The sequence below is a fragment of the Hordeum vulgare genome, chromosome 7H (assembly GCF_904849725.1).
Source record: "Hordeum vulgare subsp. vulgare chromosome 7H, MorexV3_pseudomolecules_assembly, whole genome shotgun sequence".
In the NCBI taxonomy this organism is placed as follows: domain Eukaryota; kingdom Viridiplantae; phylum Streptophyta; class Magnoliopsida; order Poales; family Poaceae; genus Hordeum; species Hordeum vulgare.
Window position 1 is genome coordinate 518,256,131 of NC_058524.1, and position 71,929 is coordinate 518,328,059.

A 71,929-nucleotide genomic window follows, 5' to 3' on the forward strand; every position below is an offset into this window, starting at 1 on the left:
TGCACACTTAAGGTTCGACGTTGTTTTATGCGTATTTGAGTTATATGGTTGGTTACCGAATGTTGTTCGGAGTCCCGGATGAGATCACGGACGTCACGAGGGTTTCCGGAATGGTCCGGAAACGAAGATTGATATATAGGATGACCTCATTTGGTTACCGGAAGGTTTTCGTGCATTACCGGAAAAGTTTCGGGCTCATCGGTAGTGTACCGGGAGTGCCGGGAGAGGTGCCGGGGACCATCGGGAGGGGTGTCACGCCCCAAGGGGTCTCATGGGCTATGGGAAGAGATAAACCAGCCCCTAGTGGGCTGGAATAAGTTCCCACTAAGGCCCATAAGGTTTGAGAAGGAAAAAACACAAGGTGGAAAGAGTTTCCAAGTGGGAAGGTGGAATCCTACTCCAAGTAGGATTGGAGTAGGACTCCTCCACCTCCAATTTCGGCCAAACCTTTAGGTTTTGAGGCTGCCTCCTCCCCTCCCTCCCACCTATATATACGGAGGTTTTAGGGCTGATTTGAGACGACTTTCTCACGGCTGCCCGACCACATACCTCCATAGTTTTTCCTCTAGATCGAGTTTCTGCGGAGCTCGGGCGGAGCCCTGCTGAGACAAGATCATCACCAACCTCCGGAGCGCCGTCACGCTGCCGGATAACTCTTCTACCTCTCCGTCTCTCTTGCTGGATCAAGAAGGCCGAGATCATCGTCGAGTTGTACGTGTGCTGAACGCGGAGGTGCCGTCCGTTCGGTACTAGATCGTGGGACTGATCGCGGGATTGTTCGCGGGGCGGATCGAGGGACGTGAGGACGTTCCACTACATCAACCGCGTTCACTAACGCTTCTGCTGTACGATCTACAAGGGTACGTAGATCACTCATCCCCTCTCGTAGATGGACATCACCATGATAGGTCTTCGTGCGCGTAGGAAAATTTTTGTTTCCCTTGCGACGTTCCCCAACAGTGGCATCATGAGCTAGGTTCATGCGTAGATGTCTTCTCGAGTAGAACACAAAAGGTTTTGTGGGCGGTGATGTGCGTTTTGCTGCCCTCCTTAGTCTTTTCTTGATTCCGCGGTATTGTTGGATTGAAGCGGCTTGGACCGACATTACTCGTACGCTTACGAGAGACTGGTTTCATCGTCACGAGTAACCCCCTTTGCTCAAAGATGACTGGCAAGTGACGGTTTCTCCAACTTTAGTTGAATCGGATTTGACCGAGGAGGTCCTTGGATGAGGTTAAATAGCAACTCATATATCTCCGTTGTGGTGTTTGCGTAAGTAAGATGCGATCCTACTAGATACCCTTGGTCACCACGTAAAACATGCAACAACAAAATTAGAGGACGTCTAACTTGTTTTTGCAGGGTATGATTGTGATGTGATATGGCCAACGATGTGATGTGATATATTGGATGTATGAGATGATCATGTTGTAATAGAAATATCGACTTGCACGTCGATGGTACGGCAACCGACAGGAGCCATAGGGTTGTCTTTATAACTAACGTTTGTGCTTGCAGATGCGTTTACTATTTTGCTAGGACGTAGCTTTGGTAGTAATAGCATAAGTAGCACGACAACCCCGATGGCGACACATTGATGGAGATCATGATGATGGAGATCATGGTGTGGCGCCGGTGACAAGAAGATCGTGCCGGTGCTTTGGTGATGGAGATCAAGAAGCACGTGATGATGGCCATATCATGTCACTTATGAATTGCATGTGATGTTAATCCTTTTATGCACCTTATTTTGCTTAGAACGACGGTAGCATTATGAGGTGATCTCTCACTAAAATTTCAAGACGAAATTGTGTTCTCCCCGACTGTGCACCGTTGCTACAGTTCGTCGTTTCGAGACACCACGTGATGATCGGGTGTGATAGACTCAACGTTCACATACAACGGGTGCAAAACAGTTGCGCACGCGGAACACTCGGGTTAAGCTTGACGAGCCTAGCATGTGCAGACATGGCCTCGGAACACATGAGACCGAAAGGTCGAGCATGAATCGTATAGTTGATATGATTAGCATAGAGATGCTTACCACTGAAACTATTCTCGACTCACGTGATGATCGGACTTGAGATAGCGGATTTGGATCATGTACCACTCAAATGACTAGAGAGATGTACTTTTTGAGTGGGAGTTCTTAAGTAATATGATTAATTGAACTAATTGTCATGAACATAGTCTGATGGTCTTTGCAAATTACGATGTAGCTTGCGCTATAGCTCTACTGTTTTTATATGTTCCTAGAGAAAATTTAGTTGAAAATTGATAGTAGCAAACTTTGCAGACTGAGTCTGTAAAACCGAGGATTGTCCTCGTTGCTGCACAGAAGGCTTATGTCCTTAATGCACCACTCGGTGTGCTGCACCTCGAGCGTCGTCTGTGGATGCTGTGAACATCCGACATACACGTTTCTGATGACTACACGATAGTTCAGTGCAAAGTACTTAATGGCTTAGAAGCAAGGCACCGAAAACGTTTTAAAATGTCACGGAACATAAATGATGTTCTAAAGAGATGAAATTGTGATTTCATGCTTGTGCCCTTGTTAAGAGGTACGAGACCTCCAACAAGATTCTTTGACCACAAAGTAAAGGAGAAAAGCTCAATCGTTGAGCATGTGCTCAGATTGTCTGAGTACGACAATCACTTAAATCAAGTGGGAGCTAATCTTCCAGATGAGATAGTAATGGTTCTCCAAAAGTCACTGCCACCAAGCTTTGAGAGCTTCGTGATGAACTATAACATATCAAGGATAGATACAATGATCCTTGAGCGATTCGCGACGTTTGACACTGCGAAAGTAGAAATCAAGAAGGAGCATCAATAGTTGATGGTTTGGAAAACCACTAAGTTTCAAGAAAGGCGAGGGCTAGAAGGGATACTTCGTGAAACGGCAAAACAGTTGCTGCGCTAATGAAGAGACCCAAACCCAAACCCGAGACTAAGTGCTTCTGTAATGAGGGGAACAGTCACTGAGGCGGAGCAACTCTAGATACTTGGTAGATAAGAAGGCTGGCAAAAATCGAGAGAAATATATTTGATATACATAATGTTGATGTGTACTTTACTAGTACTCCTAGTAGCATGAGGGTATTGGATACCGGTTCGGTTGCTAAGTGATTAGTAACACGAAATGAAAGCTACGGCATAAACGGAGACTAGCTAAAGGCGAGGTGACGATACGTGTTGGAAGTGTTTCCAAGGTTGATATGATCAAACGTCGCGCGCTCCCTCTACCATCGGGATTGGTGTTAAACCTAAATAATTGTTATTTGGTGCTTGCGTTAAGCATGAACATGATTGGATCGTGTTTATTGCAATACGATTATTCATTTAAAGAGAATAATGGTTACTCTATTTTCTTGAATAATCACCTTCAATGGTTTATTGAATCTCGATCGTAGTGTTACACATGTTCATGATATTGGTGCCAAAAGATACGAGTTGATGATGATAGTACCACTTACTTGTGGCACTGCCGCTTGAGTCATGTTAGTATAAATTGCATGAAGAGGCTCCATGCTGATGGATCTTTGTACTCACCTGATTTCGAATCACTAGTGACATGCAAATCATACCACATGAGCAAGGCCTTGTTTTCATTGAGATGAAATAAGATAGTAACTTGTTGGAAGTGATACATTTTGATGTATGCAGTCCAATGGGTGCTGAGGCATGCAGTGGATATCATTATGTTCTTACTTCACCGACGATTTGAGTAGATACAGGAGTATTTACTTAATGAATCACAAGTCTGAAATGTTGAAAAGTTCAAATCCGTTTCAGAGTGAAGTTCGTCGTAACAAGAGGATAAACTGTCTACGATATGATCATGGAAATGAATATCTGAGTTACGAGTTTTGGTACACAGTTAAGACAATGTGGAAATTGTTTCGCAGTTCATGCCACCTGGAACATCATAGTGTGATGATGTGTCTGAACGTCATAGCCACGCACTATTTGGTATGGTGCATACTATGATGTCTCTTATCGAATTACCACTATCGTTTATGGGTTATGCATTAGAGACAACCGCACTCACTTTAAATAGGGCACCGCGTATTTCCGTTGAGATGACACAGTATCGACTAGGGTTTAGAGAAATCTAAACTGTCGTTTCTTGAAAGTTTGGGGTTTCGACACTTATGTGAAAAAGTTTCAGTCTGATAAGCTCGAACCCAAAGCGGATAAATGCATCTTCATAGGATATCCAAAACAGTTGGGTACATCTCCTATCTCAGATCCGAAAGCAAAGTGTTTGTTTCTAGAAACGGATCCTTTCTCGAGGAAAGGTTTCTCTCAAAAGAATTGAGTGGGAGGGTAGTAGAACTTGATGAGGTTATTGAACCATCACTTCAACCAGTGTGTAGCAGGGCGCATGAAGTTGTTCCTGTGGCACCTACACCAATTGAAGTGGAAGCTGATGATGGTGATCATTTAGCTTCGAATCAAGTTACTAAAAACCTCGTAGGTCGACAAGGTCGCGTACTGCTGCAGAGTAGTACGGTAACCCTGTCTTGGAGGTCATGTTGTTGAGCAACAGTGAACCTACGAGTTATGGAGAAAGCTATGGTGGGCCCAGATTCCGACAAATGGCTGGAAGGCATGAAATCCGAGAGAGGATCCATGTGTGAAAACAAAGTGTAGACTTTGGTAGAACTACTTGATGGTCATAGGACTATTGAGTAAAAATGGATCTTTAAAAGAAGACAGACGATGATGGTGATAAGTCACTATTAAGAAAAGCTCGACTTGTCGCAAAGATGTTTTCGATAAGATCAAATAGTTGACTATGATGAGACTTTCTCACTCGTAGCGATGCTAAAAGTCTGTTAGAATTATGTTAGTTGTTGATGCATTATTTATGAAATATTGCACGTAGGATGTCAAAACATTGTTTTCTCGACGGTTTCCTTGAGCAAACATTGTATGTGATACAACCAGAAGGTTTTGTCGATCCTAAAGATACTAGCAAGTATGCAAGCTCCAGTGATCCTTCAATGGACTGGTGCAAGCATCTCGGAGTTGGAATATACACTTTGATGAGATGATCAAAGTTTTTGGGTGTGTACAAGGTTTATGAGAAACTTGTATTTCCAAAGAAGTGAGTGGGAGCACTATAGAATTTCTGATAGGTATATGTGGTTGACATATTGTGGATCAGAAGTAATGTAGAATTTCTGTAAAGCATACAAGGTTGTTTGAAAGAAGTTTTCAAAGGAGTACCTGGATTACGCTACTTGAACGTTGAGCATCAAAGATCTATGGAGATAGATCGAACACGCTTAATAGAAGTTTCAACAAGATGCATGCCTTGACAAGTTTTTGAAAAGTTCAAAATAGATCAGCAAAGAAGGAGTTCTTGGTTGCGTTGTGAGGTGTGAATTTGAGTAAGACTCGAAACCCGACCACGGCAGAATAAAGAGAATAGACGAAGGTCGTCTTCTATGCCTTAGCCGTAGAATCTAAAGTATGCCATGCTGTGTACCGCACCTGATGTGTGCCTTGACTCAAAGTCTGTTGAGGGTACAGAGAGTGATCCATGATTGAATCACTAGCAGCGGTCAAAATTTATCCTTAGTAACTAATGGACTAAGGAATTTTTCTCGATTATGGAGGTGGTTAAAGAGTTCGTCGTAAAGAGGTTACGTTGATGCAAGCTTTGACACTAATCCGAATAACTATGAGTAGTGAAACGGATTCATATAGTAGAGTAGATATTTGGAGCATTTCCGAATAGCACGTAGTAGCAGCATCTATAAGATGATATAAAGATTTGTAAAGAACGCACGAATCTGAAAGTTTCAGAACCGTTGACTAAAACCTCTCTCACGAGCAAGACGTGATCAGACCCCATAACTATATGGGTGTTGGATTCGTTGGAATCACATGGTGATGTGAACTAGATTATTGACTCTAGTGCAAGTGGGAGACTGTTGGAAATATGCCCTAGAGGCAATAATAAATTAGTTATTATTATATTTCTTAGTTCATGATAATCGTTTATTATCCATGCTATAATTGTATTGATTGGAAACACAATACTTGTGTGGATACATAGACAAAACACTGTCCCTAGTAAGCCTCTAGTTGACTAGCTCGTTGATCAAAGATGGTCAAGGTTTCCTGGCCATAGGCAAGTGTTGTCACTTGATAACGGGATCACATCATTAGGAGAATCATGTGATGGACTAGACCCAAACTAATAGACGTAGCATGTTGATCGTGTCATTTTGTTGCTACTGTTTTCTGCGTGTCAAGTATTTGTTCCTATGACCATGAGATCATATAACTCACGGACACCGGAGGAATGCTTTGTGTGTATCAAACGTCGCAACGTAACTGGGTGACTATAAAGATGCTCTACAGGTGTCTCCGAAGGTGTTCGTTGAGTTAGTATAGATCGAGACTGGGATTTGTCACTCCGTGTGACGGAGAGGTATCTCGGGGCCCACTCGGTAATACAACATCACACACAAGCCTTGCAAGCAATGTAACTTAATGTAAGTTGCGGGATCTTGTATTACGGAACGAGTAAATAGACTTGCCGGTAAACGAGATTGAAATAGGTATGCGGATACTAACGATCGAATCTCGGGCAAGTAACATACCGAAGGACAAAGGGAATGACATACGGGATTATATGAATCCTTGGCACTGAGGTTCAAACGATAAGATCTTCGTAGAATATGTAGGATCCAATATGGGCATCCAGGTCCCGCTATTGGATATTGACCGAAGAGTCTCTCGGGTCATGTCTACATAGTTCTCGAACCCGCAGGGTCTGCACACTTAAGGTTCGACGTTGTTTTATGCGTATTTGAGTTATATGGTTGGTTACCGAATGTTGTTCGGAGTCCCGGATGAGATCACGGACGTCACGAGGGTTTCCGGAATGGTCCGGAAACGAAGATTGATATATAGGATGACCTCATTTGGTTACCGGAAGGTTTTCGTGCATTACCGGAAAAGTTTCGGGCTCATCGGTAGTGTACCGGGAGTGCCGGGAGAGGTGCCGGGGACCATCGGGAGGGGTGTCACGCCCCAAGGGGTCTCATGGGCTATGGGAAGAGATAAACCAGCCCCTAGTGGGCTGGAATAAGTTCCCACTAAGGCCCATAAGGTTTGAGAAGGAAAAAACACAAGGTGGAAAGAGTTTCCAAGTGGGAAGGTGGAATCCTACTCCAAGTAGGATTGGAGTAGGACTCCTCCACCTCCAATTTCGGCCAAACCTTTAGGTTTTGAGGCTGCCTCCTCCCCTCCCTCCCACCTATATATACGGAGGTTTTAGGTCTGATTTGAGACGACTTTCTCACGGCTGCCCGACCACATACCTCCATAGTTTTTCCTCTAGATCGAGTTTCTGCGGAGCTCGGGCGGAGCCCTGCTGAGACAAGATCATCACCAACCTCCGGAGCGCCGTCACGCTGCCGGAGAACTCTTCTACCTCTCCATCTCTCTTGCTGGACCAAGAAGGCCGAGATCATCGTCGAGTTGTACGTGTGCTGAACGCGGAGGTGCCGTCCGTTCGGTACTAGATCGTGGGACTGATCGCGGGATTGTTCGCGGGGCGGATCGAGGGACGTGAGGACGTTCCACTACATCAACCGCGTTCACTAACGCTTCTGCTGTACGATCTACAAGGGTACGTAGATCACTCATCCCCTCTCGTAGATGGACATCACCATGATAGGTCTTCGTGCGCGTAGGAAAATTTTTGTTTCCCTTGCGACGTTCCCCAACAGTTTTTTGCGCCAATTTTTTTTTCATCGGTGCCCCAACGCGCTGGGTTTGGCCTGGGGCAGTCGGGGCCAATTTCGTCCCTAACCGGCGAAAAACGGGCTCTTGGGGCGCGACTGGGCCGTTTTTCCTCCGTCAGTGAAAAAATGGCCTCGGGGGGATGTGTTGGGGGCGTGGCTAGAGATTCTCTAAGACAGTATGTGTGAGGGGATTCAGGAAACACTTCATTCATAGCCTTAAGAAGCCCCTATTCATAAAATGTATAACCATGATCATCAACTACAATGAATAACCAAGTAAATCTAGTATAATTCAAAGATGGTGTGCATACCTTTTGCCTATCAGATATAATGGTGGAGGTTCCAAATTGTCTTCCACTACCAATGCAACATTTGAGGTGGGTAAGGAACCATGTCCAGCTGTTAGTATCTTCCATATCAACCACCCCAAAGGCTATGGGGTAGATGTTGTTGTTGCCATCTCTTCCTGTGGCTGCAAGAATTTGTTGTCATGTGGTTAGCTTGATGAAGCAACCATCAAGCCCTACATCAAAGCACAAATTAGCTAATTAATAAATTGTGAATACAATATTTTCTATAAATAACTATTGTTGCAAATTTACCTATAAAGGGTCTCTAACCATTAAGAAATCCCTCCTTTGATGCATGCAAGCAGTAGAACATGTACTTAAATCTAGGAGTGGGTGCTGGATTTTTTGGGTCCTCAAATGTTGTAACAATACACATGCTCCCAGGGTTTGTATCCAGAACTGCTTGTAGATAGTCCCTAAGTCTCACGTATGCTGCTTGTGGTCACCTTGCACTACGTCAATGGCCTTCCTCCTTGCGCTATAGGCCACACTCCTTGATACATCAACATAAAACTTGACTTTGATTTTTTATTAGTGCTTCCACAGGTGCTCTAGGATATGCTCTAAGAGAAGGCTCAACAGCTTTGGAAAGCCACTTACTAGTAACCTTTGTGTTCTCTGCTGATGCTGGACAAGTGTGCTCCATGTTACATTTCTTAATGCAGAATGTTCTTTCATGAGCTATCCTGGAGGCACACATGTAAAATTCACATGCATGCTCTCTCTGTGAACACCAAACAATAATTATTGTGCGGAGTTCTATGGTACTGAAAAGACCTCAAAGTCCTTATATGAAAATCCCTTAAAGCATCTCTGAACTGATAAACACTGTCAAAACACAAGCTCTTGCACAACGGTAAATGTGAATTAGGAATTGAGGGATCAAACCATACCCTATCTTTCATCCTTTTCTTCTTCATCTTTGCCTTCTTCTGGAGGAATGATAGTTCAACTTCATCTTCTATTTCTTCTTCATCACCGATGCCAAAATCACCAGGAAAACAAAACTCATGTGCTTCAGGAAACCAATCTGGAATTTGTTTCTTCTCTAACTCCTCGTGAGTTCTAGAGATTGGACCTGGATTCTTCACATGTTTGACAGGAAGTGTGTCTGCAAATAGTACCAATGCTCTTTCATCTTCAGAGACTGCGGTATCCACTACACTGTCTGATTGAATAACTACAGCTTCATCACCCCCATTTTAATGAACTGAATCATCTAAACAAAATTCAGAGACTTCAGTATCCCCTTCAAAGTGGTTAAAATGTTGCTCTCTTTGAATCATTCTCCTCTCAAGCTGAGCCTTTCTATCATTTATTATATTGCAGCTCTGCTGAGTGTTCAAGTAATTATCAATAAACTGTGTCCTACTGTTAGGTTCACACCTTTGACTACTTTAATGTTCAGAATCTTCTGACGACGATAAAACTCCAACATTTCCTTAAGACTATCTTCAGTACCTAAATACTCTACTCCTTCAATTCCAATCCTCCCTTCCTTTACATAATACATGAAATCACTCTCACCATACCCCTCACTGGCAATTAGTGATACTAGAGTCACAAAATAAATATCTCTCTCATATATACCTATTTTCACACGGTTTCTTCCGTTGAAATGAAACCATATGTGCCACTTCCCATCACTCAAACTGCATAAATAAGTACAATAGAGTACATATCACATGAAATTGAATTGAAATAATAACAACAATACAATACATAATGCTTACTAAGATTTATTCATGTCAAACAGAACAAAGCAAATACAAGAAGCAGAGTATTATCATACCTGCAATCCATGTCATCGCGTGAAGCAGGCTCTGCCTACGGCTGCATCACGTAACTGCTGCTCCCCAACGAGTTATCGACTTTAGAGAAAGAGCCCACCCCGTCTGCTGTGTCGTCGCGTATTGCGCGGCCGCCGCCGTCATCGCCAAGGCCGGATCCACCGCCGCCACAACCTAGCTCAAAGGAAGGGAACAACTTCATGTCTTAATACCAACCACGCTGCCACCCATATCGCCCCCCTCTGTCGGTTGGACTCACCAACGCCGTGCCGACTGCCACCTAGGTCAAAGAGAGGGGAGAGCTCGTGATAAGAGAGAGAGAGAGTGAGAGAGAGAGAGTGAACTGTGAGAGCGAGCACGACCGGGGTCCACCCCACCTTGACCACCGACGGTCGATGAGCCCATTAACACCTGGTTGTCAATGACTTGCCACGCTGTATCCTAAAATGCGGGCCCGGCCTAGCATAAATGCGTTTAACCGCGGTGAAGCGGGCAAGTTTCACACTTGGTAGTTTTTTGCAACGGATTAGACAAAAGTGATAGTTTTTGGCAAAGAAACATAAAGTGGTAGTTTCTGCACACATTTGTCCGAAATGTGGTAGTTTTTGGTTAAATACTCAAAGCTAAGAGTGACAAAAGTTAAATAAAAAATAATTGCTTTTGCAACGAAATGATATTTGTAATGTACTGTTCAAAGCTAAGAGTAGAAAAAATAGAATGGCATAAGCAAAGTGGGTAAAAACTAGAATGATAAAAGGGAAACATTTATACACGGTGCGCCGACAGAACCGTGTTCGTCTGATCTGCACGGTGCGCGTCTCCTTTGCTTAGGCCACCGTCGCCCCCTCCCCCCGCGTAGGCGCCGCCGCACGCCCTCGTACCTTCGCTAGCGTCTCCTTTGCGCAGGCCGGTGTTGCCCCCTCCCCCCGCGCAGGTGCCGTCGCACGCCCTCGTACCTTCGTTGGCGTCCACTTTGCACAGGCCATTGTCGCCCCTCCCCCACGCAGGCGTCGTCGCACGCCCTCGTACCTTCGTTGGCATTGCTGCAAAACCACCATCATCGGTGCTGGGGCCGAGCCACAGGAGATGCCATGGCTGCCTCCTGCCATGGACGGATCTATGCGTATGCATCCATTGAAAAAAAAGATACAAGTGGTGTGCGAAAAACTTCAAACGGCATGAAAAAAGCTTCAACCGGCATAAAAAAACTCCAAGCGTTGACAGAAATTTTGCTACAAGCGTTTGGCATGGCGAGCTGCAACCATGATGAAAAATGCTACAACCATTATACAAATTTGCTACATCCGTAATTCTGTTTTGTTGCAAACCGTTTTATTCTTTGCTACAAGCGTTGGCATGGCGATCTGCAACCATGATGGAAAAATGCTACAACCATTATACAAATTTGCTACATTCTTCATTTGATTTGTTGCAACCGACGATATAAAAAGCTTCAACCGACGATTGCGAAACAAAAAAGCTGCAATCGTTAACACAAAAGTTTCAACCATATGCTTGAAAAGCTTCAACCACAGACCAACGAGAAAAGCCTATCATTTTTGCTACAACCAGCAAAAAGCTTCAAGTGACGTGGAAAAAGCTTCAACCGTTGTGGAAAAAGCTTCAAGCGACATGGAAAAAGTTTCAACCAAAGTGAAAAAAGCTTCAAACCGGCGGTGTCGACGGCGACGACGGGGGGGGGGGGGGGAGGGATGGGGTGCTTGTGTGACAGGAGGTCGGAGGCGCGCGAGGCTGTGCACCGATGCAGAGTGAGCACGAGATGCCAGATGTGACGGCTATCGCAGTTAGATCGACGACTGTCGCCCGACCGGCGGGAGCGCTCGCGCCGGTGAGCCGGCGCAGAGCGGTGCCCATGATAAAAAGAAAGTTTTTCCCATTTACTTCTCAATTAAAATATTTAAATCATTCCTCGCTCCAGTGGTTATGAAGATCACGATACTCAAAATAAAACGCCGTATTCCATGCACCAAAATGAACTAGTAACAGTGCACGTGTAATCGAATGAATTTCCTCGTTAGGGGTAGGAAAATTTTGAGTTTTTAGAGTAACATCGGGGAACCTTGTGGCCTCATGGGGATTAGCGATTCCATTGTAGTGGGTGTCGACAAATATGTAAGATGTCTGAATTTAAGTACAATTACTTCTCCCTTATATCTTCTGCAACAACATGCATCATCTAGTCTGAAAATTACTGCATTTATCTTTCGATCAGCTGAACTAAAAAAACATCTCCCACATATTATAGTTGGGAATGCATGTGGCTCCTTGAAAATTCATTGAACTAAAAAAATATTGATTGAATAGAGGAAGCATCAGTCTACTATCATGGATCCGTGCTGAACAGACCGTTGCTCCCGTTCCTACGTTGGCTGGGGTTTCATCCTCCTCTTGGCCAAGTGCAATCGTTGGGCAGACACGGAGTGGGAGAGACAACAGGACGGGCGAGGCAAGCTGCAAGCCTGGCGTTAAGGGACGACAAGGAGATGATGAACAATCTTGGAAAAATAATAATGGCTGACAAATATCATCAAATGATGCATATGAACTGAGCTTAACCATTCTCAAAAAGAAAACTGAAACCAACCTCACTATGGTTCAAAATTCTGTAGCAGTTGATGTATGCATATGAAACTTCAGATCTACAATTTAAATGTAGTTCAAACAAAAACATGTATTTCAATGAATATTAAACCTGACTGCAGAAGTCATATGTACTATTAAAAGCACGAAAGGGCACATCCATCTTCAGATCTTGACCGTATAAACACTCAATCAACAGCCTAATTACGTCGTTAACGAAAAGACTTTGTTAACGAAGCGATAACCCACCCTATCGCGCACGTTCGCCCATCGCCCAGCCCCGCACCCCCTATCCTCCACGCACCACCTAGCCCCCGCCAGCCCCACATCGCCGCCCAGCCTCGTCGCCCCACAGCACAGTCGCGCCGCTGCCGTCCCGCCGCCCTGCAGCACAGCCCCCCCCCCCCCCCGCCCTGAAGCATGGCCCCAGCCCAGCCCCGCTCGCCCTGCAGCCCATCCCCGCTCGACGCAACCACCCTTTCTACCTCGCCCCACCCCTCATGCCACTCGCCGCCATTCTGCCCGTATCACCCCTCCCGCTGCTCGCCGCCACCGGAATCGCCAAGATGACTGGCCTCCATGGCAAGCACACCACTCTTCCCGCCACAGCCCTCCCACGGCCTCCGCCGCCCCGCCGGTCCACTCGGTCGCAGCGGCTCCGTCGCCTCGGGGAGTTGGAGAGGATCATGGTGGCGGCACCCATGCGGAAGAGGTAGTTTGGCAGCAGCATGGCGCGCTCCGTGCCCAAGTAGTACTGCGACGACACGATCTCCGTGGACACTATGAGCACGCGCGTGCCTTCCTGCGCCGCCTGCAGGATTTTCCTGGCGAGGCCGACAGAGACGAGCCCGGCGCTGCAGCCCATCCCGGACAGGTTGACGACCTTGACGTCGGCGCGGAGCCCGTACTTGTTGATGACCATGTCGGCGAACACCGGGACGGGCGTGAAGATGCTGCAGTTGACGATGAGCGCGTCGACGTCGACGGCGGGGTTGATCGCGGGCGTCTTGGTGAACATGTCATCGACGGCGGCGAAGATGACCAGCTCGGCCTCGTCCCGGGACGCCCTGAGGCTGCGGTCCGGGGGCATGTAGTGGTAGGCGTCCGGCACGCATGTCTCCTCACCGAGCCCGGAGCGCTCCAGCAGCCGCATCGCGAATGCGACGCTCTCCTCGTCGACGAGGTATGGCATGAGGTGGGCGTGCTCCAGGCACGTGGCGAAGGGCGTGTGGTAGCAGGGCTTGGGCCGGAAGCAGCCGTACTCCAGGAAGTACACGTCCCGCGGCCGCCGCATGCGCCGCATCTTCTCCAGGGCCGCCGCCAGGATCACCGCTATCAAGGCATGGGCAGGCGGCAGGGCAAGCATCTTTTCCAGGATCTCCTCGGGGCGAATGATAATGGGCCACGCTGCCTACGACGGCGGCAGCGACGACCGCCGCGACGACGACCCGGAGGAAGTTGTCCACGACAAGTCGGCTCACCATCACGAGGAGCTTGACGTGAGGTGACAAACCCATCGCCTCCCTCCTGTATCTCTATCTTGCTCTTTCTTACTCATTTCCTCGTAGACTTCTACTCCTACTCCTACTACGAGGAAATGAGTAAGAAAGAGCAAGATAGAGATACAGGAGGGAGGCGATGGGTTTGTCACCTCACGTCAAGCTCCTCGTGATGGTGAGCCGACTTGTCGTGGACAACTTCTTCCGGGTCGTCGTCGCGACGGCCGTCACTGCCGCCGTCGTAGGCAGTGCGTGGCCCATTATCATTCGCCCTGAGGAGATCCTGGAAAAGATGCTCGCCCTGCCGCCTGCCCACGCCTTGACGGCGGTGATCCTGACGGCGACCCTGGAGAAGATGCGCCGCATGCGGCGGCCGCGGGACGTGTACCTCGTGGAGTACGGCTGCTTCCGGCCCAAGCCCTACTACCGCACGCCCTTCGCCACGTGCCTGGAGCACGCCCACCTCATGCCGTACCTCGTCGATGAGAAGAGCGTCGCCTTCGCGATGCGGCTGCTGGAGCGCTCCAGGCTCGGCGAGGAGACATGCGTGTCGGACGCCTACCACAACATGCCCCCAGACCGCAGCCTCAGGGCGTCTCGGGACGAGGCACAACTGGTCATCTTCGCCGCTGTCGATGACCTGTTCGCCAAGACGCCCACGATCAACCCCGCCGTCGACGTCGACGCACTCGTCGTCCACTGCAGCATCTTCACGCCCGTCCTGGTGTTCGCCGACATGGTCGTCAACAAGTACGGGCTCCGCGCCGACGTCAAGGTCGTTAACCTGTCCGGGATGGGCTGCAGCCCCGGGCTCGTCTTCGTCGGCCTCGCCAGGAAAATCCTGCAGGCGGCGCCGGAAGGCACGCACATGCTCATACTGTCCATGGAGATCCTGTCGTCGCAGTACTACGTGGGCACGGAGCACGCCATGTTGCTGCCAAACTGCCTCTTCCGCATGGGTGCCACCGCCATGATCCTCTGCAACTCCCCGAGGCGACGGAGCCGCTGCGGCCGAGTGGACCGGCGGGGCGGCGGAGGCCGTGGGAGGGGTGGGACGAGAAGAATGGTGTGCTTGCCATGGAGGCCAATCATCTTGGCGATTTCGGTGGCGGCGAGCAGCGGGAGGGGTGGGACGGGCAGAATGGCGACGAGTGGCATGAGGGGCGAGGCGAGGCAGAAAGGGTGGTTGCGTCGAGCGGGGCTGGACTAAAGGGCGGCGGGGCTGGGCTGGGGCCGTGCTTCAGGGCGGCGGGGGGCTGTGCTGCGGGACGGCGGCGGCGTGGCTATGCTGCGGGGTGACGGGGCTGGGCGGCAATGTGGGGCCGGCGGGGGCTGGGTGGTGCGTGGAGGATATGGGGTGCGGGGCTGGGCGATGGGCGAACGTGCGCGATAGGGTGGGTTATCGCTTCGTTAACGAAGACGTAATTAGGTTATTGATTGAGTGTTTAGATGGTCAAGATCTGAAGGTGAATCTGCCCTTTCGTGCTTTTAATCAGACTAGCAAAAGGCCCGTGCGTTGCAACGGAATTTTTTTCCTAATTCCCAATGGAGATGACCATATTTTACTGCATCACTGAGATACACTATCACTCTTAATTTCGTGAAATCATGAACAATTTAGAAATCATAACATTTTCTAAAAATCATGAATATTTTTTATCACTTATAGGTGATATTTGACAATGGGTTAAGGTGACAATTAAGCGACAATTTTGCGAGATGGCCTTTGTGAAAAAAATAACATGTTAAATTTGAAATTGAGGTTTGAAAGATATGAATATTTTAAAAAATACTTCAATCTGTAAAATATTTGAGGTTTGATAAAAGGCTTGAAGAAATGGGGAGTACCTTGGGTGAAACCCAGGTCTTCCAGACGGGATTGATACGGCGTAGCCAATAGACTGGCTAGTGCCCTTGTTGTAGTCAAATGACAATAACGGTTGATGAACCAGAAGCTAGCGGCGGCGATTTAAGGGAAAAACGAATCGTTTTCCACTTATTAGATTGAGGCCCTCCAACGATGCAGGCATGCTTCCCAGGAATGGAACGCTCTTAGGTGTGACCTTGAGACAGCCGGACAGTGAGAGGAGACGGAGCTTGAGCCGCTCCGCGGATGCCAACACCGTAACACCATAGTCGCTGACTATGCAGTTTGAAAGATCAAGCTCGGCGAGCTCAGGGCAACTCTCGGAAATGGCAAACAGGCTTGCATCAATTATCTTACTGCAGCCCTCTAGGCTCAGATGTGCAAGAGAAGTGCTATGAACGTGATTTCACTTTACCTTCATCGTGGTGGAATATGACTCCCTTGCTTTTGTAGACCTTCCTTTCCGAAGCTTCACTCTCAGCTTTCCAATATGAAATACATGGACGGATTTTGATGCGTAGTCATTCCCATTCATTTGGGTGACGACCACCTACAAAGCAGCACATATGCAAGCCTCGATTAATTATATCCAGTAACCGAAGCGCACGGATTTCCTACCACAAAATAACAAGATTGTGCAGTTTACAGCTGGTCCAATGTTAATGCAGTAAAATCATCAACGGTAAAGTGTTTGAAGAAGTTTTATACTGAATAGTTGGATGCCCATACATTGTCACGGGACAAAAACATTTATGAAGGTAATAAGCTATCAAATTACAACAACTGTAAATGCTCAATGTATCTCCGCTACACGCATCATGTGTCATCTCGTCTTAAACTCTCCTCTCAGTTGAGTATTGAGGTAGGACACTAATAATATGATCATGTACTAAGAACCTCACATTAACACGGATAATGAATGGTTAGACATCCGGCGGCAACATCTACTACTACACGGTTGGTAGTTGTGGCCATGATAAATTAAATATGGAAATCATGCTCGGGTTCTTCCTATAATATACGGTTGGTAGTTACGGTTGCCACGGGTTAAAAAAATATAGTTCTAAAATAGTTGCCTGAATTGATAAATATCCATCGATCATGAAATCATGTAATTTTCATTCATACTTGACAACATGATTCTCTAGCAAAATAAAAATGAAAATAAGATGGCTCTGGCTTAACTGTGGCAGCTTTAAGCACTCTCATCAATGTGCCTATGTCAAACCGATGAAGATTTTCCAACAGGGATTTAGTGACATCAACGAATGATTCACAACCAGTAAAAATGAAGCCCGGAAATAGAGGATAACTGGAATCTCAAAAAAGAAGCAAGCAAAAATGTTTTGGGTGCTCACAGTCTCACCCAAAGACCCTGTTTCATTCAAGGCAAAATTTGCAGTGCTTTATACAATAGTATTAGTCATGTCCACCTTGCTAACCCTAGACAACACGAAATAGAAATACATACAAAAAATCAGACCTTATTCATTCACAAGAAATTAACATGAATTTTGTAGCGATTCTGCAAACAACGGTTAACATATTTACATTGTATGATAGCCCGGACTACTCTCTCTCTTGCAAGGCTAGCGGTTGCTTCACTTTATTGAGTGTCACCATGGTTGTTCTCTCCTTGAATGAAATCTTGAACATTTCTGAAGAACGTCAAATGGAGCGCTTGTGCCATCAAAAGTGAGGGTGATACCATGAACTGCACATCTGAAAGTTTATCTTTTGGTATGACCTATTCAAAGTACTAAAATCAAATAATGATCTACACATGGCAGTGCTACTCTTGCCTTAGGCCCTTAATTTTTGTTTGTATATGGTTCAGGCCAGCATAAGCCCGTCGTTGACTCGTGAAACAAAATGCTTTAGTGAAACTGGATTATTATCTTCTTAAACCAAAAGATATTGTATGGCTATAGCAAAAAGGATTGAATATGACAAAATAAATAACATAATGATCAAGAAATGGCGCAGGCAGTGGAGATACAAACACAAACTTGAGGTTACTAATAGTTGGTTGCACATACATGGTTGTATACCCGATTTCGCAAGCAACATATGTAGATTTCATAGGTAGGGTCGTTTAGGCTCTTTCCTATAAAAATAGTAGCATGTACTCCGGTTACCTTCGTAGCAATACTGTGTTACTCTGTTTTGCGATGCTATATTCTAGAAAAAAAAAGATAACAACTATTCTTTATTTCAAAGTCGTTCATGAAAACCCATAGAAGGCCAGAATACTTTGCCTATGATTAGCGCTACAACCTGAAGACTTGCACTAAACTCATCATCCTGTTGCATGAAGGAAATTTGGTGCGTACATCAAGCAGAATAGCAGAAAACATAACTTGGTAGTTTCATGTTTAACACTTTGATATTGTTTCGAAAACTCAATCACAAAACATGTTATCTACCAAATTGTAATGGTGTTTGGTGTATCTCCACACAATGTTGTTGCCATGCAGCATTGACTTGATACTTTGAAGAATGTATATCTGTTATATTGTAGTATACATCCAATAATTATTTTCGACTTTAAGAGTGCAGATATCCATTAAACTGATTTGTTCGAACCATACATGATAGTATCATTCTACATAGTCTCAATAACAAAGGGAACTTGGACTAATGGTTTAATATATCTATTCATTGCTGAATTCTCCTGCTTTTAGCTGGGAAAAGGTTGTGTTCACTTTTATTTGAGTAAACAAAAACTGCATGCGCTCTAATGATATTCGTTATATTATTTCACTTCTACTAATCTGAGTATATGACGCTTGTTTTCGGAAAGGTAGCTCATGATAAAAAAGGGTCTCTGTTATACTCTGATATGTGACCAAGAGGATTAAAATCAGGCCTAATGCTCGATGTCTGCCGCACCTGTTGACGTGGCTCGACCACCCATATGATTCTATCCGAATATTTGATAATTTCAGTGGAACTCCGAATAGAATTAGTGAATGTATCTACCAGTTTCGGATCTCTTGCTCCCATACGTGATGTGGATCCTCCAACTGGAGTCCTTTGTTGTACTGTATTGACACAAAATAATTGACATCATGAGCCAAATAAAATATAGAAGTCAGGTAATGAGTGTCAATGTTTTATCAGAACAAATATTGTAATTAAATTGTATGATTTCAATGAGCTAAGAGAGTTCGATTAGTTTGAATCAAAATTATGTGACCATTTCTACATAAAGGAGTGTAAAAAAAACTTATTGTAGATAACATGAGCAACCAATAACTATTTTTATCTAACAAAAAACAATGGGTAGAGAATCTTTTGTCAATAAAATCAATCCTTGATAATTCGGAAGTGGACGATGAACTACACATAGATTAAAGGTTGGTAGTTACTACTACACGGTTGGTAGTTATGCATCGGGAAGGAGAGGCCTTGAAGGCGGGTGCATTCCATATTGTATGTATTGTCCAATTAGCATAAATAAGAAAGAAAGAAAACATGACGACAACGAATACATGAAGACAGAAATGTATAAATTACTGTGAAGATAAATTAGCTGACATGCATGGATGGATAATGTACGTGGGAGCTGAGGTTGACTATTCCATGGTTCAGAAGAGATGAAGCGCGGCTGGCCAGGCACCTCCAGATTGGAGGCTCCGCTTGCATTCCTCTCCTTCAGGCTCCAGCACGGGCGCATCCACCATGCGGGAAGGCCGCCGTGTTCTAAGTGACACGTCGGCCAGCGCCCACGGCCTTGAACACCTCCATGCCCACACCTCTGCTGGCTTGTGCATCTCTCGATTCCTCCAGCTTTTGAACCAGCCACTGCTCTGGTCGACGTCGCCACCTAGATCCAAGGAGGAGTGTGTTTGTCGTCCTATTCGACTGGCACCACGCCGACGGAGATCGTGGCACATCACATGGGAGGCAACATCGGGAAGGAGAGGCCTTGGAGGCGGGTGCGCGCGGACGTCTTCATGGAGGGAGACATCAATAGAGTTAGGGCGAGCAAAAGACCATGTGAGAGGTGCCGGTGAACAGGAGGATGGAAGGGGGAAGGGAGAGGCGGAAGACGCAACTGCTCTAGATGCGCTGCTACCGGTGGTCTCGGTGATGGAAGTGGGGATTGTCGTGGGTATAAGCCTGACAGTAGATGTGTAGGGTACGAATGAGATGGGCAGAGTCCTAGCTACGGCGAGGTTGTATGAGTTCAGGCCCCTCAGCGGTGGAGGTAACAGCCCTACGTCTCAGTGCTCTCAGAGCTTGCTGTCGAGTGGAATATGGAATACAATGTTTTGCTAACCCCTCTACCAGTGAGGGAGGGCGGCTTATATAGAGTGCGTTGCCCTCCACAACGGTTCCCGTACAGGGGTGGAGTAGTGGGGATTGAATGCGTACGTTACAGGTAACTATGCTCTAAATGCTAATAAATGCACCCGGAAACGTACGGCAGTTTCCCTCCAGAGAGGTTACGATGTACCGAGTGTAGCCAGTCGGTTAGCTTGGTATCCTCCGAATGCTAGTCTCACACTGGATGGTTGAGGACCTGTTACCGACTGGATGATGGGGACCCCTTAATTCAGTCGGGACTGACTAGGGCTTTGTCCTTTGTGAGGGGTAGTCCTTGGGTAGGACCTATATGACACGCCTATGACCCTACCCTAGGACTATGACCCCATCATTTGTCCCCGAATGGATTGGGGTTGAAATGACGAAGCGGTGCTTGAAGTTTGGATCCGACTGGAACAGATTTGGCTTGGGCATTGCTTGCCTCGATCCATTTTATCTTTTCTGACCAACGATCCGAGTGGAAGTACTTGCAAAACAGACTGTCGGAAGCCGAGTGCTTCTGCGGCATCTTTTGACGCGATCGGTCAACTGACAGCGGCGGATTTTCCGGGATCTTCAAATTTCGGTTTTCGCGAGTCCAGCGGGGATGACGCCGGCGCGCTCGAGTAGCGCCCGACGCCTCGATTCTCGCGCCTTCAACCTCTCCACTAATACCGCTGCGGTGGGTCGGGGGGATAAGGTTTCGGGGCCACCTGCCAGCGACCCAGTCGGAACCCTATTTAAATCTCGACGGCGAGGCTTCTTCGTTACGCTCGCCGAATCTTTCGCTCTCGCCTGCTCCGTCTTCCTCGCCACCTCCAGCTCTCCTACACTCCTTCCTTATCCTTCCTCCCGAGGGTTCGCCGTCGCCTCCATGACCAAGGGTCAGACCAGCAAGATGGAGGCGAGGAAGAAGAAGGGCAAGGCGGCGGCGCCTGCTCAGCGGCGGCAACGGCCGCTGCCGGCGGGGTGGATTCAGGGCGACTTCCTCCCCTCCACGGTGACGAAGGGGGATCTGCTGCAGCTAGTGGAGCACGGAATGATCGTGCATAAGTCCTGGAGGCTGCCGGCGGAGGACGAGGTAGAGCCAGCGCCTCGGGAGGGGGAGCGCGTCCTGCTCCTCAGCCACGTCCACCGAGGTTTTTCTTTGCCCCCGCATCCTTTCTTCAAGGGCATCATGAATCACTTCGGGGCCCAACTTCACCATTTTCCTCCGAATGCCATCGCCCATCTTTTTGCCTTTATAGTTTTGTGCGAGTGTTTCATCGGCTGCCCTCCCCATTGGGGTTTGTTCAAACACATCTTTTCCGCCAGATCCCAAACCATCAAATGACTTAGCCAGTCGGATGATAAGACGCATCTCCTCCAGCTCTGCGGGGGTTTAGGTTTTCAGAAGAAGAGTCGGAGTAGTTATCCTGCTCTCCAATTAAGTGAGTCGGTCAGGAACTGGTAGTCGACGTGGTTCTACTGCCAGGATATCGCCTGTCCGAATGCGTCGACTGGGCTGCCTCCTTTTAGTTTAGATCGGCCCGCTCCGCCTAAGCAACTCGCGCTCTCCAAGGCGGAGAAGATCGACATTCAGCCCTTGGTTGAGGCACTCGTGGACGTCGACAGGAGGGGGGTCACCGGCATAGACTTGCTGGAGGTCTTCCTTGGTCGGCGGATCCAGCCTCTGCAGGCTCGCGACCATGCCATGTGGCATTACACGGGGCCCGAAGATTCCACTCGGACCAACGTGGTGGGCATGACTGAGGAGAGGGTGACCTCGTGGGTGCTCCAAATCACGGGCCCTTGCGAGAATCCCAAAGGATCTCGGCGAGTGAAGCCTTACAGCGCGGATCATCCTCCACCGAATCAGGTGAGTGACACTTGTCGAGTGCACTAAACTGTCTTAATTCTTGTCGTTTGTCTATATCTCTGTGTGATGTCTGATGTCGCCGACTGAATTTTATGCAGGAGTGGACCAACTGGTTTTCCCCCGTCTCGAACGGGAACCCGGCCGAGGAGGAGGAAGGCAGCCAGGAGGGCAGCGTGGAGAGCGCTGAATATGTCTCCGACAGCGGGGAGTCGGAGGAGGAGACCAGCGAGGAAGAGGAGGAAGACGAAGAGCAGGACTCTCCGCCTCCACAAACAGAGCATCGGACCAAGCGCTGACACGAGCCTGTCGTTCCCTCGGCCCCTCCAGCATCTTCGAGTGCTCCGCCTACTGCCCCGGTGGTCCCGAGTGCTCGGAGCACCAAAAGGGCCAGGGATGTTGCCGCTGAGCCTGCGGGTCAGTCTTCCAAGGCGGCCAGACCGAGTGGGTCCAAACCTCGGAAGGCTCTGCCGTGGGTCAGGGTTGTTGTCCCCGTCACCTCCACGTAAGTGTATGATCCTCTAATTTCTTCTAATATCCGGGTGAATTCTTGTTCATTGGTCGAATGGATTTTACTCGACAGAGTCGCTACTTCTGCCACCTCTCCGGCGCGTCAAGAAGATGACCCCATGGACATGGACAACGTCGTCTCGTCCCAGCCAGGTGCGTTGTAGTGACTCTGAGTGTTTTATTCTACCATAGGTTCTGCCTCTTTCTTTTTCTGAGACCTCGTGTCATTCGGCCTGTCAGGGGCGATTTGCCTGGACGAGGGGGACCAGAGGAGAGCCGACCCAGCCGTGGAGCCTGTTCTTGAGGCTGCTCCTCCCGCTGCCGCTCTCGCCGTCGACGTGTTGCCGACTGAGGCGCTGCCGCCGACTGAACCGGCGCTGGTGGTTGAGGTGCCGACTAGAGCGGACCTCGGGATGCCTCAGGAGCTTCCGACGATGCCAGGCTCGTCGAATGCCGAGTTCAACATCCGGCGTCTCCCGGAGGAGCAGGTGGGAGCAGCCAAGGGAGCCATGGTGCAGGCGGAGCTGATGGCTGGGGAGGCCAAGAGGGCCTACGACTCCGTCGCGTCCTTGTACCAGCGGAGCCTGGAGCTGCGGGATGATATCCGAGTAAGTGGGCTAGTAAGTATTTACTTTTCTCTTGTAACCCACTGGGTGTTTTTGGATAGCATCTGTTGTTCGCACTGGGTTCACTCTGAGTGAACCCAGTGGGTGTAGTCCCCGAGACTTCTGTCGAGTGCTTGCACCGGTGGTTGTCTTTATACATATTGTCTGTGCTTTGGTCAGGTCTGTAAATAACATGATCGAGTGCGCGTAGTTGTGGCACTCGGAGTGCACTTACTGTAAGAGTCCCCGAGAGTAATTTGTACTCAGGTCGGGTATTATTGGCCTCGTAGGCGTAGGTGATAACATGCATCTCAATAGGGCAGGCATGCTTGAGCTGCATGCCAGTGGGGTCACTCTCAGTGAACCCACTGGGTGTAGTCCCCGAGACCGCTGTCAACTGCTTGCGTCGGCAGTGGTCTGAAGAACTTAGACTTTTAACTGTTGAACTTTCTGATTGTTCCTTGGTGCTTGGTGGCAGAAAACTTGTGAAATAGGGACGGCCTATGAGGCTCTCAGAGCGGAGAGGAACCAGTTCGTTGGGGAGCTTGATGCGGCTATGCTCGCAATGGCCGGCATGAAGGATGCTCTGGAGGGACGAGAGAAGTCCTTGGAGGAGGCGCGTGAAGCGAACAAGGTGTTGACTGAGGAAGTGGAAAAAATGAAGAAACAGAGGACTGCTCTCACGAATCAGATGGTCGTCCTGAATAAGCGATGCACCGCTCAGGAGAAGTATGCCAGCGACTGGGCTGGGCAGATGATGACGCGTCTGGCTAGTAAGTCTTATGTTTTGCCGAGTGCTTGTACTGTGTGCGTGACACTCGGCGTTTATTATATGCTTGTCCTTTTGTTGCAGACTTTTGCGTTGATGCTGAAGCTGAAGCGGCGGACGTGGAGCGGTCCGTTCGCGACAACGTGCCACTCGGCGAGGACGCCAATCGGGATCTTCTCCGGGCGCATATCCGTGTAGGCAAAGTGGGTCCTTTCATCGGTCGACTGAGAGAGGTCGTCGGCCGAATTGAGAAGGAACTTTGGCCAGAGGATGAGTCGCGGCAGGAGATGGAGAACCTGATGGCCCGACTGGAGGAGATTCCCAACTGAGTGCAGTCGTGGAAGAAATCTGCAGCTCGTTGCGGTGCAGATGTTGCTCTGTCCCTGGTCCGAGTCCATTGCAAGGAGGTGCGCGAGGAGAAGTTGAAGACACTGAAGGTCGCCAACACGAAGAAGCTTCGATTCGAAGACTTCATGGAGACATTCCTTGAGAGTGCTACCCGCATCGCCGACGGAATCGACTTGGACACCTTCGTGGAGCCCTCCAGTCCTGGCGCCGACCCAGCTGACGCGTGAAAAACCTTTATCCTCGGTATGCCGAGTGTTAATCTGTAAGAAACTTTGGCCACTGTTGTTGGCCGTCACATTCTTAGATCGGTGCAGGTAAGCTTGATCCGCACCGAGTAAACTATCTTTGCTAGAGCTTTGAATCGAATTTTTGCTCTTCTGTTGCAATTTTGATTCGGGTTTTTGTTTGGCGTTTCTTGGTGAAGCCAAAGGCAAACATTCGGAACATGTCAGTTGTTTTGACATCTACGTGAACCTCATTGGGGGTCGGTGGAATTCCCTAAGTCTCCGAGTGTGACGTTAAGAGTACACTCGGAGAAGGTTAATACTTAGGCAATTCTTGATCGCAGCTAAGCTCCCGAGTGTGACGTTTAGTGCACACTCGGAGAAGGTTAATACTTAGGCGATTCTGGATCGTAGCTAAGCCCCCGAGTGTGAGGTGTAGTGCACACTCGGAGAAGGTTAATACTTAGGCGATTCTGGATCGCAGCTAAGCCCCTGAGTGTGACGTGTAGTGCACACTCGGAGATAGTTAGTACTTAGGCGATGCTAGATCGTAGCTAAGCCCCCGAGTGTGACATGTAGTGCACACTCGGAGATAGTTAGTACTTAGGCGATTCTGGATCGCAGCTAAGCTCCCGAGTGTGACGTGTAGTGCACACTCGGACATAGGTAGTACTTAGGCGATGCTGGATCGCAGCTAAGCCTCCGAGTGTGACGTGTAGTGCACACTCGGAGAAGGTTAATACTTAGGCGATGCTGGATCGCAGCTAAGCCCCCGAGTGTGACGTGTAGTGCACACTCGGAGAAGGTTAATACTTAGGCGATTCTGGATCGCAGCTAAGCCCCCGAGTGTGACGTGTAGTGCACACTCGGAGAAGGTTAATACTTAGGCGATTCTGGATCGCAGCTAAGCCCCCGAGTGTGACGTGTAGTGCACACTCGGAGATAGTTAGTACTTAGGCGATTCTGGATCGCAGCTAAGCCCCCGAGTGTGACGTGTAGTGCACACTCGGAGAAGGTTAGTACTTAGGCGATGCTGGATCGCAGCTAAGCTCCCGAGTGTGACGTGTAGTGCACACTCGGAGATAAGTAGTACTTAGGCGATGCTGGATCGCAGCTAAGCCCCCGAGTGTGACGTGTAGTGCACACTCGGAGAAGGTTAGTACTTAGGCGATGCTGGATCGCAACTAAGCTCCTGAGTGTGACGTGTAGTGCACACTCAGAGATAAGTAGTACTTAGGCGATGCTGGATAGGAGCTAAGCCCCCGAGTGTGACGTGTAGTGCACACTCGGAGAAGGTTAATACTTAGGCGATGCTGGATCGCAGCTAAGCCTCCGAGTGTGACGTGTAGTGCACACTCGGAGAAGGTTAATATTTAGGCGATTCTGGATCGCAGCTAAGCCCCCGAGTGTGACGTGTAGTGCACACTCGGAGAAGGTTAATACTTAGGCGATTCTGGATCGCAGCTAAGCCCCCGAGTGTGACGTGTAGTACACACTCGGAGAAGGTTAATACTTAGGCGATTCTGGATCGCAGCTAAGCCCCCGAGTGTGACGTGTAGTGCACACTCGGAGATAAGTAGTACTTAGGCGATGGTGGATCGCAGCTAAACCCCCGAGTGTGACGTGTAGTGCACACTCGGAGAAGGTTAATACTTAGGCGATGCTGGATCGCAGCTAAGCCTCTGAGTGTGACGTGTAGTGCACACTCGGAGAAGGTTAATACTTAGGCGATTCTGGATCGCAGCTAAGCCCCCGAGTGTGACGTGTAGTGCACACTCGGAGAAGGTTAATACTTAGGCGATTCTGGATCGCAGCTAAGCCCCCGAGTGTGACGTGTAGTGCACACTCGAAGAAGGTTAATACTTAGGCGATTCTGGATCGCAGCTAAGCCCCCGAGTGTGACGTGTAGTGCACACTCGGAGAAGGTTAATACTTAGGTGATTCTGGATCGCAGCTAAGCCCCCGAGTGTGACATGTAGTGCACACTCGGAGAAGGTTAATACTTAGGCGATTCTGGATCGCAGCTAAGCCCCCGAGTGTGACGTGTAGTGCACACTCGGAGATAAGTAGTACTTAGGCGATGCTGGATCGCAGCTAAGCCCCCGAGTGTGACGTGTAGTGCACACTCGGAGAAGGTTAATACTTAGGCGATGATGGATCGCAGCTAAGCCTCCGAGTGTGACGTGTAGTGCACACTCGAAGAAGGTTAATACTTAGGCGATTCTGGATCGCACCTAAGCCCCCGAGTGTGACGTGTAGTGCACACACGGAGAAGGTTAATACTTAGGCGATTCTGGATCGCAGCTAAGCCCCTGAGTGTGACGTGTAGTGCACACTCGGAGAAGGTTAATACTTAGGCGATTCTGGATCACAGCTAAGCCCCCGAGTGTGACGTGTAGTGCACACTCGGAGAAGGTTAATACTTAGGCGATTCTGGATCGCAGCTAAGCCCCCGAGTGTGAAGTGTAGTGCACACTCGGAGAAGGTTAATACTTAGGCGATGCTGGATCGCAGCTAAGCCCCCGAGTGTGACGTGTAGTGCACACTCGGAGAAGGTTAATACTTAGGCGATTCTGGCTCGCAGCTAAGTTTTTTTTTTGAGACCGAAGTCTGCGACCGCGGAAGAACTTTGAACCTGCAAAAAACTCAATCTGCTTTATATTATTTCGCCAACACTTGTTCTTTACATTGCTTCAGTCGACGGTCACGTGTAAAAGCGCTTCAGGAGATCTCCGTTCCATGCATGCGGCTCGTCTGTCTCCCTCTCGATGTTGTAGAGTCTGTATGCTCCGTTGTTCAGCACCTTGGAGATGATGAAGGGTCCTTCCCAGGCCGGAGCCAACTTGTGAGGTCTTTGATGATCCACTCGGAGCACCAGATCGCCTGCTTGGAACGTGCGACTTCTGACGTGGCGTGCATGAAAACGCCGCAGATTTTGTTGATAAATGGTCGAGCGAGTTAATGCCATCTCGCGCTCCTCCTCCAGAAGATCCACTCCGTCTTGCCTTGCTTGTTCTGCTTCGGCTTCGGAGAAGAGTTCGACTCGTGGCGCATTGTGAAGCAAGTCACTCGGAAGGACCGCTTCTGCTCCATAAACGAGGAAGAACGATGATCGCCCTCTAGATCTGTTCGGGGTTGTGCGAAGTCCCCAAAGCACTGAAGGTAGCTCGGTAACCCAAGCGGCAGCGGCATGTCCTATCTCTCGCAGGAGTCGGGGCTTCAAACCTTGCAAAATAAGTCCGTTTGCCCGCTCTGCTTGTCCATTGGACTCAGGATGTGCTACGGAAGCAAAAACCACTCGGATGCCTTGGCTTGTACAGAAACCTTTGAATCTGTCCAAGTCAAAGTTTGTCCCGTTGTCCGTGATTATACTGTGAGGTACACCGAATCTGAAGATGATGTCCCTGACAAACTTGACGGCTGTTGAGGCATCGAGCTTCTTGATGGGCTTCGCTTCGATCCATTTCGTGAACTTGTCGACTGCCACCAACAGATGTGTGTATCCACCTTGGCATGTCTTGAATGGGCCGACTGTATCTAATCCCCACACTGCAAACGGCCACACCAGAGGGATCGTCTTCAACGCAGACGTTGGCTTGTGGGACTTGTTGGAGTAGAACTGGCAGCCCTCACATCGATCAACCATATCCTTAGCCATCCCGTTAGCCTTTTACAACTGGCCATCAATAACAGTGAATGACTTCGACCTGCGAACTATCTGCCAGGCTTGGACTTCGTCTTCTGGAAGTTCTTGCCTCAAGATATATGCCATGATCGGCACAGTCCAATCGGGAATGACAGCCAGAATCTCCATGACCAGATCAACCACAGCAGGTACATCGACTTCAGTCGGATCTGTTGTGCTCTTGGGTTGTACTGGTTCCTCTGTGAAAGGATCTTCTTTGACTGAGGGGAGGTGGAGGTGCTCGAGGCAGACGTCACTCGGGACTGGTCTCCGAGTGGATCCGAGTTTTGCTAACTCGTCAGCTGCTTGGTTCTTCAGTCTTGGAACATGGTGAAGTTCTAGACCTTCAAACTTCTTCTCAAGCTTCCTCACTGCATTGCAGTATGTAGTCATGATGGGGTTTCTGACGTCCCACTCTTTCATCACTTGATTGACCACCAGATCTGAATCGCCGTAGACCATCAGGCGACGGACGCCGAGTGAGATGGCCATACGCAACCCGTAGAGGAGAGCTTCATACTCCGCCTCGTTGTTGGAGGAATCGAAGTGTATCTGTAGCACGTACTTGAGCTTGTCGCCCTTTGGTGATATGATCACAACGCCAGCGCCGGAGCCATTCAACATCTTGGACCCATCGAAGAACATTGTCCAATGGGCCGAGCAGATGTGGGTCGGTTGCTGTTGTTCTACCCATTCTGCTATGAAGTCAGCCAGAGCTTGAGACTTAATAGCTTTCTTGGCCTCGAACATGATGTCACAGTACAGCATCTCCATCGCCCACTTCGCCACTCGGCCTGACGCATCTCGATTGTGGAAAATTTCCGACAATGGAGCATCCGAAACGACAAACACCGAGTGGTCTTGGAAATAATGGGCCACCTTCTTCGCAGTCATGTAAATCCCGTAGATAAGTTTTTGATAATGGGGATACCTCTGCTTGGAAGGGGTCAAGACTTCGGAGACGTAGTACACTGGTCGCTGAACTTTGTATGCTTTGCCTTCTTTTTCTCGTTCGACTGTAAGAACAGTACTGACGACTTGATTTGTAGCCGCGATATACAGAAGAAGGGGCTCTTTACTGAGCGGAGCAGTAAGAACCGGCTGGGTGGAAAGCAGGACTTTGAGGTCGTCGAATGCGACTTGGGCTTCATCTGTCCACTCGAAAGTATCTGATTTCTTCATGAGTCGGTACAGAGGAAGTGCTTTTTCGCCGAGTCGACTGATGAACCTGCTCAAAGCCGCTAGGCAACCTGTGAGCCGTTGAACATCGTGTATTCTGACCGGCCTCTCCATTCGGACGATGGTCCCTATCTTTTCGGGGTTGACGTCGATCCCTCGTTCGGAAACGAAGAAATCGAGTAACTTTCCGCTGGGAACACTGAATGAACATTTGGCTGGGTTGAGCTTGATATCGTACCTACGAAGGTTGGCGAATGTTTCTGCCAAGTCAGTCAGCAGGTCGGAACCTTTGCGTGACTTGACTACGAAATCATCCATATATGCCTCCACATTCCGACCGATCTGATCGAGGAGACATTTTTGGATCATGCGCATAAAGGTAGCTCCTGCATTCTTCAGACCGAATGGCATAGTGATGTAGCAGAAGCACCCGAATGGGGTGATGAAGGCTGTTTTTAACTCATCGGGGCCATACAAACGGATCTGATGATAGCCCGAGTAGGCATCGAGAAATGACAGATGCTCGCAGCCCGCAGTCGAATCGACAATTTGATCTATGCGGGGGAGCGGAAAATGGTCTTTCGGGCAGACCTTATTGAGATGCTTGAAGTCGATGCACATTCGGAGCGACTTGTCCTTCTTGGGCACCATGACAACATTGGCGAGCCACTCGGAGTGGTGAACCTCGCGAATGAAGTTGGCTGCCAGCAGCTTGGCCACCTCTTCCCCGATTGCCTTCCTCTTGTGCGTGGCGGACCGGCGCAGGCGCTCTCGGACAGGCCGAGCCGTGGAATCCACGTGCAGTCGGTGCTCAGCCAACTCCCTGGGTACACCTGGCATGTCAGAGCGTTTCCATGCGAAGATGTCCCAGTTCTAACGGAGGAATTGGGTGAGCTCGGCTTCCTATTTAGGATCGAGGGTGGTGGAGATGTTCGTCGGGGCAGCAGTGGCATCCGTCGGGTGGATGCTGACCTTCTTCGTCTCTCCCGCCGACTGAAATGCAGACTCTAAAGCCGGCTTCTTCGAGCGCATCAGGTCAGCGGGGTCGACTGTTTTCTTGTACTCGTCCAACTCGAGGACGGCCATCTACTGGTCGGCGATTCTTGATCCCTGTTGCAGACACTCTTCAGCCCGTTGCCGATTGCCTGTGATGGTGATCACACCTTTCGGGCCTGGCATCTTCAGCTTCAGGTACACGTAACATGGACAGGCCATGAAGTGCACATACGCTGGGCGACCCAGAATTGCGTGATAAGCGCTCTGGAAGTCAACCACTTCGAACATCAGCTTTTCCTTGCGGAAGTTCTTGTCGGAGCCGAAAACGACGTCCAACGCGATCTGGCCGAGTGACTTGGCCTTCCGTCCAGGGACGACTCCGTGGAACTGCATGCTGCTCTCGCTGAGTTTGGACATCGGGATGCCCATCCCCTTGAGGGTGTCGGCGTACATGATGTTCAAGCCGCTGTCGCCATCCATGAGGACTTTGCGCAGTCGGACTCCTTCTACCACCGAGTCGACGACCAGGGCCTGTCTCCCCGGGGTGGGTACATGTGCCGGATGATCCGACTGGTCGAAGGTGATCGCAGTCTGAGACCATTTGAGGAACTTGGGGTTGGAAGGGGTGACCATGTTCACCTCTCTGTTCACCAGCTTCAGTCGGCTCTTGCTCTCGACATCAGCAAAGATCATCAGGGTTGCATGGACTTGGGGGAACGGATCCTCCTTATCCTCCTCATCCTATTCATGGTCCTTCTCACTCGGTTGCCCTTCGCTGAACCCCTGGCTCAGGAGGCGACACTGTCGTGTGGTATGCTTCGCTTATATGGGGTTGCCTTCTTCGTCCATCTTCGTATGAACCGGGCATGGCTGGTCCAGGATGGGGTTATTGAACTGCTTCTTCTTGGTGGTGAACTGAGCCTTCCCTTTACCCTTGAACTTGGCATTGGTTACGGCTGCAGCCTCCGCTTGCGGAGCGGTCGGAGCTTTCTGCTTCTGCTTCCGAGTGTTGCCCCCATCGCCATGAGCGACTGTTTTGTGCTTGCCGCTCCGGATGCGGTCCTCTTCTTCGCCATTTGCATAGCGTGTTGCTATCTCCATCATCTTGCTCATGGAGATGTCGCCTGTTCGGCCGAACTTCAGGTACAGATCCCTGTACCGCACGCCTTCCTTGAAAGCGCAGACTGCTTGATGCTCGGTGACGTTCTCCACCGTGTGATAGAGAGTTGTCCAGCGCTGGATGAAGTCACGCAGGGGCTCATTCTACTTCTGGACGCAGTGCTGGAGCTCCACAAGGCCAGCAGGGCGCTTGCACGTCCCTTCGAAGGTCCTGATGAACACTCGGGCCAGATCTGCCCAACTGTAGATGCTTGAGGGGGCCAACTGGTTTAGCCACGCTCTCGCCGAGCCGCCGAGCATCAGAGGGAGGTGCTTCATGGCGACATGGTCGTCCCCTCCTCCGATCTGGACCGCCACTCGGTAGTCATCCAGCCACGTTTCTGGCTTGGACTCTCCTGTGAACTTGCTAATTCCCGTCGCCAGTCGGAAGTTGGGAGGGATGTCAGCCGAACGGATGGCTCGACTGGAACACTCGGGACCAGACACGGTGGCCCTCCTTCCACTCGGACGGTCGGTATCGCGACCATCGCGGTGGGCTCGACCTCTATCGACTCTTCGCTGGGCGATATGTCCTCTTGCGTCGGGTCTTGGGTCGTAAGTGTCGCCGACTGAACGCCGATCATCATGATGTCGGGACCCATATGGCCCACCCCGCGGAGGGGTGCGTGAGCGGCAGCGATCTTCATGAATCATGGAACGGCTGCCTCCCCTGTGGCGCTGATGGGAACCAGGGCTGTGAACCGACCGATGCGTATTCGCGTGGAGGGAACTATTATAGATCCGGTTGTGCGACTGGGAGACCGCCGAATTCTGCTGTTGTGCCGTGTGCAACAGGGCTCGGATCTGCTCGATCCCTCTACCAGCCTCTGAATCAGTCGGCTGGAGGGAATCGACTATCTTGGCAGCTGCAGCCAAGTTGAGGAGTGGTGTGCGGAACAGCTCCACGTTGCTCCGCCGAGTGTGCCGACTAGCAGAACGGCGAGGTGGACGACGTGCGCCGGACGCTTCGTCGATCTCGTGCTCGTTCCGGCCAGCCTAACGGGGATCTTCATGGAAGTTGGCCATGTGTACTTCTGCTGCGGGCCCGTGACCCGCATACTCGGAAGGAAACTCAGTCGGAACCGAGTCCGAGTGCTGGGACGATGGGGCAACCACAACGGACTCAAGAACCGCCACTTGCGAAGATGCGTTCTGGCGCGCCTGGGCGTGTTGCACCCAACGCTGGAGCCGCGGACGGCGGGACCGCTTGACGCGGCGCGTGACGGCGGTGTAGGTCGACACCGGAGCCGACCGCTGGAGAAGAAGAATGCCGCGGGCGCCGGCACGGAAGTGCGTAGCCCCGCGACGGGGAAGCGTCTCGATGTCGAGGGGCGCATCCCGAAGCCACGCCGAATCGTCGACGATGAAGGAGAGAGCGCCGAAGAAGATCTGGTGACCCATGCTCGAATCTCCACCGGACGACATGACGAAAGGAAGTAGTCTCAAACTCACCGGAAGTCGCTTAGACGCCTGCCCCACAGTGGGCGCCAACTGTCGTGGGTATAAGCCTGACAGTAGATGTGTAGGGTACGAATGAGATGGGCAGAGTCCTAGCTACGGTGAGGTTGTATGAGTTCAGGCCCCTCAGCGGTGGAGGTAACAGCCCTACGTCTCAGTGCTCTCGGAGCTTGCTGTCGAGTGGAATATGGAATACAATGTTTTGCTAACCCCTCTACCAGTGGGGGAGGGCGGCTTATATAGAGTGCGCTGCCCTCCACAACGGTTCCGGTACAGGGGTGGAGTAGTGGGGATTGAATGCGTACGTTACAGGTAACGTATGCTCTAAATGCTAATAAATGCACCCGGAAACGTACGGCAGTTTCCCTCCAGAGAGGTTACGATGTACCGAGTGTAGCCAGTCGGTTAGCTTGGTATCCTCCGAATGCTAGTCTCCGACTGGATGGTTGAGGACCTGTTACCGACTTGATGATGGGGACCCCTTAATTCAGTCGGGACTGACTAGGGCCTTGTCCTTTGTGAGGGGTAGTCCTTGGGTAGGACCTATATGACAGGCTTATGACCCTACCCTAGGACTATGACCCCATCAGGGATCATACATGGGCATCATGGAGGGTCGCTGGATCGCTAGCGAGGGTGTACGGGATAGTCGCGGTTTTTTTACCGCTTGGTTCCCTGGTTGACTTGCCTCTGGTTTTTGAGGGGTGGTTGAAAAAATTGGTGGGAGGACGTGGGTGGAAGGTAGGACCTGTCAATAGGCAGCGATAGGTGAGGGGTGGTCGAACCATCACGACGTCAGACCCCCTTTAATTTGAAAGGGTAAAAAGTGGCAGGAGTTGGGTTAAATGGAGTAAAATGGAGGAGTTTCTTTTAAATTGGGAAAAATATGTCAAGAACCCGAAAATTATATTAGGGGTAAAATATGAAATTTACTCTTTTGTTAATGACTCATTTTACATGAGACTAAATGTAATGATTACCACAACTGTTTACCCATTAAATATTCATTCAGGTTTTACTGGGCACAAACATCATGATACCTATGAGTTTCTCTTGCCAGTTTTATTCAGTTGGCGACATAAGTTTCCAATTTTAGGTCATTTACCGGTTTAATAAGCTGCTTCATGAATGCTGAACATCATCTGCTTATCTTCCATGCTGACTTGCGGCATTTACCAACTGTTAGCAGCTTAGTTGAGTCTCTATTCACAATATCATCATAAGGCGGCTTATAGAAACATACCATGACACGATGACCTCTCTTTGACAAAGCCTTAGGCAAAGCTCCAGCAACATCCCCAAGTCCACCTGCAGAAGATTAAAAACATGGTTATAGCTCCCTTAGCAAGCCATTAGAAACGAAAATGAGCAGTGTCTTCAGGCTTGAAATCATGTGCAGCTATGTATACTTATTATATTATACAGCAATGAAAATTGTGCTCGCTCGTTTGATTACCGAACTGACTTTTAGCTTAATGATAACATTTGCACAGATTTCATACGACCTCCAAAAAATAGAAACAAAACAAGGGATGCTGACTATTAGCAGAAGCTAACCCACTTTTTTTTGGAAAGAAAGCCTTTACAGAGTTGGTTTCAGTGAATTAGAGAAACATAAAAGGATAGCTATAAATCAACAAAAGGCATGGATAGACCATTTAACTTGTTAATCACTTCTGAACTTATCTTCTAGGGGAAGTAAGCATGAATAGGAGCTCAAGAGATGAATGAGGAACTTGTGGCTCTGGATGAGTGCCAAACTCAAGAATGAGGCACCACTTGAGAGTACGGTATCATTTCATGAAGCTACTTTAACTTTTTTTTGGAGGGGTAAAGGGGGCTATCAAATAACTGAAAACATCCTATTCAGAATCACAACAACAAAGTTGCCATATATGGAAAATATTCTGCATAATTAACTTATTGCACAACTTAGCCTACTCACGCAGAGCTCAAACTCAACTAACAGGTGATAAATAGGTCACATCATCAGATGGGAATCTGAAATGTCATTCTACTTAAGTGCAAGCAACGTGGGCCTGGGATATTATTAGGCCAGGTTTAGGAGTTGATTTGAACCAGAAGTGTTTGCTGCTTATCTTAATATCCAATTCCAAGGTATAGCATGCATGCACCTTTACCAAGAGGAAAACACTATCCAGATATATGGATTTGCTCAGCTTCCAAGCAGATCACATCCAAACAAAATCCATTGTGCCTTGCTTTCTGTGAACGCCTGCTCAATGACTGAGAAACTTCGCTCAGTGCCAAGCCGTCTTCAGTCATCCAAGTGACAGCCTGACAGGAACCAACATCTAGTTCATGTAGTTATGAAGAGAAAAAGTTGCGTAGAAATCGTGACTCTTCTAGCCTAATATAAGGTTGTCTTACCGAATTAAGGAACATCATGTTGCAGACAGAGCGTGAGCTTTAGCTGGTCAAGCAAAATTAATCAATTGTGCTAGGATAAGCTACCCCTATGTTTTCGCAGGAATCACGAAAAGCAAAAAAATTCCATCCAACAGCATGCGTACATATGCTCGTAATAAAGATCCATCAAGATGCACCTTGATCGTCGGCAGCTCGATCCACACCCTGCATCAGCACACGACAAATGAGCATCACAAGTTCACAAGGTCGAGAGTCTGACATGTTAGAGGAGGTGAGAAGCTCAAGCTGGGGGGGGTACCGGTGGACGAGGTCCTTGAACTTCGAGAGGAAGCACTCGTGGTCGTCGCCAACCGAGGCGATGCGCTGCTGCGCGCCCAGCTTGTCCGCGTTCACCTCCTTGATCTCCTCCTCCGGCATGGCCAAGCGCGGTCGTAGGTGGGCAGCTTCTCCAGCGCCGCCCATCGCAGCGCCTCCTCGTCGTCCTCGTCCCACGACGACCACGACCGCGAGAACAGGTCGTCCCTCCCGCGCGACCACACCGAGCTCTCCCGACGCAGGCTGTGCCCGAATGCGCTGGGGAGGGGGCGGCACCGAGCAACGCGGGGGCGGGGGCGGGGCCGGCACCGAGCGGCACGGGGGCGGCCGCGAGCTCACGGGGCGGGGCGAGGGCAGGACCGAGCGACACCGGGAGCGACGGCTAGCGTGCGGGGGCGGGAGCGAGGGCGGGCGACCGAGCGGCGCCGGGAGCGGCGGCTAGCGCGGGGGGCGGGGACAAGGGCGGTCGACCGAGCGGCGCCGGGAGCGGCGGCTAGCGCGCGGGGGCGAGGGCGGTGTCGGGAACGGCGGCTAGCGCGCGGGGGAGGGGGCGACGTCGGGAACGGCGGCGGTCCCAGCCTAGGGAGGGTTAGCGAGGGGAGCGGTTCCAGCCTAGGGAGGGTTAGCGGCTAGCGCGCGGGGGCGGGTTGAGGCCTATGGATCTGGTTTTCTTTATTGAGCCGTTTGGTTTTCGAAAGGTTGGAAGGAGGAGAACGTGGGTGGGAGAGCTTGGATCGAGAGGTAGAACTATCGCTGGTCGAACCATCACGACGTTCGATTCTGCTTTAATAGTAGAGATTACTGGTAGCCTGTAGGCAAAGAAGATGCATACATACATTGAACTCAATATCTGCCCTTTTCATTAGCGACTCCACATAATGCTCCAGTCCTGAAGCTGTTCAAAGTACACAACAGAGTCAGCCATTACACTTGCTTGTACCCAATACCGATGTCTTACTGTTATAAGAAAGTGTGACAAAGCATGCAGTTAAACAAGCAGGGCCATTGGCAGATTGTAGCATGAGGCTAATTCATATAATACCACAACACAAATCAAATGGTGCCTATGCCTTGTCAGGTCAAAGTAGATGTTAGTGTTATTAAGGTCTACCAAAAGAAGAAAATCAGTGTGAGGTTCAAATGTAGGAAGAGGATGACTGGCCAAGTTGGAATTATAAATATCAGGTCTGGGATGTGTGGAAGTTGCTAATGCTTGATATTGCACAAAGAAAGCAACAGAGTTATTTTCTGGAAGATATAAATATGTCCAACATCAGTTATTTCCCCCATGATTCGGCAGATAACAGATGTTAAAAGAGAAGTGGGGAAATGCCTAACCAGGATTTATAGGGCAGTCTGTCTGAACCGTAACTTTATCTGCTTCCAAAATTATTTCTGCTTGCAACAATTGGCCAACATCAAATGGCTCTGGAGCATAAGTAAGTTTCGTTGCACCTGCAGCAGAAAATTAAATACATGAACATATAAATGAAGGAAAACAATGACCCAAAAAGGTATTAGATGTTCTCATGAAACATGGTTTAATGCAGAGTTTTTTGCCGGATGAGTCTTTTCCGTTCAATGCTCATGGAAGATGTCTACCAAGCTCTGGGAACTATTTATCAGATTGCATACCCGATATGAGCTCTCTGTTGCCTCCAGAAATTACACGGTACCACTGAGCTGGACAGCTTGAGATGTCTGTAGCACCATCAACTCGATGGACAATACGAAATTGTGATCCAAATGTCCTTGATACGAGTACACTTAACCAAAGAGAGAGCCTTGAACTTTGGGCTGCAGTTCAGGAGGAAAGAAAGGATGCCCGTGAGAGTAACCCTGTTGCATTCCTCAATCTGCAAATTCTCCAAAACCTTGGATGCTTCTGTGAAATCCTTGAGAAGACCATCCGAGATTTGGCTGCACTTCCTGAGGTAAAGCTGCTTCAAGCTCGGGCAGAACTTGGCAATGGAAACAAGTGCCAGCTCGGTGACTCCTGGGCAGGAGGTGATGCTCATACATTGGAGCTTCTGCAGGCCAAGGGCGTTTGCCATCACCCAAAAAACCCTCTCGCCGACCGATGACAGGCGAGTGAGGGTGAGGTTTGTGATCGCCTTTCCGTAGTACCCAATCACAGCAAGAGAAGGATCAGTGATGCTCAAACCCTGAAGGCAGACCTTGGCAAGCGAGGCTGTCGGGGAGCAGATGAGACCAGACACTCCCTGGTCACCAACATACGCACAATTCTTTATGTTCACCTCCTGCAGCTTGGAGCACCTGCCGATGGCCTTGAGTCCTTCGTTGGCAACGTCAGAGCATGATTCAATGGCGAGCGTCTTCAAATCCGGGCAGCCCTGAGCGACGGCGACGAGGCCCTTGTTGGTGACCAGCGGGCAGCCGGTGATGTCGAGCTTCTCGAGGGAGGGGCAGCCGGCGCCGATCTCAGCGAGCCCGGCGTCCGTCACAAGTGGCACGTCCCACAAGGCGAGCGAGCTAAGCGAGGGGCACCCACCGGCGATCGCAGAGATCCCGCTGTCGGTGACGCCGCGCGTCGGGTGGCTCCCACGTACAACGACACTCTCCAGGCTGCCGCGGAGGCCATCCGTCGCGGTTAGGGCGACGTCCGTGGCGGCCTCGCCCTCGAGGGTCCTCTCGGAGCGGCTCGGGCGCGCGGAGGCTGCCTCGGCCCCGGCCTCGTCCTCGTCCTCGTCCTCGCAGACGAAGACCTGGTTGAGGTCCGGCACGGCGAGGGCCTAGGCCCGCTTGATCTCGAAGGCGCGGATGCCGCCGAGAAGAGCGAGCCAGCGATGGGAGACGCAGGAGGAGGCGCCCCACGGGCGGGCGCCCTGCACGCGGCGCGGGACCTTGAAGAGGCACCCGTCCGGGAGCGCGTCGAGGGTGTCAGCGCCTCCCTCAGCCTCTGCTTCTTGGCCGCCGGCGCCGTCCGGAGTGCCTCCTCCACAGCGGAGAAGACGCGGGGGTGCACGGCCGTGACGCGCGCGCGTTTCCGACGTCGCACGCCGCCGAACAGAGCCGTCGCCGAAGGACGCTCTCCAGGCTGCCGCGGAGGCCGTCCGTCGCGGTTAGGGCGACTTCCTTGGCGGCCTCGCACCTCGAGGGTCCTCTCGGAGCGGCCCGGGTGCACGGAGGCTGCCTCGGCCCCGGCCTCGTCCTCGCAGATGAAGACCTGGTTGAGGTCCGGCACGGCGAGGGCTTGGGCCCGCTTGATCTCGAAGGCGCGGATGCCGCCGAGAAGCGCGAGCCAGCGATGGGAGACGCAGGAGGAGGCGCCCCACGCGCGGGCGCCCTGCACGCGGCGCAGGACCTCGAAGAGGCACCCGTCCGGGAGCGCGTCGAGGGTGTCAGCGCCTCCCTCAGCCTCTGCCTCTTGGCCGCCGGCGCCGCCCGGAGTGCCTCCTCCCCAGCGGAGAAGACGCGGGGGTGCACGGTCGTGACGCGCGCGCGTTTTCGATGTCGCACGCCGCCGAACAGAGCCGCCACTGCCGGGTCCAGGACAAGCAGACCGCCATCTACACGAACAAACAAACACGCAGAAAATCAGTACGCCGAACCAGAAAATTCCTCCAGATCTCCAGCGAAACAAGGAACAAACAGGCAGGCGATCCCAATTCAGTTCGGGGCCCTTGCTTACCGCGGCAATCGTGGAAGGGAGGCATGGCGAGGAAGAGATCGAAGAGCTCCTGCGAGGAAGAGATGGAAGAGCGAGCGAGCGAGCGAACAAACGAACCCTGTCGAAGGGAAAAAATCGGGGGGAGGGGGGGGGGTGGAACCAGATTTATCGCTTGTCGATTTTCTTTACATGGGAGGTGGGATCGCTGGGAGCCGATTTTCTTTACGTGGGAGGTGGGATCGCTCGGAGGTCGAACCATCCTGGTTGAACTATCACGACGGCACATCCTGCTTTAATAGTAAAGACTAGTTTAGTGCTCATGCGTTGCCACGGAACAGAAATATATATATAAATACATTGATCAAATAATTGTTATTCAGAAGTGTATGTCAAACATGATGGACAAATACCGGTCCTTTCTATACTTATTTTCAGAGCAAACGAGAGGTCTAAACTAAGGGTTTGCAATAAAATAAGCAGATGCACTCAAAATAAATGATTTCAACCGATCAAAATGAGGTGAGAGAGAGGTACCTTGGGTGATGAAATTGCTCCGGTTTCAACGGACAAATCTCAAGCAAATAAGAGAGATCTAAAAGGCTATTGTGTGAGGAAGAGAGAGGGGGAATATCTGAGCTCGAAAGAGAGGTGAAGGACTGAATGTGTGGGTATGGGGAAGGGAAGGAAAGACCTCATCCAACAAGACAATCTTATCCTTGGGACCCTACCGCCAAGATCCCGAGCGGTAGACTCTGCACCCTACCACCATAGTGCTCGATGGTAGGCACTTTGCCATGTCATCGTGGGCTGACGGCCGTCAGCTGCCGTTCTATCCACCTATGTCGCCCTATCGCCGGAGGGGCCTGACAATAGGGTGTGAGTCTACCGCCAGACCCTTCCATGATAGGTAAAAGGGCCAGATGATGACATTACATTTTTACCAACGGGTTAGATCTGACTAAAGAATAAAAAAAGGGTCAAAACAAGAAATTTTCCCTCCTCCCTCCGTGCAAATTCCCACAGCCGGAGGCACGGCTCACGCATAGCTGCAGCGCTGACACTTCATGCTGCACATACATCCATCCATGCATTATTCCATCAGGCATCAGCTACCTAGCAGAACAGCTCAAAACAGTACCAACAAAAACGCACACAGACAGCCTACAGGAAAACAGTGCGCACAGTATAACGTTGTAGACACTTGGCTCCAGTATTTGTATTTTACAGATAGTGCAGCACGTTCGTTGCAACTTTGCAAGGCAAAAACATGAGGAAGAAAAAAGTACTGCGTGCACAGCAGAGCCACCTGCACCATCTCCTCCAGCTCCACCCTGTCGTAGTTGCTGCCGAGGTCCTTCTCCACCATCATGTTCAGCTGCTTTTCCTGATGGAGCTTCTTTACCTGGAACCACCACATGCAAGAATGAGAAACAATGATCGTGCCAATACAAAGATCATATACTGAACTCTGAACAGAAGATGGTAACTGATGGTCAATTAGTTAATATGCCCAAACTATGATAAAGGATTAACAGAAATAAATATCACCTGCTCCATCTGCAAACTATTGTAAGGCGTCTTTGCAGTTCAATGTCTTGTATTGGTGTACAAAGGTAGCAAATTAATAGGGATGGCATGATTTTCTAAAAAAAAGGGAAATAATTGTTATCATTCTTAATTTCCAATGCCTTCTTCTGGTCATAAAATGATTTTCAAGCATGACATTGCAATGGTGAACAGTTTAAGTTGTCTTTGGTATCATAGAGCATATTTTTCCAACTTACCTGTTTTTAACTATGAAATATGCTCCAGTATCTTGAGTATAAAATCTTACCATTGAGTGTACTCAATGTAAAAGGTGAGACGGGACCTAAAAGTGGCAAACAGAGTTGTCGAAAAGCTCTCAAGACACTAAACTAAAGGCGAGAACCGAACAAAGTCCAGAAGGAGAAAGCTATCTTTTCACATAAAGTAATAAGGTGAACTTGATACCATTGCACGAAAAGAGCATGATATAACATGCTTACCAGATCAAGCACTCCACCCTTCTGATTTGCTAGTCTTCCAAAATCCAATGCTTTCTGGCCAGTGATCAACTCAACCAACAGGACTCCAAACCCAAACACATATGTCTTCTCCGACTATTGCTTCAAAATATTCATCAAGAAGCACATTGGAGGTTTTTACATCACAATGGATTATTTTTGGATCACACTGTTCGTGCAAATAAAGCAGCCCTCGTGCTGTACCCAGTGCTATCATCTTTCTCCTCGACCAATCTAGAGCTGGCTTGCCATTTATATGCTCTGGAAAAAAATTCCAGGAAAGCTTAGGTGGACTGAAGGAGGTCACAGTTTGCTTGCAAACCGAATAATATACTTGGAAATCTGTCATAAGATGCCTCTTTTTTTTATTAATTAATTTCATCAGTAGTAAACCTAGAAATGTGATGTTGACAGCTCAGTTCATATTTCAAAATTTGGTGTACTGTGAAATGTCAATGGACACTTAAGTAAATACAGGGAGTCAAGTAGCATGAGTTCTTTTTGATGTGATCTTCCCCTGTGTGGTTGTGTAAATTAATTTGATGGATGATATCATAGAGTTCATTGCATTCAATGACGTAACCTTGCACTACTCTCTTTAAAATATCTGCCAGTGACCATCGAGTATGAATATAGGTGGCCACACAATTATTTGTACTTTGAGATGTGAGTGCAATCATTTTAAAACAATAATAATAACTATGTAGCCAAGTTGTCTTTTAATCATTTGAAATATCTGCCGGTGACCATCTTGTCATCTTGTAAACACTTTGTTCTGATGATCCTACATGGCTAAACACAGAATTCAACTCCATCGGAAGAGAGCGAAGAATGTAGTTGGGCTCCAATTTTTGTGAGGCAGTCAAACTTCAAATTGCCTGCTGATCCTACAGCTCCTATTATAATGGTAGGCCCTGGGACTGGCCTTGCACCTTTCAGGGGCTTCTTATAGGTTCATTTTGTATTTTCCTTCTTGTTTCTCCCACAATATTCTTCAAGCTTTTCACTCTTTAGCGTGCTAATATGTATATCGAATCCATTTGCCATTGGCAGGAAAGATTAGCTTTAAAAGAGACTGGTGTGGAACTGGGCCGTGCCATCCTGTTCTTCGGGTGCAGAAACTGCCAGATGGTATGATCTCGATTATTCAGTTTTATCTACAGTTATTGTAAGAAACTGTCTTGATTTGTGAGCCGGGGCAGGGTTCCTTTTTCTCTAGAAAAAAGAAACTTCAAATTGCTGTGTTGTTGGGTATCACTACATGGAATTGGAGTTTGGAACGCTAGCTAGTTGAGTAGTCATTCCTACACTATTCTAAATTAGTGTGCATGCTGTATGATGGCGTATTCCTTGCATACCCCTTTCCCCTGAATTCAAATAACTATAGTAAATAGAAAATATGGTAAGAGAGACCTTCATCACGGAAGTGGTCTCACCGACATGGGAAAATGAATTAGTGCTACTGGAAACTAACATTATTTGTGCAAAGAAAATCTGAATCTCCAAAAAGAAAATGATTGCGAAAGAGAACATAATGGCATTGGAAAGAATGGCATTCCAAGAACAAAGTAATCTTATGCAGTAGTTCAGAACAGATTAATATCTATAAACAAAAGAGAGTGATTCTATATAACAAAAGTATATGAAGACCAACAATTTAATCTTACAGAGAATAGTAGAGTGATGATCCTACTGTGAATCAGATAGGACTACGATGGGATAGGGCATAGTATGATATGTTCTTCGTGCATAGAATGTGTTTATAGAGAAGCCAACGTAATGTAGGACCAATTGACAGAATGTTTAGACGTACCAATAGAAGTGTATAGCCAACAGAGGGAATATAACTGTATAGCTCATGGATTGATGTCTGACAATAGTGTAGCTCTTGCAAAGTCAGTATGTCAGCTGATGCATCTTATTCTTAGCAATACTGTTGCAAATGCGTTGTAGGAAACTTACAGAAAAAAACTTACAAAAAACTTGCAAAGTCAGTATGTCAGCTGATGCATTTTATTCTATATTTTTAAGAGCAGAAAAGTAAAAATACCATGCTGGATCTCTCAAGTGGCAAAAGGCATCACCTGATATAACACTGGTTCTCTTAGTCTTGGCAACAGCATGATCATTGCGAATAGCTCCTTTCTTGCATGAATTAGAAAATAAGTTTGTTATGCACATGCGTGGTAGCAAAATATTATTTTTAGGATTATGCTTACCTTTAATGCATATATACGGTTATATAAAAATCAAAGATCATAGACAATGGAAGCACACTCAATTTATTTCTCCTCCCATGCATTAAACAATTAACGTGCAGGTGCAACCCCACCACACCGCACCATGAATCAATTACCACCGCAAAATGCTAACTAAGACCATACATTGCTTAATGGTCACGAAGAAACCGTGGCTACGAAGTAAGGGAGAGGATCTGGAGTAGCTCACCATGGGAAATTTGTGGTTCACGCCGGCTTAGTGCCGAATCCATCCTGCTGCTGCTGCACAGGGAGAAGAGACCATCCATAAACAACAGACATTGGAGCCAATTAAGCCCAAAAGTAGCAGAACTCTAACTAACCCTATATCATCCACGCCCATGAATGAAACAAAGCACAAGAGAGACCTTCCCAGGCGCCGTTCCCTGCACCAATTCCATAAACAATAGGAAACTTACAGAAAAAAACTGAAAGAGCATTTGGAACAGTATCTTTTTTTATTCTATTTTTTTAAGAGCAGAAAAGTAAAAATACCATGCTGGATCTCTCAAGTGGCAAAAGGCATCACCTGATATAACACTGGTTCTCTTAGTCTTGGCAACAGCATGATCATTGCGAATAGCTCCTTTCTTGCGTGAATTAGAAAATAAGTTTGTTATGCACATGCGTGGTAGCGAAATATTATTTTTAGGATTATGCTTACCTTTAATAAAGTTTCTAGTAAAAGCTACCTTCAGACTCAAGGATCTGAGCACGTTTCTTGCGCTTTGCTGCGGCCTGCATCTCGATGGCCTTCTTGACTCCATCTGGAGGAGTGATGTCCCCTAGAAAGATAGATAGACAGATTGATGGATATTAGTAATGTGATGATGTGTGGTGGTTGGATAAGGAGATGATATATTGTGCCATACATACCCATAGTTGAAGAAGGAAGGAAGGAAGGAAAAGAAGCATACTGATTTCGTAGCGAAGACACTTCAAACCCCAAGTTTCAGCTGCCTCATTGATTGACTTCTGTAGTTGGGGAAACAAGAGAGCAAATGAATCACACACAATCCAAGCATGTATATATGATACTCGAGATATAAATCAAAGTCATGTCCTAGTAATAAGCATCCATATTTTTGAAGTATGCAAAAGGCAGGTAGGTTAGGTATGCAAAAGTACCACAATGTTGTAGTTGAGCGTGTCCCTCTCCTCGAAGGTCTTGTCGAGGGTGATCTTGACAAGCTCACTCTTCATTGTTGTCTGGGCAAGCTGGATGACAGCATAGATGGGGTTCTCGATGCCGTACGACGCCATGTAGGGGTCGACGATCTGCTCCTCCAAATTAGATTAGATTAGATTCGGTTCAATCCGAATCCTAATTCCAATCTCAATCCCAATCCAAGAGAAACAAGAAGAAGAAAAAAAAAACCTGGACGTATAGCACTCCTCCGATCTGTATTGATACGTTGTCCTTTGTGATTGTCGAGTTGTCTGGGATTGGGATGGCCTCCTCCAGATTGTTGTACGTACATTTGGCTAGGCAAGTTATTGGAAGCAAGCGTCTCCACCTCAGGATCAAAGGAATCGTCCATATCATCAATAATCCTGGACACCTGAAGATCAAGCACAGAACAGAGCAACTGCCTGTTAGGAAAATCATGGACAGAGACGTGCTCAATGACACGCAAACACAATGTATGAACACCGAATTTGTCAGAAGATTCATGACATAACCCCACACAAATTCAGCGTTTAACTTTGCAAGATTCAGCGCTCTGTCGGAAAGACATTACGTGGACGACGCGCACCGACAGGGCTGACCGGCCCTGCAGGTCAGCTGGACAGCGTGCGGAGACCGGCAGTGCCGATAGGGTGGCGAGGGTGCGGGGGAGAGGGCTCACCGGGCGGGGAGGCGGTGGAAGTGCGCCCAGAGCGCGTCCTCGAAAGCCGGCGATATCTCGGTGCCCCCGGCGGCGCGGAGGCGGGCGAGCACCTCGTTGTACACCTCGAGGCGCCGGCCCTGCTTGTCCGTGCGCCGCCCGCCCGCGTGACCTCCGTCTTGTCCTTGAGCGAGTGGACGTAGGCGATGCGGTCGACACCGGGCATGAGGAGGTGGATCCCCGACGGCGGCGTCTTGAGGTACTTGCCGAAGCGCTCCACAACGAACGCGTTCTTATCCGGGACGATGCTCAGGCCCAGGTTCGCCGGGGTCGGCGGCGGGTCGTAGAAGGACGATGCAGGGTCCGCTCCCCCACGGTACCACCGCCGTTGCAGCAGCGCCGCCGTCGCGACTGCGGGGTTGGCGGTGGCGGCGGCGGAGTGGAGGAGGTGGCCGGGGACGGTGCGGCGAGCAAGCATCCGGGTCGCCGTCGACATCGCCATCGGAGTCGCCCGCGGTCAATGCGAGAGAGAGGAGGGGATCGTGAGAGCGTGAGGGGAGGCAGGTGTGATAATTCTCATAAATCAACAGCATCGTCTGCATTTAACATATGATCTCTACTGTAAGTAGTGTTCGTCTGTCCGGCATCCTTGAGGAATAACCCAAGCATTATTCTGATTATGTAGCAGGAACCAGCAATCCTCGAACCCATCTAAATTTCAGAGCATGGTTAGATAAGATATCTATCCGAGGTGGAACTCTGAATCCCCTTGAAACCGTAGAAGCCCAAAACTACTGCACTTAATCCCTTTATTATGCAGTGAATAAATTCTACCAGTAGCAGTTGTTCTGTCATAATGGACATATAATCTTGGATCAGCAGGAAGTGAAGTGCATAATGACTACTTACAGGGATAGGAAGCATGTCATTCAGTCTTTTGCCGACTTCGCCGTCAAGAGCAGAGAAATCATCAACGAGCTCTATCGAGCATCCCTGGCCGTTGCGCGCATTGCCACCTTCTTCGGGGCTCGAACACGGACTGAATCCCTCTGCTTCCTCTACATAAGGTGGAGTTGCACCGGCATTTTTTCAGGAAAGGGGATTGCGTCACGAGGGGATAAAATGTCTGAATTTACTATGTGTTTTTGGTACTAAGTGAAGATTAGTAGTAGTAATACCTGAGGGCAGATGGGTGACGACCTCGGGGCGGAACCAGTGCTGCGCGAGGACGGTGGCGCGGCGGTCGGGCTCACCGCCGGCGGTCTCGGACACCTCGGCCATGGCGACCTGCGCGAGCTCCTCCTGCAACGCGTGCGCGATGACCTCGTCGTTGTCGACCGGGTCGACCCTGACCTCGGCGAGGGCAGGGGCATCGAGGAGGGCGCTAGCGCGGTGGGGCGTAGTCGGTGGTGGGGGATAGAGGGTGGTGCACGCACGCGTCGCCGTCGAGGAGATGGTGGAGGCCCCAGCGGACGATGTTGGCGTCCAGATCTTGGTGGCCCCGCACCACCATGGTTAGCCGGGGATTGATTGATGAGAATCGAACCTGCGACAGCTGAAGGAAATCATACTACATTGCAGTTAGTTATCCCCAAGAAAACAAGAACCGACACGGAATCGAACGAAAGAAGCGAATCATGGAGAAAATCCGTTTGGTTTTGGCGGAGGCGCGCGGCGTAGGTCGGCGTGACGACTATGCTGGCGAGCGCGCCATGGGCGGCCAGCTGCAGCGCCGCGTCCACCGCCGGGATCAGGTGGCCGTGGTGCATCAGCGAGAGTCAGAAAAAAATTCGATGGAGTGGAGAGAGAGATGGGATCGGGAACGACGGGTACGAGAGATGAGGAGGCCGACGTGCGTGTGGGACGTGCGCACCAGGTCGTGGGTCTTTTTTTCTTTTTGCTTTTTTCAGGGTGAGGATGGGAGAAAGCCGTGGGTGGGAGGAGGGATCGTACATGGGAAGGCATCCATAGGTGGGACGAGATCGACGGGGTGAGAGTACTGGTTGAACCATCACGACGTTCGATCCTGCTTTTCATAACATTTAGCATTGAAATATTCCGTATAAAATATTATGCTCCTATTCACATATGTTTAAAGATACTTTTCACATACCACAACACTCGTCTGGGAAATACAACACTACACCAAAATTTTAAAGAAATAAACAGTTGCCAATCCAATGTAAGCTTGTAGGATAGATGTGTCCAAAAGAAATATATTTGGAGATGTAATCTATCCAAATTCTGCTACATAGTTTTCTTACTGAATTCAACTTAAATCAAGCAAAATACTTGGCATGGCAGAGTAAATGGAGACATACTCATGTAAAATGACAGAGGGGGGGGGCGATACTGAAGAACTCCGCCTGTAACAGCTAGTTACTGACCGTTGTTGTGAGAGGAGATGCAGCCCGCATTAGAAAGAATGCCAACCACCACTGTACCCTGATAACGAGACCACCAGTAATGTTAAAAGATTATACAACAGGAGAAATTGCTACATGAAAACAGTATATAGGCACATAATTGCAATAGTTATACATTGGATGGGTGAGTAAATAGACACATGCTCATATAAATTGATGGAGTGGGGGCAATACTGATTGCATTACTATGTTCATAGGAAATGGTAAAAAGTACACTGTAATTTCTTTTTTGAAGTTATTACTTGATACAACTTCTGATTTATCCACTAATCTATGTGGATACTTTTGGAGCTAACTTGCCATTTCGTTGATCTAACTTATAGAGGCCCTGGTTGTTCTTTATAAATTTTCAAGTTGTGCATAAAAAAATTCAAGCAGCTAACGCAATATTTATGCACAGAGGTTAGGTTAGCTGAAACCAAATCAAAGTGAATACGATGATAGTCATAAGTTTATTTGACTTTTTTCTGTACTCCTTAAAATCAGAATCCGAATCTTAGATCATAATTAGTATTTAATGCATTTTTCTGCAACCACCAAACAGAGCACTTCATGTACAGCCTGTGCATGCGCTCCTGCTTTTTCTTCTTCTATGCATCTTTCTGCTTTTCTTCTTCTATGCATGCGCTCCTGCAGCAATAGTCGAAGATCCGAGGAATACAGCCATCAGCAGGAGACATTTGGGCAACCAATTGAGGTTATTGAGGCATATACAACCATAGTCGCGAGCCTGTGAGATCTCCATCTAGTCGATTAGTCGGGCCTAACAAAGCAATCTATGCAAACGTTGTAGGAATGAAAAACTCTCTCAAAAATGAATCAAGAAGACATGGCTGGGTCCTGAAGTAATCACTCGGGCATCAATCAGAGACTGTCAAAGTACCTCTTCAAGCAGCAGATACATCTCGCCGCGCCCGTCTAACCATGACCAGCTCCTCGTCCAGCCAAGGACACCGACACGCCGCAAACTCCTGGCTCATGGAGTTGGCATGTCTTCGGCCGAGTGTTCGTCGCGAGTGACTCGGTCGACGAGGCGCCGTCCAAACGGGAGATGTCCCCGTATCATGAGGACACCAAGCACTACTGATGTCCTCCTCCTCCTCGAGATGGGCAAGGCCAACACCCTCCTTCCGTCATCGCGGTCTCCACACCATGTTAACCTGCAGGAAAGTGGCACATAGGAGAAAAAGGTGAGGAGGAGAGGGTGGATCCACACACGGGAAGGATGGGAAGGTCCTACCTATGCAATGCCGGCGACGGATCCTGCGAGCTTCACCTCGCCATTGCTGGTTCCGGTGGGTTCTGACGCGGAAACCCTAGCCTCGTGCGAGGATGCGGGACCTCAGGCACGGACCTGGACGGAGGGGAGGGAGGGGCGGATCTGAGCATGGGGTTAACCGCAAATCGAAGCCAGCCCGAGTCCAACGGCGTTTCCTCGCGACGGACGCCTTGTAGGGCTCCTCCACGAGGCCGGCCATCACATCCATGGAGCGGATCCCGGGGGGCGTCGATGTCGGCGCGCTCCTCGCCTTCTTCGCCCTCCGACGGACAAGGAGGCGGCGCCGGGTCTCGGGGAGAGGGTGGTCCCGCTCCCGGGGGGCGTCGATGCCGGCGCGCTCCTCGCCTTCTTCGCCCTCCGACGGACAAGGAGGCGACGCCGGGTCTCGGGGAGAGGGCGGTCCCGCTCCCGGGGGGCGTCGATGCCGGCGCGCTCCTCGCCTTGCTCCCGGGGGGCGTCAATGTCGGCGCGCTCCTCGCCTTCTTCGCCCTCCGACGGACAAGGAGGTGGCGCCGGGTCTCGGGGAGAGGGTGCATCGGGGTGGTTGCGAGGGAGGGGGTGGGGGAGAGAGATCTGGGGATGGAGACCGACGGGGAAAGTGGAGGGCGTGCAGGTCGTTTTGGATATTTTTTTTTGCGTTTTTTTGGTTCGGGATGGGTAAAACGAGGTGGGATCGCTGGGAGAGGTCGAACCATCGCTAGGTTGAACCATCACGACGTTCGACCCTGTTTTAATAATAGAGATAATAGTACAGATGAAGGGTCCTTCACATTAATGAAAGACGGGATGGAATATCCGTCATATAGCAAACGTAACGTGCGAGCGCACAAGGACGACTCAGGCGGGCCCCGCGACGCTGTCACGGGCCCGACCGAGACGACCTACCCCGACGAGCATTCCATTTGCCAAGGCACAGGCACAGGCACAGGCAGAGGGAATCTCCCATCACGAGTAACCCGTCCGCGTCCCACCCACGTTCACACCGCCGTAACCGCCCACCAACCCACGCCCAAAGCGGGCTAAACAGAAACCAAAAGAATTACGAAAAGGAAAAGGTGAAAAACCAAACCCTCCCACGATCACGTTCGCGACGCGTGCCGTGCGGTGCCCCCACTAATTCCTAGATCCAACCCACTCTCACCCACCCCATCAACGCCCCGTCCGCCCCCCTGTCGTCGCCTCCATCCCTCCATCTCTCTCCCTCGCTGCTCGCCGCTGCCTCCCCTCCTCCGCGTCGTGCTCCGAGTCGGCGGCCTCCTCCGCCACCCGTCTCAGGTCAGACCCCCCACCCCTCCTCCTCCTCCCGCTCCCCTCTACCCTCCAATGCCGCGCCGCCGGCGACGAGGACGGCCCGTACGGCATCTCTCGTCCGGGCGCGCGGCCTCGATGCGTCGTGCTCTGTTTCCTAGTAGCAGAAGTGCGGTGCGAGCGGTTCGATCTCGTCGCTTTCCGCTTCGGCTCGTAGCTTCGAGGGTAGTAGCGCCCCGCTCAGCCTGCGTGCATTTCCGAAGAGTAGGGAGCGAGCGAGCGAGTGAGTTAACGACGCGTAGCGTGGTGCCGTGTGTTCGTGGGCCGTACGGCGGATTTGGTTCCATGGGAATGCATCCGAGACTTGCCGCTTTGAGGGTTTCATGTAACGCAGGGACCAAACTGCGATGGATGGATGGATGGATCATGGATGGGTGCTCGTGCGCGGTTGCGCTTGGGTGCTCCTGCGCGGTTGCGCTTTGTAGCCGTAGCGAATCCAGCCTCAAAGGGAAAACAAAGTGAAAAGTAACATGGACGTTCCTGTCGAAACTGATGCGTCAAACTAGTAGTAGGAGTACTACGTAGGTTCCTGTTTGGGGCTACTGTATTTTCCGGTGACTGCTTTCCGCCTTCGAATTTCCTTTTTTCGAGAACAATGCACCTTTGGATCTGTGCTTATTGTCATTTGTACTACTTCTGGTGTGCACCGACGACCGAGTGGCATAGTTTTGAATAGCTCGCTATATAGCGTTTGAGGAACATCACGCTAAGCCGTTTAGCGCCATTTAGTGTGCTAACGCTTTTGCCGCATTTGACATAGCCCGTTATTTAAAACTTTGCCTAGTGAACTAGTGAAGCAGTACTAATGCTGGTTTGAACGGGAGGTCAGTTAAAGGTTTTTCTGTCCTAGCCTGCTGAGCTTACATGCTGTAGCTTGATACTTTCTGGTATGAAGTATCACACTACTAGGAACTATCTGCGGGATAGAAGGGTTTTAGGGAAATTAGGAAGGAAAATGGTGAACTGGGACTGAGAAGCTGAGAGAGAAGAAAGCACATTTGATCAATTTTGTTTGTTCGCATCCAGACCACGGTTGCATGTACAAAATTCTACACTGTTGTGTCTTCCTGAGCTCCATTCACTTACACCATTCATGTACCCATATGCTTGGGGAGTATATGAGGCACTAGCAACTTACCAATTGCATTATGTGTTCATTGGGGAGTTCCCTTCCATTTCAGACTCCTGATTAGCATATTTTAGACTTTTAGTAGTACTACTGGTTCAGAACTTATGCCCTGGAATTTCCCTTTATTATGTCCCTGAGTAGCTATTATATGCCCCTTTACTTTGTCGATGGTTGTTGCTTGAAGAAATGGGGAAGAGGAACTGCATTTAATTTTTGGGCCTGCTTACACCATACTAGTTACTTATATTGCTGCTTTGGACCACAAATTTGACCTTAGGGGACCAATTGTGTTATGGGCTTCATGGCGTTGCCTTCCATGCCTTTTAGATTTTTGTCCGTTGTTCCATGCATAATAACTGTGCTGCAGTCTTTTATCTTTCTGTTATGAGGTTGTCTAATGGGTGAACATTTCTAGATCCAAATGTGGTGAATCGTGAACATACCTAACTATACATTTCTGCTAAGTTTTCAGCCCCTTGGCCAATTAGGCCTTGTACAATGCAAGGTGCTTAGGAAGAGGTGCTTAGAGAAATAAACCAGATTTTTTTAAGAACCGGTGCTTATCTGTAGACCGTTACTAGGACCAAACATGTCCTTCCTTCTAAGACACCCACCTTTCCAACTTTGTTGTCTGAAGTTATAACTGTAAATTGCAAGAAACGACAAACCAATCTCTGATATTTAATAATTTTATTCTGTCTTATTTCATGTATGTTTTTTGTTTCGTTGGAAGCACTTCAAACATGTGCCATGGATGCATGCATCTCACTGTTAGTGTAGGAGATATGATGAGCCACTTGTCAGTTGCAAAATTTCACGGTGGTCTAGTGATTTATATTTTTAGATTGATGGCTGGTGATTTATATCTGTCATGGATCAAATTAAGGTCTCTTAGCTTTTTCAGTGGTTGGCAGATGGGCAATGCTTGTATGAAGAAGATGCACATAGTTTCTACTATATCTGTATCACAGTTGCAACTTGCATGTTCTTTCAGTTATACGGAATGGTTTATAGAATGTGAGTGTGGTTTCAACAAGCATGTCCAATGTGATAATTTTGCATCAGTACATACTTTCCGCAAAAGCTGCATTAATTATTGTGTACCACTCCAGAAGTGGAGCATGTGTCTGGCAGGTGTTATACTACTTTTGAGCGACTATACTTAATGCTGGATACTGTATGTGTTTATTGTCGAATTTTATTTTCATCATCCAGATATATCAAACCCAGTAACTTGTTGCCTGACATTTATTTTTTGTTTATCCCTTTCAGCAGTTGTAAACATGCTTCATCATTCAAACAGCCGCCAGCAGAGGAACAGAGGATCAAAAATCAAAACGTTACTCAAGGTCACCTTACTCTTAGGTGTGGCTGTTTGGCTTGTGTATCAGGTGAAGCATTCTTATGATAAGAAAAATGAGTACTACAATGCTACTGAGGACCAGCTTTCCCATGATGATAGAAGCATGTTCCAGGGCAGGAAAGAAAGGCTAGGTACTTATGCTGATGGTAATGTGGAAAAGGCGACAGAGAGGACCGATGTAACAGGCAAACAAGAGGAAGAGAATAGTGGAGAAAGTGTCTTTGACAAAGACAATACTGACTCCCATGACGATGGTTCGGGAAGCACAGAGAGGTCAGAGGCTGAAGAAGGGCAAGCCGGCCGCACAGATGATAATGCTGAAGCACATCTTAATGAAACATCTGAATCCAACTCATCTGATGCTGAGACTAAAACTGATGTCCATTCAACTGGAGATGATGTACCCCATGAAGAAGAGGCACAAAGTGATGGATCCGCTAATGCAGGTCAGATCAATGCAAGCAGCAATGGTTCAGATGGAGAGCAATCTGAGAAAAAAGGGACAGTGGAGTCTCAAGCTGACTCCGAGTCCCTTTCTGAAGACACCAAGGCTGGAACAGGCGACGAGCATTCCGCTGAGACTCTTCCAGATGAAACAGGCAACATACCAGCGGTTCATAATGAAAATCCTCAAGGCGATGCAGCTTCCAGTACATCTGATGCTTATGGGCATAGCAACAGTGAGCCTGTTCATATAGAGATTGGATCTGAACATGAAGGAGCAATAACATCATCTGTGACTACATCTGGTGATGCTGAGAAGGGTAATTCTGTGGAGACTAATCCATCTGAAAGCATCTTAGTAGAAGAAAAGGCTGGCGGTGATGGCGAGAAGGGCTCAGAAACGAGTACAGCTAATGTGGCGTCAGATGCCCAAGAAGCAAACACTGAGGAAGGCAATGCTGCAACAGAAGTTCGCGCTGACCAGGCTGCAAATACGCAGACAGAGAACTCCGAAGGCGCCTCTGCTGCTGCTGAAGGAGCAAATGGTTCTCTAGAAGAGACGAAGGCTGTGGAGAACCAGATTGATGGAGCCACAAAAGGGTCAAGCAATGGTGATCAGGACAATATCAAGATTGAAACCAACACATCTACCAGTGACGAGCACAATGAACGTCAGAGCGTCGATGTCAGTGCTGGGTCGAGTGGCTCAAATGACAGTGGCCCTGAACAAACTGGAAAAGCTGAAACCCAGTGATAGCACCAAACGCATACGGACATTGTTCAGCATACGCGATTGTTCATGGACACGAAGAGGAGCTACTGCACATAGAAAGATTGTTTGTTTGTTCAGATTGAGGTTACATCCTTCAGTTGATGTTGTTGATGCACAACTGTGTCAATTGTGCAGACTATGTGATCCATGCACTACAAGACTATTTGCACGGCAGTGTTTTTCTTGCCAAGTTACCTCAAGAATGTGACTTTGGCTGCCAGGTTTCAAATCACTGCGAAGTAATCTGTTCATGCCTCCTATACCACGCTGGCGACCTCTGTTCTTAATGTAACTGTAAGCTGGAGAACAACAACAGTCAACTGCTTGCCTGCTTCTTGGTTACAGCTACTATGTTTGGTGTTGTTTTCTCCCTAGTCCCTAGCCTTTTGGTGCTCCTTTCTACACTTGTTTGACTTGCAGAAAAAGTATGGTATATGTTGTGCGATTGCATCTTTGTCAGCAGAATCAGGATGCGTTTTTTTTTTACCAGTGTCTCTACTGTCTTAGATTCATTGTTCCTTGGTTGTTTGCGAAATCTGGTTGCTTGACCATTTGTTGCCAAACGTTTAACTAGCAACTCTTTGCTCCTGTCGTTTTAACCTGACGCAGGGGCAAAACTGGTTAACTGGTTTGCATACACAGGGGTCGGGGGCTCGGAGCTTAGGACAACTCCAAAGGCGGCCAAATGCCCTCCCATACTTATCCGTGCATATATTCGAACGTGTCCATGGACAAAACGTGTCCGTGGACAACACCTGATTGTACATCGTTGGAGGAGTTTTGTCCATGAACAACACCTGATTGCCCATCGTTGGAGGGATACTCAATGGTGTCCCCTTATTTTCTTTCTTGTCGTATTTTCTTTAGAGCAACTCGAACCGGCCGATTCAAACGGACGGTGATTTTATCCGTTTTTTATCCATTTGGGTCGTTCGTCGGCTCTGTGTCCGTCCGGTTTATGATTTGAATCGGCAGCGCGTCCAACGCGTGGTCGGCTAGCCGTCGGTTTTTAACAAATACAAACTTTTTGCATATTTTTTAAAAACAAATGAAATAGCATAGTTTCACAACCGAAAATAAAATATAGCAAAGTTTTACAGCCATGTCAAAGAAAGAGTGTCAGATCTAGAGATCTTGAGAGACCAGGGCCTCAAATATGACAGTGCAAGCCTTGACATGGCTCTTGTACTAGCCTTGCCAAGCAGAAGGGTAGTTTTTCCACTCCCAGTGCATGCAGTCTATGCTGCCAAACATCCTTTGAAAGCCCCGGCTAGCATTGGTCGCCAACAAGCGGGTTGTATCTGCAGCAGTCGGCTCTCTCAAGTACTCAGGGCCAAATACCGCAACCACAGCCTTGCAGAATCTGTACAACGACTGTAGGCACGTAGATTCACTCATATGGACGTACTCATCGATAAGATTACCGGGTACTCTGTAAGCAAGCATCCGGATAGCTGGAGTGCATTTCTGATAAGATGAGAAGCCAATCTTTCCAATGCCATCCTCTTTGCACTCGAAGTAGTCATCGTATCCGACCACCCCCTCCCAAATCTGGTTAAAAACATGCCTAGCCATATGGAAACGAGGTCGGAATTTCTGATGTTTGAACAACGAATTGCTTGTGTCAAAGTAGTCCTTCCATAGAAGGAAATGGCCGCTCTCTCGGTTGCGATTCAACGCTGGAACATGCCCCGGAACAACGGCTGCTGCCTATTAAGGTGATCATGGACCAACATGGCAAGCAGAATCTCCTCGTCGTCGGATGAGGAATCGTCGGAGTCGCACAGACCATTATGGAAAAAGAACTCCCCGGTGCAGTCCATTTGTACCTTGAGGCAAACTATCGAACAACTTGCGGGCGTGGACGACGAAGCTGACCGGCGATGGCGGATTGGGGTCGGGGAAGCTGCGGTGGCTCGGCGGCGTGGGTAGGCACTGGGCAGGTACGGGAGGAGGGAGGAGTCGTCGAAACTGTGCGGCGGCGGCGACGGGGCTGGGGGCGAGGTGTGGGCTAGCTGTCGGCACTGTCGGTAGGGGTGGAGAACGACCAATGTGCCACCGACTGGTGGGCCAGGGGATGAAGAAAGCGTGCGTCGTCCGTGTCCGCTTTGTGTCCGCGCCGACCCAAATCAGGCTTAAAATTGTGCCGGAAATGGGTCAAAAAGTGGACGAAAAGCGGATAAGTATAGTTAGTAGTAGCGTTGTTTGGAACAACGCTACTACTAACTATCTGTAGTGCTGCACTGTAACAAGCACTGTTGATAACCCAGCGTTGCTGCTAGACGCCCACCAGCGCTACTGCTAAGATTTGTGATTTATTCTGCTAATTCCTACTTTCAAATATTTATTCCCCCTCTACGTATTTGTGATGTATTTGTGCATGCTCTATATAGTAGTTTCATCATATCATAGTAAACATACATTATTTTCATCATATCATACACATACAGTAGTCTCGTCATACCATCATCATCATTATCTAACACGAATATCATCACATCTTGAAAATAGCGATACACAAGTCATGGCACACCCACAAGTTTCATCATCCCTATCTAAATCATGATGTAGATGAGAAGAGCGATCAACATGAGCAAGAGCGCGACTATGTAGTACTTCTTGAGGCACCGGTTTTGCCCCCTATCTTGCCGTAGCATCCACCTTAAGTAACTATTTTTCGCTTCGGCTCTGCTATCGAACCCCCTGTGGCTAGCGCCCGGGTACCTGTCCATCTGGGCCTGAGCGTATGGCCAGTGGTCGTACACTCTTGAAACCCTCCCAATGAATACGATGTAGCAGTCCTTCGCCATCTTTGAACTATGTACCTGCATCGTAAGTTGATTAATTGAACAATAATATGAACCATAACGTACTTGAGAAACACAAAGAGGCATAGTTAGCAAAATACAAGCAACCTATAGTAAACATAAATAACAAAGTTCCTCATACACAAAATAATTAACTAGAGCGATGTACGCTAGTTCATAGAAAGTCGGTAGTACTAAGTATAAACACACATTGTCATCGTCAATCACTCCTCCATGTCGGCGCCCCAATCTTCATAGTCAAGAATGAATGGCCTGAGCTTCGTGAAAGGATTCAGGTCCAAACGCTAAGCGCGTAGAAGTTCTCGGACATTCTCCCGCCTGATTGGCCCATGGAAGAACATCCTTGTTTGTTCGACGACCTCCTTCATGATCACTTAGGAAAGTTCACACTGTATGTGATAAAACTCAGCTCGGATTCGATGATCCGGTGTCCTTCCTATGCTTGTGGCCCAGTTGACAATCTCGACATCGCCGAATTAGCTGACATGCGAAGGCGTTGTTTATCCCTTGTGTGCTCGATCATGTGATGCATGAGGTAGAATCCATCAACCTTACTACCATTCGGTTGCTGGATGCATCATAAGTCGGTCTTATGGCCAAAAGCCAACGTTTTATTCCTGTACTTTTTCACGTGGATATATCCACCAGTAAGGTTGAAGGTTAGAATGGAACTATCGAGAACACTCTTTATGTGCGTGTAATCCTTTTTCTCGATGTTCTTCGTTGAGTCCAAGTACAGAGCATGGGAGTATTGTGGGTACAGACAGATGAGGACGGTGCCCCCTGCACAAAATAAGTACACCTCAAATTAGCCTCCATGCTTGCAAAGGAATGATCAAAACTTACGAAAGGATATCCGCCGATGACTTACATGGGATGAAAAGGCAGGGGAATCGTTTCCTTGTCCTTATTAGCGATCATGAAATCGTTGATGTACGTGCTCGCATAGTCACGGTGCTTGATACGTCTCCAACGTATCTATAATTTTTGATTGTTCCATGCTACTATATTATCAACTTGGGATGTTTTATATGCATTTATATGCTATTTTATATCATTTTTGGAACTAACCTATTAACTCAGTGCCCAGTGCCAGTTTTCTGTTTTTCCGTGTTTTTGACCTTTTTCAGATAAGAATATTAAACAGAGTCCAAACGGAATAAAACCTTCGGGATGATTTTTTCTATAACAGAAGGGATCCAGAAGACTTAAGAACCAAGGCACAGGGCCACGGAGGAGGCCACGAGCCCCCCGAGCCTCCTTTGCCCTACCTCTTTCGTCTATAAATTTCCTAAAATCCCCAAACCAACAGAGACAGAGAGACACGAAAATACTTTTCCGCCGCCGCAAGCTTCTGTTTCCGCGAGATCCCATCTGGGGACCATTCTGGTGCCCTGTCGGAGGGGGATTCGGACACGGAGGGCTTCTTCATCAACACCATTGCCTCTCCAATGATGCGTGAGTAGTTCACCACAAACCTTCAGTTCCATAGCTAGTAGCTAGATGGCTTCTTCTCTCTCTTGGATCTTCAATACAAAGTTCTCCATGATTTTCATGGAGATCTATCCGATGTAACTTTCTTTTGCGGTGTGTTTGTCGAGATCCGATGAATTGTGGATTTATGATCAGATTATCTATGAATATTATTTAAGTCTCCTCTGATTTCTTATGTGCATGTTTTCGTATCCTTGTAATTCTCTTCGAGTTATGGGTTTCGTTTGGCCAACTTGATCTATAATTCTTGTCAAACTGAGGGAAATACTTATCTCTACTTTGCTGCATCACCCTTTTCTCTTCAAGGGAAAAACCAATGCAAGCTCAAGAAGTAGCAGGAAGAATTTCTGGCGCCGTTGCGGGGGAGTATTAAAGTGAAGCATATCTACCAAGTACTTATCGCAAACTCATCTCTTGCATTTACATTATTTTCCATTTTCCTTTCGTTTTCATCTCCCCCACTTCTAAAACAAAATTTACAAAAATATTTGCCTTTTCATTCGCCCTTTCTTTCGCTTGCTTTCTGTTTGCTTGTGTGCTTGTCTGCTTGCTAAGTCACCATGTATGAAAACACTAAATTGTGTGACTTCTCTAATATTAATAACAATGATTTTATTATTACTCCAACTGCTCTCGCCACTAGTGCGGATTCATATGAAATTAATGCTACCTTGTTGAATCTTGTTATGAAAGAGCAATTTTTTGGCCTTCCTAGTGAAGATGCCGCATCCCATCTTAATACCTTTATTGAGTTATGTGATATGCAAAAGAAGAAAGATGTGGATAATGATATGATTAAATTGAAGCTATTTCCGTTCTCATTACGAGATTGAGCAAAAACTTGGTTTTCATCTTTACCCAAAAATAGCATTGATTCATGGAACAAGTGTAAAGATGTGTTTATTTCCAAGTATCTTCCACCTGCTAAGATTATCCCTCTCCATAATGATATCATGAATTTTAAGCAACTAGATCATGAACATGTTGCACAATCTTGGGAGAGAATGAAATTGATGATTAGAAATTATCCCGCTCATGGCCTAAGTATTTGGATGATTATACAAATTTTCTATGCTGGTTTGAATTTTGCTTCTAGAAATATCTTGGATTTCGCCTTTGGTGGAACTTTTATGGAAATCACACTAGGAGAAGCTACAAAACTCCTAGATAATATCATGAATTATTCTCAATGGCACACTGAAAGGTCACCTACTAGTAAAAAAGTGCATGCTATAGAAGAAATTAACTCTTTGAGTGCTAAGATGGATGAGTTAATAAAGTTGTTTGCTAGTAAAAGTGCTCCTCTAGATCCAAATGATATGCCTTTATCTTCCTTGACTGAGAATAGCAATGAAAATTTGGATGTTAATTTTGTTGGTAGGAATAATTTTGGTAACAACAATGCTTATAGAGGTAACTTTAATCCTATGCCTTTTCCTAGTAATCCCTCTAATAATTTTGGCAATTCCTACAACAATGCTCATGGAAATTATAATAAAATACCCTCTAATCTTGAGAGTAATATTAAAGAGTTTATTAATTTGCAAAATATTTTCAATGCTTCCATAGAAGAAAAACTGCTTAAAATTGATGACTTGGCTAGGACTGTTGATAGAATGTCTCTTGATATTGATGCTTTGAAATTGAGATGTGTTCCTCCCAAGATTAATATGGATGAAACTTTGAAAGCTATGCGTGTTTCCATGAATGAGAGTAAAGAAAGAACCCCCAAATTCGTGCTAGACATGAATGGCTTAAAAAGGCGTGTTCTCGTGATGAGAATCACGAAGATCTTAAAGTGTTTGGTGTGACTCCTATTGAATCCTTGTTTTCTAATGTCAATCTTAATGATGATGGGGCTGGATGTGAATCCACTTTGGTTGAGAAACGCCCCAATGATTCGGAGTCTAGTTATCTTGATGCTAAAAATACTAAAAGTGCAGTAGAGGATATCAAAACTTTGAATAGTGATGAAATTACTACTTTGGATTTCAAGGAATTTAATCATGATGGTTGATCTTTGATTGAATGTATTTCCTTGATGCAATCCATGCTAAATTCTCCACATACTTATAGCCAAAATAAGGCTTTTACCAAACATATCGTTGATGCTATGATGAAATTTCTTGAAGAGAAACTTGAGTTGGAAATATATATTCCTAGAAAACTTCATGATGAGTGGGAACCTACTATAAAAATTAAGATTAAAAATTATGAATGCCATGCTTTGTGTGATTTGGGTGCTAGTGTTTCCACAATTCCAAAATCTTTATGTGATGTTTTAGGTGTTAATGAGATTGATGAGTGCTCTCTTAATTTGCATCTTGCGGATTCTACTATTAATAAACTTATGGAAGGATCAATGATGTTATTATTATTTCAAATAGGAACTATGTGCCCATAGATTTCATTGTGCTTGATATTGATTGCAATCCGACATGTCCCATTATTCTTGGTAGACCTTTCCTTAGGATTATTGGTGCTGTTATTGATATGAAGGAAGGGAATATTAAATTTCAATTTCCATTAAAGAAGGGCATGGAACACTTTCCTAGAAAGAAAATTAAATTTCCTTATGAATCCATTATGAAAGCTACTTATGGTTTGAGCACTAAAGATGACACCACTTTAATCTATTGCCTTACGCCTAGCTAAGGGCGTTAAACAATAGCGCTTGTTGGGAGGCAACCCAATGAATAAATTTATTTTTGCTTTTTTACTTTCTGTTTTGTTGATTCCACACCATCATGATTCTGTTATTATTTTGTTTTTTATGTTTTAGTTAGTGTTTGTGCCAAGTAGAACCTTTATGATTAGTTTTGGTGATAGTTGTTTAATCATGCTGAAAAAAGACATAAACTTTGGGCTCACGAAATTATTTTTAATTCCTATCAATAAAAAGCTTTTGAGTTGGTTCTTTTTGATGCTGATTGATATGCAAATTGACCTAATTTTAATAATTGTTTCAGAATTGTTGGGATAGCAGAGGTATATGAAATATACAGATTTCTACAGACTGTTCTGTTTTTGACAGATTCTGTTTTTCTTGTGTTGATTGCTTATTTTGATGAAACTATGGTTAGTATCGGGGGGTACGAGCCATGGAGAAGTGAGAATACAGTAATATAACATCAATCTAAATGGAAATTAAGTTTGCTACAGTACCTAAAAAGTTGGTGGTTTATTTTCTTATGCTAATGATATCACGAGTTTCTGTTTAAGTTTTGTGTTGTGAAGTTTTTAAGTTTTGGGTGATGTTCTTATGGACAATGGAATAAAGAGTGGAAAGAACCTAAGCTTGGGGATTCCCAAGTCATCCCAAGCCAAATTCAAGGACACCAAAAAGCCTAAGCTTGGGGATGCTTGGAGCTATATTTTTATTTACCACATGATATGTGTTTTGCTTGGAGAGTCGTGTATTATAGGCGTCTTTGCTTTTTGTTTTATCACAATCATCCTTGCTGCACACCTTTTGAGAGGGACATGCACTCATCGTGAATTTGTTAGAATACTCAACGAGCTTCACTTATATCTTTTGAGTTAGGCAATTTAGCTCGCATGTGCTTCACTTATATATTTTGAGCTAGATAATTTTGCTCTAGTGCTTCACTTAAATCTTTGTAGAGCACGGCGCTGTCATATTTTGTAGAAATAAAAACACTCGATCTTCACTTATATCATTTTGAGAGCGCTCTCTCTAAGTAACTTGGTAATTGGCGTGTGTTATGAAATTAGTCCTAAATATGATAGGCATCCGAAGAGGATATAATAAAAACTTTCATATTCAAGTGCATTGATTAGTAAGAGAAGTTTGATTGCTCACAATTAGTTTTGAGATATGGATATGGTAATATTAGAGTTATGATAGTAGGGTGTTGTGAATCTAGAAATACTTGTGTTGAGGTTAGTGATTCCCGTAGCATGCACGTATGGTGAACCGCTATGTTATGAAGTCGGAGCATAATTGATTTATTGATTGTCATCCTTTGTGTGGCGGTCGGGATCGCGCGATGGTTTCCTACCAACCCTTCCCCTAGGAGTAAGCGTTTAGCACTTTGTTTGGATTACTAATAAAGCTTTCGCAATAAGTATATGAGTTCTTCATGACTAATGTGAGTCCATGGTATAGATGCACTCTCACCCTTCCACCATTGCTAGCCTCTCTAGTGCCGCGGAACTTTCGCTGGTGCACAAAACCACCATATACCTTCCTCAAAACAGCCACCATACCTACCTATTATGACATTTTCATTGCTATTCCGAGATATATTGCCATGCAACTTCCACCGTTCCGTCTCATGACATGTGCCATCACTTTCATATTGCCATTGCATGATCTTAAGATAGCTGGCGAGATGTTTCAATGTCATACGGTAAGCTAGATCGTTGCACATCCCGGTACACTGCCAGAGGCATTTCAGATAGAGTCATTATTGTTCTAAGTATTGAGTTGTAAGTAAATAAAAGTGTGATGATCATCATTATTAGAGCATTGTCCCATGTGAGGAAATAAAAAAAGGGGCCAAAGATGCCCACCAAAAAAAGAGAAAAAAATAAAATGAAAAAAAGAGAGGCCAAAGAGCCCAAACAAAAAAATGAGAGAAAAAGAGAGAAGGGACAATGCTACTATTTTTTTCCACACTTGTGCTTCAAAATAGCACCATGTTCTTCATGATAGAGAGTCTCTTGTTTTGTCACTTTCATATACTAGTGGGAATTTTCATTATATAACTTGGCTTGTATATTCCAATGATGGGCTTCCTCAAAATTGCCCTAGGTCTTAGTGAGCAAGCAAGTTGGGTGCACACCCACTAGTTTTTATTTTTGAGCTTTCATACACTTATAGCTCTACTGCATCCGTTGCATGGCAATCCCTACTCATTCACATTGATATCTATTGATGGGCATCTCCATAACCCATTGATACGCCGAGTTGATGTGACCATCTCCTCCTTTTTGCCTCACAACCTCCACCACACTCTATTCCACCTATAGTGCTATATCCATGGCTCACGCTCATGTATTGCGTGAGAGTTGAAAAGGTTTGAGAAAAGGGTTCTCCATGAATATTATTTGAGTCTCCTCTGATTTCTTATATGCATGATTTCGTATCCTTGTAATTCTCTTCGAGTTATGGGTTTCGTTTGGCCAACTTGATCTATAATTCTTGCAATGGGAGAAGTGCTTGGTTTTGGGTTCATACCATGCGGTGTCCTCACCTAGTGATAGAAGGGGTAGCGAGGCACGAATCGTGTTGTTTCCATCAAGGGTAAAAAGATGGGGTTTATATCATATTGCATGAATTTATCCCTCTACATCATGTCATCTTGCTTAAGGCGTTACTCTGTTTGTTATGAACTTAATACACTAGATGCATGCTGGATAGCGGTCGATGTGTGGAGTAATAATAGTAGATGCAGAAAGTATCGGTCTACTTGTCTCGGACGTGATGCCTATATGTATGATCATTGCCTTAGATATCGTCATGACTTTGCACGATTCTATCAATTGCTCGACAGTAATTCGTTCACCCACCGTAATACTTGCTATCATGAGAGAAGCCTCTAGTGAACACTATGCCCCCCGGGTTTATTTTACACATTATATATTCATATCTACATACAAAAATACCATAAATACCTTGCTGCACTTTTATTTATTTATATTTACCTATTATCACTATCAGATCTCACTTTGCAAGTAATCGTAAAGGGATTGACAACCCCTTTATCGCGTTGGGTGCAAGTTTGTTTGTCTTTGCGCAGGTGCCGTGGTGCCTCATCTTGATACTCCTACTGGATTGATACATTGGTTCTCAAACTGAGGGAAATACTTATCTCTACTTTTCTGCATCACCCTTTCCTCTTCAAGGGAAAAACCAACGCAAGCTCAAGAAGTAGCAGTGCTCTTTGCAGACTGCCAAGAAGCTCTCATGCATATAGTACGGGTCCGCGATGCATATTTATTCTATGTTCTCGCGCGTGATGATGTAGTTGAGATAGAGCGCATACACGCGGATGAACTGCAAAAACAACAACTTCATCATGTGGAACATGTCGTAGATGTAGTCAAATCATAGGATGAACTTATCCGTGGGCCATTTGTCGACGTATGACATCGCACCTAGAACCTGAGCCGCGTAAAGAGGGCATACTGGTTTTTTCGTGCTGAGAAGTCTTATCACTATGGCCAACACATCATCATGAAGTCTCCTTGGATCATTGTTCACTATGTTCTCTACCGCTTTCTGAGGTAGGATCGGGTGGCTGGTGATGACGAGGTGATGTATATGCTTCTCGCCCCTCGTTGGACCCTAAGTGGAAGGTGGAGATGTAGTCAGGAGCAAATTTCCCTCACACCGAAACTGTAAGGTTTATCGAACCAAGAGGACTCCTAGGCTCAGCAAGTAGGTGTCTTCCACCTTGGCGCTAGCAGAAGACGAGGACCTGTACACACAACAAATAACTTTGATCCCAATGAGTACAGAGAGGTTGTCAATCTCTCCGGCCTTGTAGTTTGCAAAGGATCAAAACACAAGCAGGAAGGTAATAGTAATTGCAACAGAAAAGTAAATAAAGCGGTAAATAGTGGAGTTGTAAGCAATGATGGTGATATGGACCGGAGTCACATGATGTTCACTAGTGATGTGTCTCTCCCAAAAGACGATAAACAACTATGCTTGGGTAAACAAATCACAATTGGGCAATTGACAAAATTATGAACGCACCGCAATGCTAATTATGCTACTTGATAGTTAGAGGTTCAATAGTAATGGGCAGTACGCCAAGATAAGTAGACCGTTTATTCATCAGCATCTACTTACTAATCATCCACCTTGACATATCTATCCCCAACATCTCTCCGGTATGAAGTTGCAAGCCCCACCCAAAGTGTAAACTCAAAGCAACGGACAAGTGCATTAACGAACTATGCGTAAGGTAAACAATCCTTGCAACCATGGTCACAAGCACCATTGTTTTCTCCCTGGTGGCAACAACACATCCCCTAGTCTCATGTTTCTGTCACTCAAGCTAGACATCGAGGGGCCCGAACCCACAATCATGCATAACGCTCCTTCTTGGAGTTACGATCTACTACTTGGCCAAAGCAATAAAAAGCAACGGATAACATGCACGAATCACTAAGGAACATAATATAAAAGGATAATAAAATATATTACTCATTACAATCTGAACATAATCTCATAATCCATCAGATTCCAACAAACCGAGCATAACAATAGCAAGCGAATTACATAGATGCCTTGATCATGTAGGGTAGCTCACAAGGACTAACCATTGATGGAGAGACGACATCACATAGCTACTGGTCCAAGGGAAACTACCCATAGCACATCCGGGAGGTGTCCATGGTGGTGGAGAAGCTGCCGGAGGTCAATCCTCCCTCCGGCAGGATGCCGGGAAGAGGTCTCCTGACGCTCCCGATCTCGGAAGCGCTCCGGCGGCGGAACGATGGAGAAATTCGCGATTCCAGAAAGTCTGCGAGGGTTTTCTCACGGAACACTAAATATATGCCAAAGGAGGGCACCGGAGGAGGTGGGACCCACCCAGGCGACCTCCTGGCGCGACCTAAGGCCTAGCCGCGCTAGCAGGCCGTCTGGGAAGCCCATGGCCCCCCTGTGGCCCTCCTTCCATGACCCGAAGTTTGTGTTTCGCTGATTTTTTATATATATTTTTGGATTTTTTCGATCTTCGGAAAATTGGGTAAAAGCCCCTGCAAAAAAGGCATTAGCAGACAGAAACTGGCACTGGGTGCACTGAGTTAGCAGGTTAGTCCAAATATGTGTAAAATGATATAAAAGTGTAGCAAAACATATAACAATGTCACCCAAAAGATCATGGAACAAGCAGAAATAATAGATAATTTTGGGACGTATCAACATCCCAAAGCTTAATTTCTGGTCGTCCTCGAGTAGATAAATGATAACACAATAATTTCTGTGTTGACATGCGAACACACATATAAGAACTTCAAAGTAAAGCAAGTGAGATATGCAATTCAAGTCAAGACAATAACAAGCAAGAGTCTATATATAGTATTGAATTTAGCAAAATAAGAACATAAAGGTGCAAGAGCTCTCGATGTCCGTGACAAGAATGTGTCCAAATGGTGTTTGCGTGCAAGAAGTGGGAGATGGGTTCAGAGATAAAATATTTTTTTACTTGAGAACTCAATCTACTAAACCTCACACTTAGTCTCCTTTGGAATCTTATTTTGACTCATTCCCAGACCACTTGTCAGGCACAAGTCAAAATGATCCTCTCCCTTTCGACTTTGAGCACTCATGCAATGGATGAGCGTAAGCAAGATATGTTGGCACTTAGGATGGCAAATAGAGTTATTATGGGGAAGGAAGACAAAAAGGTGTGAAAGGCTCACATCAATGAGGACAACCATATGCGAGAGAAAGCCAAATGATATATATCATATGAGGAGTAGGTATTGCCATGTAAGGATGCACATATGAGCTAAGGTAAGCTCTCCAATGGAACTAGTGGAGGTGCATCCAACTTGTTTGCTCATGAAGACCTAGAGCTCATTTGAGGAGGCTCATCATTGGAATATGCAAACCAAGTTCAATAGTGTAAGGATCCCCACATGGTTATGCATGAATGATAATCTCTATGTACTACCAATATAGTAATGGAGTACGAGTTTGGATCTTTCAAAAGGAATAGTAGTTCTGCTCCCTTCTCTCATTTTGTTTATTTTTATTTCATTTTCTTTTTCTCTTTTTCTTTTTATTTTTTGTGGCCTCTTTGGATCTTTCTTTTTGTCTCTCATTTGTCCTCTTTGGGATCTTTTGTTTGTCCTCTTTGGGATCTTTTCCTCACTTAACGACAACACTCTATATTTTACATGAATAGAAATAAAAATCATGACACTTTATAGGAAGTACTCAACATAAATACAAGTGAAAACTATCAGGATGTATGCAAATGTATGCCTCTGCCAGTGTAGCAGGATATGCAATGATACTAGCGCGTCATGTAGCAGTAATGAGGGCAAGGCCCAACTAGCATGCGACTCTATGATCAAGCAAAAGCATGTATGGCATGAAGATCAAGTCATGAGATGATGGATGTTACATGGCAATGTATCTTGGAAAGGCTATGGAAATGCCTAAATAGTTAGGTATGGTGGCTGTTTTGAGGAAAGATATAATGAGGCTTATGTATGATAGAGCGTATCATGTCATGGGTTTGGATGCACCGGCGAGTTTGCACCAACTGTCAATGTGAGAAAGGGCAATGTACGGTACCGAAGAGGCTAGCAAAATATGGATGGTGGAAGTGAGAACAATCAAATACTCACATTAGTCCGAAGAACTCATACACTTATTATCGGTAACTCTCTATCTAGTTAGGAAATTCACAAAGAGACAAGTACCCCGAGGATGAATGTTTAGGGGTTTGGTTATCCTTGCGTATCCTCAACTCATGGTAACATGAGGGTACTCTATATATTCCAACCCCTCGAGAGGTTAGCGATCAATTTAGTAGCTAGAGTTCTAACTAATTTTTAGCTTTTGAAAAACACACGGATTTCCCAAAATACGACACCTGTCACTAATAGGCTAAAGCTCTTGGCACCAATAGTCCAAACATTACTCAAATCAATACCTAAAAAATATTTCAAGTTACTACTATACTTAAATAGCGACCTCAATTACCTACTTATGCAAGACACACAACTCAGTGCAACAAGCCAACTCTCTAAACAAGATAAGCATGATAACTCAAGAGAGTTCCAAAATCAACCCAAATAAATTATCTTAAGAAGATAAGCATGAAAACTAAGAGCTAAGCATGATGGTAGCTACAAAAAGATGAAGAACACACAAAAAGAATAAGCATGAAAACCTATGTTATGTTCTAGAGTGGAATGGAGCATGTCTCTCTCCCAAACAAGGTAGGATAGGTTCCGACTTGTTCATAAACAAGCAAAACTAAAACAAACTAAAAAGCAAATAGCGGGACGCTCGAAGCATAGCACATATCATATGAAGTGATAAAAATATAGCATGGAGATGGACGACCTGATGATTGTTGATAGAGAAGGGGATGCACGGGGGCATCCCAAGCTTAGACGCTTGAGTCTCCTTGAATATTTCCTGGGATGCATGGGGGCATCCCCAAGCTTGAGCGTTTGATACTCCTTTATCTTCTTCCATCATCCCTCCCATCGCAATACTTGAAAACTCCCTTCATACAAAACTCATCATAAGCTGATTAGAGTAGTTAGTTCCCTTAATAAAACAGTTCAACACCTGCTGGAAATAAAGATTATCATGAAAAGCTTCTGCTTTTCATGAATGCCAAAAGTTTTTTGCAAATAAAAATCAAGCTTAGGATTCGCAAAACAATGAAAACACAAAACATGGCAGAATCTATGAAAAACAGAACAACAGGTGGTAAATAATTTATTCGGGGCACTTCTGCAACTCAAATCAAAAAACTCAGAACATATGCCAGAAAGAAAGTTATATAGAGCATGCTGTCAAAAATATTAAGATCAAAAAGATGATATGGTGATTTTTGGCGATTTGTTTCGTCAAGCAGACGGAATCTGTTTCTGGACAGCATGTCACAATTTTTGAACCTTCTTGCAATCGGAGGCTATAACTTGGCACAAAGTTTAAAAATAAAGATACAATGATGTTGCTACAGTATTAACACACATCAAGACCACTAAAACAGAAAGTAAAAATATATTGGGTTGCCTCCCAACAAGCGCTTTCTTTTATGCTTTTGAGCTAGGCATAATGCAAGAAGGAGGATCAAAGTTCTTCAAAGTTATCAGAATTATAAAGACCTTCCAACGGATACTCAACAAGTTCATCCTCATTTTTCCTAGGGAATGGGTACGTACCTTTCGCTTTCCCTCGTAAACGTATGTGTACTTTACCTAAATCAGTGAAGCCTCTCATGGCTCGGAGGAAGTCATGCGATCTCCACTATTGGACCCCAAGTGGAAGATGGAGATGTAGTCAGCAGCAAATTTCCCTCACACAGAAACTATAAGGTTTATCGAACCAAGAGGACTCCTAGGCTCAACAAGTAGGTGTCTTCCACCCTGGCGCTAGCAGAAGACGTGGACCTGCACGCACAACAAATAACTTTGCTCCCAACGAGTATAGAGAGGTTGTCAATCTCTCCGGCCTTGTAGTTTGCAAAGGATCAAAACACAAGCGGGAAAGTAATAGTAATTGCAATGAAAAAGTAAATAAAGAGGTAAATAGTGTACGTGTAAGCAATGATGGTGATATGGACCGGAGTTACATGACGTTCACTAGTGATGTTTCTCTCCCAAAATACGATAAACAACTATGCTAGGGTAAACAAATCACAATTGGGCAATTGGCAGAATTATGATCGCACCACAATGCTAATTATGCTCCTTGATAGTTAGAGGTTCAATAGTAATGGGAATTACGCCAAGACAAGTAGACTGTTTATTCATCAGCATCTACTTACTAATCATCCACCTTGAGATATCTATCCAGAACATCTCTCCGGTATTAAGTTGCGAGCCCCACCCAAAGTGTAAACTCAAAGCAACGAACAACTGCATTAACGAACTATGCGTAAGGTAAACAATCCTTGCAACCCTGGTCACTGATTGCAATCTCTGGCGATGGCTAGACGAATGCTGATGACAACAAACCTTCCCTTGCTACGACACCAGAAGAATGCTGCTAGCACTCCCCGGCAACGGAACTAGAAGAATGTTGTTGATGGCCCACCAGCGCATGGGTTCGCAGCTGTTTTCGAGGGTAGAGTATTCGACCCAAATTTGTTGATTCGCACGACGGGAGGTGAGAGAATACTCTCAAGTATTAGCAGCTGAATTTGTCACATTCAACCACACCTAAATGATTATTATCTGCAGCACAGTAGTAACAGCAAAATAACGAGTAACGGCAGTGTAACGAGCAATAGCAATGGCAAGGAACATCAGTAGTGACAGCAGTAGCAAGTAGCAACAGTAGCAAGCGACAGTAAAAGCAACAGTAGTAGCAGCAGCAGAGCAAAACAAGTAACAGAAGTAGCAACAGTAGTAGCAGCAGCAGCACAGCAAGACAAGTAACAGCAGTAGGAGAAACTCGTAGGCAATGGGTCGGTGATTTGTTTGGATGATATTCATCATGCAACAACTATAACACGGAGAGATATGTGGCTAGCTCCCGTTCGTCAATGTAATGTAGGCATGCATTCCGTGTGTCGTCATACGTGCTTAGGGAAAAGAACTTGCATGACATCTATTGTCCATCCCTCCCGTGGCAGCGGGGTCCAAAAGGAAACTACAGGGTATTAAGGTTCTCCTTTTAATAAAGAACTGGACCAACGCATTAGCACTTGGTGAACACATGAACTCCTCAAACTACGGTCATCACCGGGAGTGGTTTCGGTTATTGTCACTCCGGGGTTGCCGGATCATAACACATAGTAGGTAACTACAACTTGCAAGATCGGATCTAAAACACACATATATTGGTGACAACATAATAATTTCAGATCTGAAATCATGGCACTCGGGCCCTAGTGACAAGCATTAAGCATGGCAAAGTAGTAACAACATCAATCTTAGAACATAGTTTATACTAGGGATCAATCCCCATCAAAACTAACTCGATTACATGATAGATCTCATCCTACTCATCACCGCCCAACGATCCTACGAATAGATTACTCACGAACGACGAAGATCTTCATGGAATTGGAGAGGGAAGAAGGTTGATGATGACGATGGCGACGATTTCCCCTCTCCGAAGCCCAAGACGGACTCCAGATCTGCCCTCCAGATGAAGAACAGGTGGTGGCGGCGCCTCCGTATCGCAAACGCGACGAACACTTCTCTTTTTTTTTCTGGGACCAAAGGGATCTTATATAGCTGGAGTTGGGGGCGGCAGAGCCATATGGGCCCCACAAGCCTACCCACCGCCACCAGGGGGGTGGTGGCGAAGCCAGGGCTTGTGGCCCACTGGCCCACCCTCTGAGGTGGAACTTGGCGCAGATATTTTTCTTATTTTCCAAAACTGCTCCCCGTAAATTTTCAGGACGTTTGGAGAACATTGATTTCTGCACAAAAATAACACCAAGGCAATTCTGCTGAAAACAACATCAGTCCAGGTTAGTTCCATTCAAATCATGCAAATTAGAGTCCAAAACAAGGGCAAAAGAGTTTGGAAAAGTAGATACGATGGAGACGTATCAACTCCCCCAAGCTTAAAACCTTGCTTGTCCTCGAGCAACTCAGTTGACAAACTAAGAGAGAAAGAAAAACTTTGACAAAGTCTGTTTGATCTTGTTGTTGCAACTATGTCTAACTCATAATCAGAATTTCAGCAAGATCACAAGTTAACCACATAAGCAAATGACACAAAGGTCTCACGGTAAACTAATATCAATGGCATAA

The 71,929-nt window shown here is 47.2% G+C and overlaps 3 protein-coding genes and 2 pseudogenes across 4 annotated transcripts; 2 read left to right on the top strand and 3 right to left on the bottom strand.

Moving 5' to 3' along the window:
* Positions 1 to 12,994: 12,994 nt before the first annotated feature.
* LOC123409194 lies at positions 12,995 to 14,030 on the bottom strand (annotated as a pseudogene).
* A 121-nt stretch (positions 14,031 to 14,151) lies between these two features.
* LOC123409195 (3-ketoacyl-CoA synthase 6-like) lies at positions 14,152 to 15,222 on the top strand. Its single transcript, XM_045102159.1, has one exon. It carries the CDS (start codon positions 14,152 to 14,154, stop codon positions 15,220 to 15,222), a length of 1,071 nt encoding a protein of 356 aa, XP_044958094.1.
* A 22,985-nt stretch (positions 15,223 to 38,207) lies between these two features.
* LOC123409196 (translation initiation factor IF-2-like) lies at positions 38,208 to 39,635 on the bottom strand. Its single transcript, XM_045102161.1, has 3 exons — positions 39,541 to 39,635; positions 39,336 to 39,497; positions 38,208 to 39,213 (listed from the first exon to the last, which is right to left on the bottom strand). Exons 1-3 carry the CDS (start codon positions 39,633 to 39,635, stop codon positions 38,295 to 38,297), a joined length of 1,176 nt encoding a protein of 391 aa, XP_044958096.1. The 3' UTR covers positions 38,208 to 38,294.
* Positions 39,636 to 40,382: 747 nt separating this feature from the next.
* LOC123406947 lies at positions 40,383 to 46,458 on the bottom strand (annotated as a pseudogene).
* A 3,810-nt stretch (positions 46,459 to 50,268) lies between these two features.
* Positions 50,269 to 54,629, top strand: LOC123406948 (dentin sialophosphoprotein-like). Of its 2 annotated transcripts, none has more exons than XM_045099965.1 (2): positions 50,269 to 50,426; positions 52,861 to 54,629. In XM_045099965.1, exon 2 carries the CDS (start codon positions 52,872 to 52,874, stop codon positions 54,147 to 54,149), a length of 1,278 nt encoding a protein of 425 aa, XP_044955900.1. In that variant the 5' UTR covers positions 50,269 to 50,426; positions 52,861 to 52,871; the 3' UTR covers positions 54,150 to 54,629. The 2 variants fall into 2 exon arrangements, with proteins under 2 accessions (XP_044955900.1, XP_044955902.1); XM_045099967.1 differs by having other exon boundaries at positions 50,293 to 50,426; positions 52,864 to 54,629.
* The last annotated feature ends 17,300 nt before the right edge of the window (positions 54,630 to 71,929 follow it).

What these genes read in the sequence shown, in the direction of transcription:
- LOC123409195 (XM_045102159.1), top strand. Translation starts at nt 14,152, where the DNA reads ATGGGTTTGTCACCTCACGTCAAGCTCCTCGTGATGGTGAGCCGACTT.
- LOC123409196 (XM_045102161.1), bottom strand. Translation starts at nt 39,635, where the DNA reads ATGAGCACTAAACTAGTCTTTACTATTAAAGCAGGATGTGCCGTCGTG. An exon ending in CGAGCGATCCCACCTCCCAC is followed by an intron (nt 39,498 to 39,540) that starts GTAAAGAAAATC and finishes TCCCATGTAAAG; the next exon opens with AAAATCGACAAGCGATAAAT. An exon ending in TCCCTTCCACGATTGCCGCG is followed by an intron (nt 39,214 to 39,335) that starts GTAAGCAAGGGC and finishes TTGTTCGTGTAG; the next exon opens with ATGGCGGTCTGCTTGTCCTG.
- LOC123406948 (XM_045099965.1), top strand. Translation starts at nt 52,872, where the DNA reads ATGCTTCATCATTCAAACAGCCGCCAGCAGAGGAACAGAGGATCAAAA.